The sequence below is a fragment of the Gigantopelta aegis genome, chromosome 14, assembly GCF_016097555.1.
Source record: "Gigantopelta aegis isolate Gae_Host chromosome 14, Gae_host_genome, whole genome shotgun sequence".
Lineage (NCBI taxonomy): Eukaryota > Metazoa > Mollusca > Gastropoda > Neomphalida > Peltospiridae > Gigantopelta > Gigantopelta aegis.
The window spans coordinates 31718638-31790726 of NC_054712.1; the positions used below are offsets into that span (position 1 = coordinate 31718638).

At 36.5% G+C, this 72089-nt stretch overlaps 3 protein-coding genes across 3 annotated transcripts in view; 1 reads left to right on the forward strand and 2 right to left on the reverse strand.

Annotated features, from left to right (window-relative positions):
* The first annotated feature begins 7069 nt into the window (after window positions 1–7069).
* LOC121389396 lies at window positions 7070–10798 on the forward strand. The gene is made up of 2 exons (XM_041521000.1): window positions 7070–7305; window positions 8146–10798. Exons 1-2 carry the CDS (start codon window positions 7089–7091, stop codon window positions 9363–9365), a joined length of 1437 nt encoding a protein of 478 aa, XP_041376934.1. The 5' UTR covers window positions 7070–7088; the 3' UTR covers window positions 9366–10798.
* Window positions 10799–30545: 19747 nt separating this feature from the next.
* On the reverse strand, window positions 30546–38228 carry LOC121388331. Its single transcript, XM_041519630.1, has 6 exons — window positions 38094–38228; window positions 36386–36410; window positions 34862–35061; window positions 33678–33914; window positions 32605–32693; window positions 30546–30642 (listed from the first exon to the last, which is right to left on the reverse strand). Exons 1-5 carry the CDS (start codon window positions 38121–38123, stop codon window positions 32649–32651), a joined length of 537 nt encoding a protein of 178 aa, XP_041375564.1. The 5' UTR covers window positions 38124–38228; the 3' UTR covers window positions 30546–30642; window positions 32605–32648.
* A 29136-nt stretch (window positions 38229–67364) lies between these two features.
* LOC121388332 overlaps window positions 67365–72089 on the reverse strand; it is an 11555-nt gene continuing 6830 nt past the window's right edge. Inside the window, exons 4-6 of the mRNA XM_041519631.1 lie at window positions 71903–72089; window positions 70836–70924; window positions 67365–67488 (exon numbers count right to left, since the gene is read on the reverse strand). The exon at window positions 71903–72089 is cut by the window's right edge and continues 50 nt beyond it. Of these exons, the coding sequence (XP_041375565.1) occupies window positions 70880–70924; window positions 71903–72089 (232 nt within the window). The 3' untranslated portion in view covers window positions 67365–67488; window positions 70836–70879. The remainder of the gene's footprint in view (window positions 67489–70835; window positions 70925–71902) is intronic.

The window sequence follows — 72089 nt, forward strand, 5'->3', positions numbered from 1 at the left end:
TAAAAAAACAGACGGAGACTATCATGGTGAGATGAATCATGAAAATTTCATCAAATGGTTTGAAGAACAACTTATGCCTTCTTTACCAGAACCTTCTGTTATCGTCATGAATAACGCAAGCTACCACAACAAATTAACTGAGATTACACGATGTCCTGCACTAAACGCTAAAAAGGAAGAAATTCAGTCGTGGCTACGAAACAAAAATATACCTTTTGAGAGTAACATGACAAAGCCAGTTCTTTATGAACTTGTGAAAAGTAACAAATGTGCAAAGCAATTTGTTACTGATGATATTGCTGAACGCCATGGGCACTTGTGTCTAAGACTGCCGCCAAGACATTCTGAACTCAATCCGATAGAACTGATCTGGAGTCAAGTCAAAGGGCACATAGCTCGTCATAATGATGGTAAAATGACCACGGTGTGGAGAGAACTTGCACATGCATTGAACTCTGTCACACCTACACACTTCTCTGACGCAGTTAAACATGTAATAAAGATCGAAGAAGATTTTAGAAAACAAAATAGTTTTATAAGAAATAAAATACCCCTGTGATAGTCCCCCTTAACGAAGATAGTGATGAAGAAATGAGTTCGTCGACTGATTAAGTTATTTCTCCATACCCATCAGGAGTATTACTTTAATGTATGCATGAACTCTTTAACACCAAAAACAATTTATTTCCATATCATTCACTATCAAACAACCTAACAACCTATAAACTAATCGACTAGAAATGCATATAGACTACACATACATACGAGAGAAATGTTTATTTAACGACACACTCAACGCATTTGATATACGTTTATGTGGCGTTTGACAAAACGGTTAAGGAGCATTATGACCGTGAGAAAGAAACTCGCTACCGCCACATGGGCCACTGTTTCCGATAAGCAATTTTGATAAGCAGTAAGGGACGTTTTATATGCACCATACCATAGACAGGATAGCACATACCACAGCCTTTATACATCAGTTGTGGTGCATAGGCTGGAACTAGACACAACCCAATGGGTCCACCATGTGGGATCGATCAGTCGACCTACCATGAGCGAACGCTTTACCTCTGAGCTACGTCTCGCTCCATATACAAAAGAAGCCTTAAGTGGGGTTGGGGTTGTGCAGAGGGTCACACCTCCACCAATCGCATGCATACCATATACTTCTCTCTCTCTCCCTATAACCATAGATTAAAATATGTTGAGTGCGTCGTTACATAAATGACGTCTCTCTCTCTCTCTCTCTCTCTCTCTCTCTCTCTCTCTCTCTCTCTCTCTCTCTCTCTGTCTCTCTCTCTCTCTCTCTCTCTCTGTCTGTCTCTCCCTTCAGCGCGCGCGCTTGTGTATTCCACAATATTTGATACATATTTTTTTTTCAAACTGAGGTTTTGTCACTTGAACTCCCCACCTGAATCCGCGCCTGCTTCATGTTTACAGATATTTTCTTGAATATAGGTCATACTACGATTTGCGCGGATAGGACGATAGAACCGAACATTAGTTTGAAACGCACTATAGAATGATGCTTTTGATATGCAAATGACCTTAGTTATTTATAGGCGAAATAATGTGGATTCAAAAGACAGAGATTTTAAAAAAGTGGAATTAAGTCAACTTCGTGCATTTTATATGATGATTTGTATATAAAACCTGTCGGGGTTTGGGTTTGTTTTCATGTAAATGCAAAGAAAACAAATATCGAATAGGAAATAAACGTAACATTTGCAAAAAACTTTGGGTCTAAATAATTGAACAGGATAATAGGTTAAATTTCATTTTATTTCCAAAAAAGGATTTTTTCGTACGTACGAAATTATTTGAAGACAAAATCCAGTTTGGGCTTCTTACAAATATTAAGACGACCAGAAACACATTGAATATACAGAAACTGATATTCTAAACAAGAAAATATATTTAATACGTAAGTTTAATCGTAGAAATATTTTATTAGTCGGAAACATCTTACAATGCAGCAAACTCGGGAATGTCCCTTTAATATATACAATGAAGACTGAATGTCTTGAAATATAGAAAATAGAATACCAAATTAATGTCTTACGGATAATATCAAAACTCCATTCGATGTTTCAACCTGTGAAAATGGACACTAAGGTTGGTTATTCTACAAACCTGTAACACATTTGGAAAAAAGCTTAAACACGAGTTAAACACGAGTCTGCGACGTGCGTGTTTTAAAATATTAAAAATCTATTTCGTGGTATTAGAAACATCAGGTTGACCAGAAACACTTCAGATGAATAAATTAAACTATAAAATCTAAGTAATGTCTGATATCAATTATCGAAAAGAGACTATATTAGTGAGCAATACGCCGTAGTGTTTAAAAACTAGAGTCTCTGCCTTTAAGAAAAGTATCATCAACGCAAAATCCATCTTAAAAACATAACATATGATGCAATTTTCGTTCTGTGATGTAATCCAGAGGGACATAACTTTAACGTTATGTTAAGATTTGGTCATAGGCATAACACCGTGAGTACGAGACGATCTGAACAAAGCATTTTACAAAAAAAGATCCACATCAAAGGGTTATTTCTGGTTTCCATGAATATAAAACTGTCACAAATGACAAATGGTGTTACTGTTCTTAATAACAGATATGGAATTCCCATAAATAGGTAATCTCTTAAATTTGACATGTATGTCAACACATATAAGGAAGGTATGAACTTTAATGAACATAAAATTATGAATAATTTAAATGAAAATAGAAATAGTTTGAAAATGACTGTAATGTTGGTAATTTGTTGTTATTTTATCATCGATGATTTATAATCGTTTGTTACGAACAAATCATAGGAATGACATGTGCACTTTTATTTCTGTCTTATTACTATACTCTTGTTTTTATTTTAATCTGTAAATAAAGAATTTGTTTGTCTGTCTGATCACGTTTTGCTTACACAGTCAGTTACAATATTTGTTTTTGTTTAACGACACCACTAAAGCACATTAATTAATCATCGGCTATTGGATGTCAAACATTTGCTAATTTTGACATATAGTCTTAAAGCGGTAACTGGCAACATTTTATTTGCATTGGTACCAAGGAATCGTTTATATGCACCATCCCACATACAGGACATAACATACCACGGCCTTTGATAATGATATACCAGTTGTGATACACTGTCTAGGACTAGAAGTAGCCTCAATGTGCCCACCGACGGGTATCGATCCTAAGCCGACCGCGCATCAGGCGGACGCTTTACCACTGGATCACGTCCCGCCCCTACAAAATTATGAAGATGAAAAGGATATAAATTATAGGATCTGTTCACCTGTTGTTGTATTCACCAGGATAAACCATGCATATTATAGGATCTGTTCACCTGTTGTTGTATTCACCAGGATAAACCCTGCATATTATAGGCTCTGTTCTATTGTTGTATTCACCAGGATAAACCCTGCAAATTATAGGCTCTGTTCACCTGTTGTTGTATTCACCAGGATAAACCCTGCATATTACAGGATCTGTTCACCTGTTGTTGTATTCACCAGGATAAACCCTGCATATTATAGGCTCTGTTCACCTGTTGTTGTATTCACCAGGATAAACCCTGCATATTATAGGATCTGTTCACCTGTTGTTGTATTCACCAGGATAAACCCTGCATATTATAGGCTCTGTTCACCTGTTGTTGTATTCACCAGGATAAACCCTGCATATTATAGGCTCTGTTCACCTGTTGTTGTATTCACCAGGATAAACCCTGCATATTATAGGATCTGTTCACCTGTTGTTGTATTCACCAGGATAAACCCTGCATATTATAGGCTCTGTTCACCTGTTGTTGTATTCACCAGGATAAACCCTGCATATTATAGGATCTGTTCACCTGTTGTTGTATTCACCAGGATAAACCCTGCATATTATAGGATCTGTTCACCTGTTGTTGTATTCACCAGGATAAACCCTGCATATTATAGGATCTGTTCACCTGTTGTTGTATTCACCAGGATAAACCCTGCAAATTATAGGATCTGTTCACCTGTTGTTGTTATTCACCAGGATAAACCCTGCATATTATTAATTTTACCTTTAATATCTATTTAAATAATATCCTTTAATATCCCTTTTTATGTACACATGAAAACAATCACTAATCCCGACATATTTACACCAATTCCATCATGTATTCTGGTTGAATAATTTGGTCACATTTCCCGCACACACAAGATTATGGATTACTGTAATCAGTCATCACATCGGTAGAGACAACCTGATCAACTGTCGATTAATCGATCGCTAGATCATCAAAAAATGATAGTACTAATTTACCTATATTATTTATTCTGACTGTATAAATGATGACACTGGTGACACTTTTAGGGATTTTGTGGGCAGAATCTTCAAATTTAGAAGGAAAAAAAAATCACTTTTCGCAATTAAGAATATTCGGCAAACTGGAAATCAAAAATAAATACTGTTAAATCTAAAACACTTATCATTCTCAACGTCACATATATTCAACTATGTATTTTAGAAACTTACTAATATCTAAATATCATAAATGTATTTGAGCAAAAACATGGTTTATTGGGCAGTTTAAATTTAATGTGACATTCCTAAATACTAAGTACAAATCTAAAGTTACCTACAGTTAAATTTCGCATAATCCTTATTAAGGTTTATAGAAGGCACCCCACTGCCCATGAGTTACATTGCGGTGCACTGTGTGTTTTCCAATTAGATATCAAATCTGAAAGAAAGAAAAAAGAAATGTTTTATTTAACGACGCACTCACACATTTTATTTACGGTTATACGGCGTCAGACATATGGTTAATGACCACACAGATATTGAGAGAGGAAAACCGCTGTCGCCACTTCATGGGCTACTGTTTTCGATTAGCAGCAAGGGATCTTTTTATATGCACTATCCCACAGAACGGGTAGTACATACGACGGCCTTTAATATACCAGTCATGGTGCACTGGCTGGAACGAGAAATAGCCCAATGGGCCCACCAACGGGGATCGATCCCACACCGATCGCGCATCGAGCGAGCCCTGAACCATCGGGCTACGTCTCGCTCCCTCAAATCTGAACGACAAAACCGTATTCCATGATCAAAATCGTATCTCTGCAGAAGGCAGAGTCGAAAGGATGGTTTAGGCAAAGTATGCGTTTTTCCACCATCCACTATCAGGTGTTCGTTTTTAGGAGGACCGTCACTCGCCGGGATGATCCGTAACAGAATGTTTCATCACTCACGCACCGCCTATAGGAGGACCGTCACTCGCCGGGATGATCCGTAACAGGATGTTTCATCCCTCACGCACCGCCTATAGGAGGACCGTCACTCGCCGGGATGATCCGTAACAGGATGTTTCATCCCTCACGCACCGCCTATAGGAGAACTGCCACTCCCAAGACTAGCTGCGAAAACTGAAACTTGCATATGATATAGCTCAATAAAATCATCTGTTTGGTTCATTATTGGAAAGACTTCTAAACATCAGTAATAATATTATATATAATTATGATAGTGAAACTGCCAACCAGGGTTACTAGTTTGTAGTCAATAAGAGAGAAATTGATTTAGCGGCCTCGCACCCCTCCCCCCCTCCATTGAGCCGTTAAAGCAAATAACTGATACCAGAATAAAGACCGAACCAGCTTAAATATGGTTTACATTCACTTTTGCAAGCATTCCAATATAATAATTGTAGCTGTTGTATAAGTAGCAGCATATCACATGCCCAGTCGTCATTTAGTCATACGAATAGCAAGCAACTTCATAACATTTTGTAGTCTACTGTGTGTATGTGTGTGCGTGCGTGTGTGTGCATTTTTGTGTATGTATGTTTGTATTTATATAAAAAATTGTTTGCCATAGGCCTATCTATCTACCTACCTACCTACCTATCTACCTACCGTTCTCAACAATTTGTCTTAACTGTGTGCTGTGGCATGGACTTTTCTCAAGTAATTTTAATATTGGACAAAACAGAATATTTATTTTTACATTTAGTAGTAATTATTTGCATATTTGCTTGTATTCTGTAATGTCTGGAACTATGCCATTTATTATAGTTATTGTTTAATGAAATTCTTAGTAGTGCAGTTTGTCGTGTCGCGCACTATAGACAAAAACGAAATTGCGTAACCATTGTTATTACTGATCGTTTGGATGCATAATGCGATCTACATTTACTTGTATTTCAAAATAATGTTTATAGTGTATGACACTATGTTTGTAAATAGTTGCCGTAATTTAAGGGATATTAATATATTACGATCGCTAAATGTGTTAATTTAATGCTTGACGTCCGTGTTTTGGTCTTGCGGTCTTCGACTTTATTTAATTCCCAAATCCCTGTGCATATAAAAGCTATGACACAAAGTTGACATTAATATTATTGATGTGAATAATTCCATAATTGCAAAGTGTGTGTACTTACACACTGAAAACATCCCATGGGCTCATAAATAAACCTGGGATAAATTTCCGTTTAATTGACTGTTTTAACATGGCTGCCGGGATTGACCTTGCCCTTCAGTAAAGTTTATTTTCCTCCAAAACTTGTACGATCGATTAGCTATTTTCTTAGTTAAACGAATCCTAATATTGTTTGTACATTATGGCAAATCGTTTTATTAATTAAGTGAGGTAATAACTGTAAAACTGATTACTGTAATATTAGTGCTTTTAGGAACTAGATCCTTGTACGCTGAGAACCTGTTTACACATACTGGTTGCTAAGGTCAGATATATCGGTACACAATGTTTGTAAACAACAGTATAAAAATTGTGTTTTTATAATATCCCCAAAGGCTTTTTCATTAAAACTATTTTATATTGAAATTAGACTAACAAAGCAATTGTGTAGTGATAGTCTCTTGTTTATGCACATTAGAATTTGTTTGTATTATTAGCCTGAATTCCAAATGTATTTGCAATGCACAATAGAGGTTATTCACGTGACGTCACTAACCGGATGCTCCGCCATATTGGAGATACCGACGGTCGTAAACAAAGGCCGAACAAAGGGGCATTATTCACGATTACCGACCCATAGCTCTCTAAGGCGTCTTTCACAAATACTTGTTCAACAATGGTGAATTACTGTAACGTATTACAGTGTCACAACAGATCAGACAGGGAAACTGATCGTTCTTTTTATAGAATTCCTGCAATAATTAGAAATCAGGGTCAAGCATGTGAAACGCTGTCCAGCCAACGACGACTTAAATGGCTGTCAAGGCTAAATCAAGATTTTACCGGGAAAAACCTCGGGAATGTCAGAGTGTGTTCAGATCATTTTATTATGGGTAAGTTAAATACTAAATATTATTATTATAGATAATATTGTTTTAATTTGTGGATTGTGTTACTCAATCCGGGGCAACAGAAATGTTCGTTTTGTGGGTGGAGTCCACACTGTGTACAAGTCGATTACCAGTTTGTTTGGTTTAAAACAACACCACTAGAGCACATTGGTTTATTAATTATTGGCTATTGGATGTCAAACATTTGGTAATTTTGACATTGTTATAGAAAGGAAACCTGTTACTTTTTGCCATTAATAGCAAGGGATCTTATATGCACCATCCCACAAACAGGATAGCACATACCACCACCTGGTCCTGTGATTTACCAGTCGTGGTGCACTGGCTGGAACGAGCAATAACCCAATGGGCCCACCAATCCCAAACCGACCGTGCATCAAGCGAGTGCTTTACTACTGGGCTAAGTCGTGTACACTTGCAGTGTGCCATATTTTACTTGATTAATAGTGTCAGATTTATCATGTCTTAATTATTGTAAAAAACCCCACAACAAAACAGTGATACACCATACAATATATGTATTAAACAGCCATGATAGTTATTCAAATACAAAATATACAACAAAATGCATGTAGAAACATAGTATGAACAAAACAATATTAAATGAAATAATAGTATACAATGTGTGTGTATGTATATATATATATATATATATATATATATATATATATATATTATATCATTTTTGAAGTAAGCACACACACCCATATTTGCACTCTCTTGCATACTTACGCACAGACACTCACCAACCCTTCTCTCCCTCCCTCTCTGCAGTATTCAGACATTCATTTCATTTTTTATTTTATTTGGCAAACAAACCAGTTGACTTGTATGACGAGACCAACCCTGATTGGGCTCCCAGTCTGAAGATGGGCCATGAAAAACTTGGGTTTTCTAAAACTTCAAAAGACCGCCATGAACGCATTTCCAAGCGAAAAGCCACTATCAAAGCAAAGGCGGCAGTGATGTTCCCAGAAGAAGAATTCTGTCCAAATGAAGCCCCTGATGACAGTACTAACACAGATTGTAATGTGGAAACACAGACAGATTTGAATGGGTTTTTAATAGATGCAATGAGTTCTGAATTGCAAGCACTAAGACTTGAAATGATGGATATTAAAAAGCATGTTGCCATTTCCAAATTATGTTTGTCCGATTTGATAGGGAAAGATGATAAGGTGAAATTTCTGACCGGTTTGTCATCTTATGATGTGCTTGCAATGTTATACGAGTATCTGGAAGATTTTATTCCTACCAAAAAATCGCTAACCAAATTCCAGATGCTGTTTATGACACTCATGCGGCTGAGACTGAATTTGTCAGAACAGTTCCTTGCATTTGAATTTGCTGTTTCACAATCTACAATATGCCGAATGTTTTGTGAAGTTGTAGATGTTTTGTATGCTAGAACTAAACCATTTGTACATTGGCCTGAACGTGAGGAATTGTATAAAACCATGCCTATGGAATTTAGGAAATATTTTGGGAAAAAAGTGGCTGTGATCATCGATTGTTTAGAAATCCTTATAGAAATACCCTCAAATCTTACGGCTAGGGCACAAACATGGTCATCCTACAAACATCACAATACTGTAAAATTCTTAATGGGCATAAGACCACAGGGCACAGTCTCATTCATTTCCAAGGGTTGGGGTGGACGGGCCACAGACAAATACATCACTGAACACTCAGGTTTTCTAAATTACATTCTTCCAGGTGATATAGTCTTAGCTGATAGGGGGTTTGATATCAAAGATATAATGGGTAGTCTCTGTGCGAAAGCTAAAATACCTGCATTCACTAGGGGAAAAGACCAGTTATCACCCCTTGAGATAGAATCAACAAGGAAAATTGCTCACTGTCGAATTCATGTTGAGCGGGTAATAGGATGTGTTCGTCAAAAATATACTATGCTTGACAGCACAATTCCTATAAGATTTATGATGACAAAAGACAGTGAGAGCATGACCATTCTGGACAAGATATGCCATGTATGTTGTTCTTTGACAAACCTCTGTGAACCAATAGTCTGTTTTGATTAAATTTAGCATTGACAATTGACCCCATATGACATGTTTTTTAAAAACTATTACAAGTAAAATTATACCAAACACTCACTATGATGTTGTGTTGATTAATTTACTAAAGGTGTAACGATATGGCAGTACAGTAGTATATCACAATACGAGGTCCACTATAATGATACATCAATTTATGGCAGCAATATCACGATACATACATAATTCCTGTTTTGCAGAAAACCAATTTTGATCTATATGTACAACATGCGAACAATCAGAAACATAACACATTGGATTTGCTAAATTTGCTAACTTAACTAGATGCTGTAATTGATATACAGTGTAATTGTAAAAAGTTGTCATTGCCAGAAATATTTTACAATACCTAATAATTAGCATCAGTGTTATTAAGTATTGGCATAGTACGTACCACAACCTACCTGTATTGTTACACCTCTCTAATGTACTATAAAATAATTTTCTAAAATATTCCATTTGTTTGTTTACTAATGATATGTACATTTATAAGGGCAATTCTATGTTATTCGAGTGTAAAATATGGGAAAATATATTTCACCATTGACATTTTGATTAAATACAAAATATTAATATTATTGATATGTGTAGTCTGAAAAAAAAAAAAAAAAGACGTTAATTTGAAAGCAAACATATTTTAATCCTGTAGAAATCAGGATACCTACATTTAGGTTTGAATAAATAATATATTCATGACATAAAATTAAGCATAGTTATAGCTGAAATCTTGAGTATGTTGAAAATATATACACATATTGCTTACAAAGTTGTATTTTTGGTCTGTCTACAGGCAATATGTTTTTCAATTTGCAGTTCATGTTTGTATGTAAATACATGTACTGGAACCACCCATAACACGTTTACATTTGAACACATTAAAGATGTAGATGTACAGACAGTTCACTTTTTTTTTCCTTTGATGCACACCATACTTAGTTCAGTTTTTTTCCCACGTTTGAATTCTGGCAACATACTGCAATCGGGACAGTACCATTTTTTGCTTTTTGGAGCCCTGCTTATTTTCACACACTCAAAGTGAAACCACTTAATTGCACAGTTTTCATGATCACATCCGATCATATCCCCATGTTCAATCTGTTCGCAATAGCAATATAGTAAATCTCTACTGGTTGAAGTTGAAGCCTCATCACTTGCAGAGTTTTGGCAAATTGGTTTTAAGGTTCGGCTTGTATTAGGTAAACGGGAATAAAATTTTCCCACAAGTTCTGGCAAGATCGCAGTCTGGAACAGATGGGTTATTTTGGTGGAAACACGACACCAAAAGTCACTGTCAAATGACACAACTTCCACGTGCATATCCTGTTCAGTCCACACAACAAAGTAGCAGAACTCTCTTTTACAAACAGCAAGTTGAGTTTGTACTTGATAAAAATAAGCATGTTGCTTGCTTAATTTCAAAGTGCCATCTTCACCTGTCTGTAAACAAAACTGTTTGTTAACTGAATCATGCATTGTTTGGTCTCGCTTACAAAAGGGGCACTTAATCTCCAAACACCCTTCCCCACAACAATTACAAGACACCATACCATCAGGGGATGCTGCAATGTGAGGAAAAGCTGGGTTTATTACAAGTCCACTGTCTAGTAATTGAAATCCATCATACAACTCGGTCATTTTCTCAAATGTTTTATCCCGTGCCACCTTTTCATGTTCACAACCCCACTGTGTGGTTTTGGTTGAAAACTTCATACTTTCAGGATTGCAAACACTGCGAATTAAACTTAGGGCTGGACTTGCCGGATCATTGGTGAAAGCAGCCTTCATTTTGGATGCGGTTACCCTACCAGTTCTAAAGCGATACCACAGTTTGGAAGCAGCCTGGTCCCGTGTTGCGCTTTCCACAGCCTTTGCTTCTGCCTCCGTAACAGTTATGCTCATTGTTTCACAATATTGTACTAGCTGACAATAGTTCATGTCATAACACTGTTCCTGAAATAGTTCTGTCAGCACACTTGGAAACTTGTCTTTCATTGGTTTTGGTATATAATTGTCTGAATACGGGGAATTTGTAGCCAAGATACCTGCCCGTCTTCCTGTGCCATGCAACTTGGAACAAAATGCAAGCATGTCTTCCTTTGATGCTACAGGAACCTTGTTTGTCTTAACACTGTAGACTGGAACTGATGAAGGCTGGGGGGACAAAAGCGAAGCATCAAGCACCTTCTTCTTGGTCTTTGCAGAAGTAAAGTCTATATTGTGTAGTTCCTGGTATGATACCCCTTTTACACCTCCAGGTAACAGCCAATATGCCTTTTCATCTGTAACGGTTTTTGAATCCCGAATCTTGATTGTTGCCTCGATAGCAAACAGTAATGCTGCTACGTGAGTGCAGACTTCACTAAGGCCGGCCATGCAATCACAATGAGCAGCCAAAACACGACCTCCCTTTTCGGCAATAATCCAAGGATTCAGTGGTTTTGCTGTCATCCTCTGGGAATGCATCACCTATATATCAAATAAAAGAGCTAAGTATTAAGATATGTTTGTAAGGTTACCTCTTGGTAAGCAGAAAATTTTGCCAAATTATCTATTAAACTTAAAAATATTCCAAAACTCACTTTATTTTCCAATAAATTATTATTAATTACTAGAGCTGGGTGGTATGGAAATTTGAGGTTCGGTATCAATATCAGTATTTTTGGGTGATTTACCTTGATATCGGTATGGTATTCGACATTTTCAGTATACTCAGCTTTAAATACATGCTTGAGTTTAGGCTCACCCGCTAATTTCATCTTTAGAAGTAAAATTAAATTCCATACACAAGGCTCTCGTTTGATTTATACATAACCTGTTTTGCCTTCGTCAGATATATTGTCAGGGCTTTACTAAATGTAAAATTGCAGTATTTTGAAATTTGCTCGGTAAGGTAAATCATAATTTCATGTAGTAAAACTAAAGATCTATAATTGTTTTTCCTTTGTGTAGATAATACAACGGTAAAGACAATAAAATGAAAAATAAAGGTGCAACTTAAAGTTGTATGCAGTGCAGTTTTATTTTAATATTTTAAATTGAAATTTAAGAAACTTAAGTATTTGTGAGTGATTTACTTACATTTTGCAGTTTAAAGGTAAACACATAGTACACAATAACGGAGTGGACAAATTTGGGGTATATAATTTTAACCACAAGCTTTTTTAATAATCTACATGGCCAAATATCATATCCAGTGCATCAAGGGAGTTGCAATGTCTTTACCGTTATTTGTCCATTTTTGTGAAAATAACCCATATATGGTATACTGCCCAACTAATAATCAAACTAAAGCTGTGGCATCAAATTTAGGAAAAAAATTGCATTTTATACACAGTAGCTTGCAACCATTTGGTTGTCTACGATTGCCAAAGCATTACATAATACATGGTTTCCTCTAGCCTTCCCCTACATATTAACATCAATAAGGGGAGGGCTGGAGGCGACTCATAGGATTATTAATAAAGTATTATAGAAATCTTACTTCTTATAGTCCGTCACACAGGGACCGCCTTTTTTCATACTATGGAATTTACTAGAATCTATTTATTTATGAGCCGATTGATTTGTATTGTAAATTGCACACACAAATAATATTTATTTGTTATTACTTTCTTCTTATATCAAACCAAACTGAAATTATTTACCAAAAAAAAATATTTTAATAAAATAAACAGGGATGCAGGCCCCACACCCTTAAATAAGTAGGATGCAGCCCCCACACAATTTTTTCCCCTTTTAAAATATGCCTGACCCCTCCTACAACTTCACACTATATGCTTATGGAAAGAGTTAGGGTAAAGTATTTGATACAAGTACCATTGTAAGTTGTACAGACTACATAAAACATTGATTTTAAGAAACAAACAACTCACCTTTGCTGAGATGACACAATGTTCCTTTCTTAGGCACACCCGTTTGTCCCGAACCCAGCCACAAACAAACTGGTTGTAGGCCTCCATACCCTTGTATCTCCTTAAATCATCCATAGTATAGGGACTTGGAGAAAACACTAAATAGTTCAAAAGATCAAAATACGATATGGACGGCAGGAGTTCTTTGTCTGTTGTCCAGCCCGACGTTGGGATTTCATACGGGTCTGCACCACCGATCACCTCAAGTTTTGCCTCATACCTTAAACGTTCGGCATTTGCAAGGCTTTCCCGATAGCTGCATGCTACTTTATCGTTTTTTTTACTAGCCATGTCCCAAATTTTGAATTCTCAGACGAGTTGAGATTAAAATACAAAACAAATATTCTTTTCCACACTGCTCTAACACGTTGTTTACTCGGTTGATATCTCCAACATGGCGGAACATCCGGGGACAGGTCAAAATCGTGACGTCAGTGCATAACCTCTATAGCGAGTTTCTGTGCCTGGTCAATAATGTATTATTATCTTGAATTCACAATGTATTTGCAATGTACCATAACGTCTTTTTGTGCCTATTAAATAATGCCGTTTTTACAATATTCCCAAAGGCTTTTTCATTAAAACTATTTTATATTGAAATTAGACCCAAAAAGCAATTGTGTAGTGATAGTCTCATGTTTATGCACATTAGAATTTGTTTGTATTCTTAGCCTGAATTCCCAATGTATTTGCAATGCACAATAGCGAGTTTCTGTGCCTGGTCAATAATGTCGTTTTTATATATTCTAAAGACTTTTTCTGTGAAATTGTTTTACGCTAATTTTAAACTAAAAAAGCAATTAAGAAATGTTAGTTTTATGTTTATGCACTTTAGAAATTTCCAGTATTAATTATTTCAAATTTGTAATGCTTTTGCTATGGGCTAAACTGACGTATTTATAAAAGTTGAAAGGAGTAGGTACGATAGCAATGTGTTTGCGGCCCCCAATAAATCAAGGAAACAAAATTCACAATTTGGATTTAAAAGTAGGTGTTGGACATAAATAAAGGTTTTACTGTTTTAGTGTTACACATATTTTTCTGTGTTATGTGTTGAAAGTATACTCTTCAAAAAAAGAAACGCAAAAGGGTACAAATGGGTTATAACTCCGATTTTATGTTTCCTACCGGTTCATGCTTTGTGAATATAAGGTCATTGCATGTCCCAAACACATTCCCACGGTTACATTCGATAAAACGCAGCTACTGTACAATAAAGTTCCAAAATGTGAATATTCGCAAAAACGCAGCCACGTGCAAACCATGTCACCACTGCACGTGCGTTGTCTGCACGTGCAACATGAACACCGACAGTATAAAAGTGCAGGGTGTTCGCTTGCCTGGCCTCTGTATCTGGCCGACAGTTGACAATCCAGGACATGCCACGTCTCAGTGAACCGCAGAGAAACAATGCCATCGGCCGACTAGACGCAGGCGAATCCAGAACGGCCGTTGCCAGGGCATTCCATGTGTCCCCAAGCACCATCTCCAGACTGTGGGACCGTTACCAGCAACATGGATCAACACGTGACCTCCCTAGATCCGGTCGACCACGGGTCACTACCCCCGGGCAGGACCGCTACATCCGGGTACGCCAACTTCGGGAATGATTGACTACTGCCACCTCCACAGCCGCAGCAATACCAGGTTTGAGGTACGTGAGGTAGGAATTCGTGCCAGACATCCAGTTCGAGGTGTCATCTTAACACCACAACACCGTCGACTCCGACTGCAGTGGTGCCAGATTCATCGACAATGGCCTCAACTGCGATGGAGACAGGTGTGGTTCAGTGACGAGTCCCGATTTCTGCTCCGACGTCATGATGGAAGATGTCGCGTGTATAGGCGTCGTGGTGAACGTTATGCGGCAAACTGCGTGCAGGAAGTGGACAGATTCGGCGGGGGTAGTGTCATGGTGTGGGCAGCCATCTCACACACTGGCAGAACTGACCTGGTCCACGTGCAGGGCAACCTGAATGCACAGGGCTACATTGACCAGATCCTCCGGCCACACATCGTTCCAGTTATGGCCAACGCCAACGCAGTGCTCCAACATGACAACGCCAGGCCTCACACAGCACGTCTCACAACGGCTTTCCTACAGAACAGCAACATTAATGTCCTTCCTTGGCCATCGATATCACCGGATTTGAACCCAATTGAGCATCTATGGGACGAGTTGGACCGACGCCTCCGACAGCGACAACCACAGCCCCAGACCCTGCCCGAGCTGGCAGCAGCCTTGCAGGCCGAGTGGGCCACCATCCCCCGGGACGTCATCCGTACTCTGGTTGCTTCAATGGGCAGGCGGTGCCAGGCAGTTGTCAACACACGCGGAGGCCACACCCGGTATTGACTCCAGATGACCTTGACCTTGGTGGTGTGTCCTATCACTTACTCACAATGGACTAGAGTGAATTGTGAACAATCCTGCAACATTTGGTAATTATCGGACTCACCATTCAATAATTAAATCAATTCTCCAAATGTTACAACAATGTGGTTTTGCGTTTCTTCTTTTGAAGAGTATATTATAAATCTGGTGTCAAAGTGTTCGATTTTAGGCTCAATTCATGTTTTTAGCCGTTTTTGCCAATTTCAAAGCGTCAGAAATGTATCAGCGCAGTCGTGTTCAGTGTTAATTTTTTAAACACAACAAAATATTAAGATAATATAATTACTGTGTAAAAATAAAGATTGAACACGAATGCGCTCATAGTGAAAACAAAATAAATTGATTAGTTTTGTATCGTTTTCTACAACAAAGGGACGCAACTACGTCATGTCGTGAATCTTCAGCTCGATCCAGATCGCACCTGTCAACGCGTCCTCAGGTCCTGTCATTAATTATTAACAATGATTTTACACATCAAGTGGAAGATTTGGTGATTCATCCAAGATTTAAGAAATTGGTAAGTATTTTAAATTATTGAGGATCCTACATTTCCTAAAATTTAGTTTTGCACGATATTGTCAAGTTTATAGGCAAATTACTGTCTTTCGATCTATCAATCGGTTTTCAATGTCAGTGACATAGGCCAGGTTATGGATTTGCAATGTAAGCTACAGTTACATCGACTTCATGGCCTAAGCAATCTTCCTTTGATGAGTATATATATATTTTTTTCATTCATTAAAGTCCATTTTGGTGTGTGGTTTTTATTTGTAAAACTATGTTGTCGTCTGCTAAAAACAAATGTCAAACAAAAACGTTTATTAAATGAAAGGACAACTTCATATATTACTTTCTCAGCAAAATTATTAAATGGGTTTGTGGTGTTGTGGTAGCGCGCTCGACTCCCGTGTAGTATGTTTTGTGTTCCAATCTTGTCTACGGGGTTTTTTTTTGTTTTTTTAATTGTTTTTTTTAAAATTATTATTATTATTATTTTGAATGTTATGTTTTTTTAATTATACTTTCCCTTCTCCAAAATTAACTCTTAAATTTTTTTGCATTATTATTTGTTCCATCATAACATTTAAAAATAATGATGATAAAAGGAATTAGATGGATTTAAATAACCTTGTTTGTTATTATTGCTTTATTTATATATTTCAATATACAGATGGAATTTTTTTAAATTTAAATTGGGGGTTTTCTTTTTAAATGTACAGCAAACATGCTTGAAATGTTAAAGCACTTAAGTAAATATAAATGTTGAATAACCATGATCCTAACTTTGCTGAAATGCTTGTAGTTATGTAATGTTTTCTCTTCCAGGACACATTATGCCAAAGCAGATTATTTGCTGCCTCTGTTTGAAGAGGTGTAAACAAGCAGCAAGAAGACACGTTGTGAACAGTGGCCTCAAGAACTACCTCGGGAAATGCCTCTTAAGAGAAGTGGACAACAACGAGATCATCTGCAATGCTTGTTATGCCAAGTACCGACGACAGTCTTCTACAACAGTACGGCATGTTGATGAAGAATTACCACAAGCCAGACTTCTGCGCCCAAAGACCATACAGCTTAAAATTCCATCAACCCCAAGGAGCCACAAATACTGCATTGTATGTAAGAAGACCGGAAATCAGCGAAACCACTTGGTAAATATTCCTGACCATGCTAGAACACAAGCTTTCATAGAAAAGGGTGTATTCATCGACTCTAGAAACAGATGCTGTCTTAAACATATTGAAAAAACTTATTTTTCTAAATCAGCACTGTCAATGATTTCTGTGACAAAACAGTGTGATATTTTTTCTAGGACGGATATTGTTTCATTGCTGGAAAATATACGTCATATGATCAAAAAACAAAGTCACATCAACTTTAACATTCCATCAATGATGACGGGTGATGACTGCTGCTGTTTAACCGGTTTAACTAAAGAGCAGTTTGTAGATTTAACAAGTTATCTACAGCCACTTCGGGCAACAGCTGTTCTGTCATTGCCTACATGCCTAGGTGTGTTCCTAACAAAGCTAAAAACTGGTCTTCCCAATAAAATTCTAGCTGTTCTCTTTAGTTTGAAAAGACACCAGGTGCAAAGAATAATACATTCCACATTGTCGGCCATGATGACAAACTTTGTACCTGAAAACATTGGGTTTAAACATATCACACATGACAACTTTTGCCGATTACATACAACTCCAATTGCTAGAACATTATTTTCCTCTTCATCCGATCAGGCTGTGATAGTGCTGGATGGAACATATGTGTACATTCAAAAGAGTGGACATTACAATTTCCAAAGACGTTCTTTTTCTATGCACAAACACAGACCGTTGGTGAAACCTATGGTTATTGTCGGAACAGATGGTTACATTTTGAGCATCTTAGGACCGTATTATGCTGATGGCAAAAATAATGATGCCTCCATAACAAAACATGCCTTCTCACACAATTTAGAAAATATAAATGAGTGGATCCAAGAGAACGATGTTTGTATTGTAGACAGAGGATTCCGGGATGCTGTGGAATTTCTTAATCTAGAACGAGGACTTGATGTGAAAATGCCATCCTATTTACCAAAAGGCCAAAAACAACACACCACTGCTGAAGCTAACTCAAGCAGACTGATAACAAAAGTTAGATGGGTAGTAGAAAGTGTAAATGGCAGACTCAAGCATTTTAAATATTTAGATAAAGTTGTACCTAATACAATGATCCCTTACATTGGTGAATTTTTGCAAGTTATTGGGGCAATCTGTAACAAATACAGAAAACCTCTAGTGTCATCTGACAGTCAAATCAGAAAATATAGCAAGATACATGCTCGAAAAGGCAGAGGAAGGCAACCATCTTCAGAAGTACTTGGAGGATAACGATTTGCTGAAGAAGAAATCTTTATTTAAAAATCTAGATGATGCAAAACTGTGGAGCTGCAAAAACTTCCCTAAGTTGAACATGGATCAGCTAAGAGATATCACCATTGGAGTATACCAGCTGAAACAAGCCTCATCATACTCCAGAGAACACGTTGATGACAATGGGGAGTATGCTGTGATGGTGTGTAAGGAAAGCCCAACATTAATCAAAGTGAAAATCCAGTCTCGTCATACAAGTAGTGCTGCACATACGCTGTGGATTGAGTATGGGGACACTCCCTGTAAACCTGTTATAGGATGGTACTGTACCTGTAAAGTAGGTGCTCGGGTTGTAGGTTGCTGCGCACACGTAGCTAGTGTGTTGTGGTATTTAGGACTATGGAGAAATCAAGACAAAAATATCACAGAAACCAAGTATTCCCTTTTGGATGCACGTGACTTGCCAGCAAATGACACCTCACCAGAGACTGACAGGTGTCAAGAAGAATAATTATACCATATATTGGTGTACACTGAACCTTAACATATGTAATACAGTTTCTGATCTGAGGAAATGAAATGAACGGGTTTCCTATTGTGTAGTATTCCATTTATATTGAAGTTAACAATGTTATTATCAGCCCCATGAAAGTGCACTATAAAATAAATGCATGCTTATAGCATCCAGAGATATTCTGCTGTATGAAACTGTTTAATTCACATAACACAAACTTGGGTAGTAAAAGTTATAAATGTATTCATACTGCACCTGTGATAACATATTCTTGTGTATTAATTAAACAATATGACTGGGTACCGTATATCTTCGCCTGTAAGTCGATCTCGGCTATAAGTCGAGTCCCTAATTTCAAGCCCTGAAAACTTTTTTTTTTTTATTGACCCGTTTATAAGTCGACCCATGAAAAACAACTTATAAATATTGAAATATTTCTTATTTTCAGCACATGAGAACAATAATGTACAATATTTGAACAAAAGAAAATTATTTTACAAACTTCGGTTTTCACGTTTTGTACATCGCAATATAATCAGACTATTCCAATCAAACTATCATTATTACATAGCATCAAAACGAAATATTCCCTTAGTAGAGAGTGAAAGCTGTTTGACTGTTACTGTATGGTACTGTACGGATGGTTTTGTGCACAGACAACAGATCACTACGATAAAACTGAAAGTATCACGTTTTGCCGCCATATTAATACATATAAGGAGGATAACTCTTAAAAGTACACTGGTTTTTGTACCAAATGATGTGTGCCTATTGCTCTAGTGAACTGCAGAGATCAGTCTATTTTAAGGGAAAGCTCAGTAATATTCATGAAGTTAATCACCGACAAAACATTGTTTGAACAACCATTAATGCCAGTGACCAGATTTCAAAATAAACTCAGGCAACAGGTAGTTAGTATTGTTTACATTTTGACTATTAGTGATGACTGTTAATTTAACTAAGTGGACTGTTGTCTTGGCATGTGAGTGAGATCGCACGCCTTTTCGCATAACCAAAACCGTTCTAATGCCCCCAAAAATAGGTTATAAAAAATAAATGTGTCAAATTAACATATTTGAGTATAAATACATGGCATACTTCAACAATAAAACTTGTAAAATAATCCCCAAAACAGTAATATTTTTTGGTGAATTTGTTTTACCCTCTTATAAGTCGACCCCCCAAGTTATAAAATAATTTTTGGGTGAACAAAATTTGACTTATAGGCGAAGATATACGGTAATACAGGACTAAAATTAACATTGTTACTAGACATTTAGACTTGTTTCAAACATGAGTTGATTTGATGGGTTAGCCCGTTACATTATGCAAAAGTGAAGGCATTGTATGGTTTTCTTTAATGCAAATATAACTGACTAAACTTATTACTTTTGAAAATTATTTTAACAAATATTTTAGAGCACATTGGTTATTTAATCATCATAATTCTGACACATGGTCATCAGAGGAAATCTGCTACATTTTCCCTAATAAAATAAACCGATGTGGTTCAATCCTGCGGCTCAAGCACTTCAAGCAAGCACTCAACCGACTAAACTAAATTCAACCCCCCACCCCCACCCCACCCCTTCAAGTGTATAAATATACTATATGCTTATATATTAACTTTCAAACTTTTAAAAATTGTTATTTTATTTTTCAATTGTTTGGTTATAAATACCAAAAGGTTTGAAAATAGTAAATCAATATGACAACATAGGCCAACTTTACAATCAAAGATTAACCTTCACATTTGGGTTCAGGGTGGAGATGAGATGAAACCTAATTGTAATGTAAATTAAAATGTACAATTCAGTGTTTGCGTAGCTGTTCTGTATTTATAATTATTATTTCCCTTTTGGAGGAAAATAATGCAGATATATTTTCTTCAATTGTACATCCCCATTTGGGCCTCACATTATTGACATCTATTAACTATTGTATTCTTGAACCTTGAATATATTGTACTTTGTTGATTGTGATGTTTAAACCAATTTATCTTTCTTAATTTATAGAAAGAATACATTTTGTTAACATTTTTGGCTTGTTTTGTGTTTTGTTTCAAGAATACGGATCTCCCGTTTAAGGCCTCATTTATTTCCCTTCCCATAGCAGCTGACATCTAAAAAATGGCATATTATTGACTAGGAGTCATATATCTATAAAAATATGTATGACATTCTGACATTTATTTGGGGGCCAAAAATTACCCTTATCATACCTACTCCTTTCTCAGGATCTAGAGTGTGCATTTACAAACTGTAAATTGCAAACGGAAGCTGAACCCAAAAACAATTACTTTATTTATTGAGCAATTGTGTGCATAACGTAATTATTAAATGAAATGATATTTATTTTGTAAAGGTAGATCTCTTCCTAGCGTGACGTAATTTCTGATTGGCAGTTATGACGTCACGTGGTACTTAAGAAAAAGTATAAAAGGCTGACGTCAATGGACGTCAACGGTTGTTCTCTTGAGGAAAACAGCAAGGACACCTCCCAATAACCGGATCAATCCACAACTTCAACAACAACAACATCAACAACAACTACCCATACGTTTCACCACCACTCCGGACGGCGGCTCGCGGGCTTGTTCATAATCATAATCACAAATCACTTCATATCATTCTAAATACGGCCCACCTGTGTTATATGGACTTGGGGGGGGGGGGGGATGGGGGGACGCCGTGGTAGGGTGCTCTTTGGGTGCGTTAGGGCGTTGGCGGTTTGGGCCGATAGGGATGCCTGGTAGGAGGCCTCCCCCCCCGGAAGGCCCCCCCCCCCCCCCCCCCCGTGGAAATCCGGACTAACCGGAATGGGCCACCCGCTTGTTGGAGCGCCGGAACCGACTGGGGCGCGAGGCTCCCCCCTCTTTGCGAATCCTTGATCCTCTAGGGCCTAAGTTGATTTAATTAATTTAAATTAAATTAATTTATTAGATTGTTTGTATAACATATTTATTTTGAACCGCCCGATTGAAAAATAATTTTACTATGCACCTACTAATTTATATATTACAAGAATAGTGTGATATAGTTTAATTGGTGCGACTATTATTAATCCATAATATAAGATATACGGTAATGGTAGCTCCCAAAGTGTTTTCTTTTTTCCTTTTTTTAAGTGGTCATACCACATTTCTAAATTATCCCCCACATTTCCTCCTTCCCCCATCCCCCCCCCCCCCCCCCCCCGCCCCGGAGGTGGTCACTGGCGAAGTCAGAGGCTAGATCCGGGGCGGGCGTGCCTGAACCCTTGAGGATAGGGGCACGTTAATAGAGTTGCCCGTTGCCCGTTGTTCTCTCACCCGTTCGCGGTCTGACAAGCAAACATTAAAGACATGTCCCCTTGTCCAACTTTTTAACTTTATTACATTGCATACATTTAAATTAACATTGGAATAACTTTTACTTATATTTTTAAAGTCGGATTTTATTAACTTACCATCTTTATTTAATTAACTTGTTTTATGGAAGCAATATTTATAAGCAACTGCAAGCGGTTTACATTTATTGGAGATGCAGTCCTCACTGGTTTAATATAACTATACCTGAAAGGAAGAGATCTATCTATTTACATGTTGGAAACTTACCTGTGAACATTAACTTTATTTTCATTTACTCATAACTTTTAAATAAATTTATAATTCTGAAAACTGGAACACTTCGGCTTTGTCATCTGTGGATGTTATTTATATTCTCTGGACATTGTTGATATCCTTGGGACGCAGCCACAACAATATATATATATATATATATATATATATATATATATATATATATATATATATATATATATATATATATATATATATATATATATATATATATATATATGAAGTTTATTTAATTAAAATATGAAAACTGAAAAAAAACACCCCACGTCTGAAACACACACACACACACACACACGCACACGTACGCACGCACGCGCACACACACACACACACACACACACCCCAACACAGTTTTCAAATATATTATGTAAGCATTAAAGGGACTGCCCTGTGTATGCAGCCAACTAAGAAAACATCTTTGCGGACTCAAATTATATATTAAATTCATTTTCTTGTTTGCGATCATATGCTAAAGTTTAAAATGTATATTTGTTCGTACGTGTACGCAATTAGTGGAAGGAAAAAAATCCGGTTTCAGCTATTACAAACATTCGGACGAAAACAGACGCCTTGTTTCTAAAGCTATTCCAAACAAGATATGTAATTCTAGTCAGATGGTGGTGGTGGTGGTGGTGGGGGGCATAAGCCATATTTTAACCTTTATTTATTTAGAGAAGGGGAAAAAACCCCATACATTTTCGTTCTTGTGTGTGTGTGTGTGTGTGTGTGTGTGTGTGTGTGTGTGTGTGTGTGATGGAGTGGTGTGTGTGTGGGGGGGGGGGGGGGGGCACAGACAATGGAGTCCCTGTAATGAAGACCTATGTCCTATACTGGACTATATTTAGCGCACTACGCCATCGAGGTGGGCAAGTCTGAGGGAAATAATGGAGGATTTGGATGTCAAATCCAGTTCCTGCAGCATCACAAACTTGAGTTGTGAAAGCTATTTGAATAAAATAATAACAACTCAGAAATGTTTACTAAAAAATAAACGATGACTGAAAACAACCACACGGTCATTTTTACTGACAGATAATTATTCTGATTAATTAAGCAATAAATATCTTCTGATAGTAAAATGATTGATGTCCATATGAACAGCTCCTGACCCGGTTTCGGACTAATTAACTCGGACAACACTGACTATATATTGAGGAGCATACCAGTCTATTGTTAGTCGAATCACCAGTGTCCGCCAGTCGCACCAAGACAGTGTCACCAGTCTATTGTCTGTTGAAACCAAGCCAGTCTTTCGAATATGGGAGTCTTCCGTTTCCAATGCGTGGTGTTCTTCGTAAGTTTTAATTTGGTACAAACGGTTTAGAAAGACGGTAGAGCATTAGGGCCAGGTGAAAGCAAACAGAAATGTGCTATTATCTCGAATATTCGATATACTAGCTCACGATTTGGAGATAATCGCATGGCTTTAGATCACACGAATTTGGACATTACATGTTTTGTCTGTTCTGAGAATATCAAGGTATTTTTAGGTCAGTAACGTTAATAATAGCTAGTAAACAATTAGATATATTGAGAATTGCATTTCAAATTATTTTAATCTAAGTACAGCTTAACAGTCCACTGGATTTGAGGTGAATTGTTTTGAGGTTAACCAGTTTGTACTTCATTTGGGCTTGCTTATTATAGGCATACTTATTTTGGTCATACTCTTTATTGTCTCAGCTTTGGTGCAATCTATAGTCCAGAATCGTTAGATTTTCTAAAAATGTATGTAGAAAGGTTAAGTGAGTAACTCGAACTGTCTCTAATTGTTTTCACCCTGCTCTCAAGCTCTTTGTTACAGGTTTAATAATATATTTATTTTATGTATACATGTATATGGATAGTATGATGTTTTGCTGTATATGAAATCATGGCGATGATACATAAATGATGATGACAATGATAATAATAATCACAGTACTGTTCAGAGAGTGACTTTAGGTAGTACTAAACCAAATAACTTTCGGCTGGGTCAAAGTTCGAGGTGCACCCAACTTTTGATTTTTCAGTGTGTAACAAGAAGACATTTTCAAATACATAATTAACATACATACATGATAAGAACAGGCGTTAACATAGAAGTATCTATAGTTAGCATGCAAGACATGCAATCAAAATAGCTGGAATGTGCGGAGTAACGTCAGTTCAAAAGACTAGATAATCGTTTAATACACATAGCTAGTTTTTTTTTTAATAATGATGCATTACATAATGACAACATACCAGCATTTTGATAGAGCAGTTAATACCACACGTTCTGTCTTTGGTGATAAATGTGAGTGTGTTTGATATAAAATGGGCCAAACATGTATACAATTTTATTTCATCTAGTACCACTGTGTCTAGAAACCTGTAAAAAAGTACTAAAATTTAAATGCGGAACTAGTGTAGTCGTATACGCTACCCGTTATCTTTGAAATGAGCAGCTTAACCCCCAATATTTGTCTGATTTATTTTAAGGGTTAGGGGTGGTAGTATTTATATTCGTGATGTTTATGTCGATTGATACGCTGCAGATAATGTAGGAGTCCATATATGAAGTCCAGTCTCATAGCTTTTGGCGTCTAACTGTGAAGATTGCTTGTCGCTCATAATTAAACCGAGTGGGCGAGAGCACAGTGGTACAACACTCGCCTTATGGGCGGTCCGTCTAGGATCGATTCCGGTCGGTGGACCCATTGGGCTATTTCTCGTTACAGCCAGTGCCCGATGACTGGTATATCAAGCCATTGGTATCAATGGTATGTGCTATCCTGTCTGTTGGATGGTTCATATAAAATATCCAATGCTACTAACAGAAGGGTTTCCTTTCAACGACTATATTATGTCAAATGTTTGACATCCAATAGCCGATGATTAATAAATCAATGTGCTCTAGTGGTGTCGTTAAACAAAACAAACTTTAACTTTAATTTTTAACTCAAATATTTTAGTGAAACATGCACATTTAAACTGTGCTGAAGTATTCTTTTTTACTGTGGGGGGGGGGGGGGGGAGGGGGGAGATTTAGTTCAGTCGGTTGAGTGCTCGCCTGAGGTGCTTACGTCACAGGATCGAACAACCACGGTGGATCCATTCAACTGATTGTGTTTTTTCTCGTTACAGTGCTCCACAACTTGTCAAAGGCCGTGGTATGTGATTTCCTGTCTGTGGAAATGTGCATATAAAACACCCTTTGCTGCTAAGTAAAAAATGTAGCGGATTTCCTCTGATGAATACGTGTCAGAATTACAAATGTTTGACATTCTATAGCCGATGATTAACTAGTAAATGTGATCTAGTGGTGTCGTTAAACTTTAACTTTAACTTTGTTTCACTGCTGATAAACCAATTTTCCTTTCCTTTAATAACTACGTTTTTGTTTCTTATTTTAGCTCATTGTGATAACAGTGTCTACGGTATTAGCGCGTGGAAAAGGAAGGGCTGACGGTAAGTCTATTTTATGTTTTCATATAGATAAAAATTAATTCATTAAACATTATACATTTACACTTCCTTTAAAGGGTGCGGGATCTAGTCCAGTCTGTAAAGTACTCGTCTAAGGTGCATGGGACGAAGGATCGAATCTCCCGGTAGGCAAATTCTCTTATTGGGTTTTATTCTGTCTCAACCAGTCCCCCGCGACGGGTGTATCAAAAACCGTGGCATGTGCAGTCCGGTATGTGGGACACTACATATAAAACCAGATGCGAAATAAAACACGCATACACACGCACGTTCTCTAGCCTCTCTCTCTCTCTCTCTCTCTCTCTCTCTCTCTCTCTCTCTCTCGGCTAATAAATCAATGTGCTCTAGTGGTGTCATGAAACAAAACCAACTTTAACTTTGACCTTCATTGACTTGTCGATAAATACCATTTTCAGGCACAACGGAGCAGGGGGGCTCTCTCTCTCTTCTTTCTCTTCCTCCCTCTTTCTATGCAAAGAAATGTACAATCAACCTGAACACATTTACTCTAACAATACGATTTATGTATTATAAATATTTAATACTATTTGAGTTCAACATTATTGGTAAGATAGTGATTCAGGGCCCCATCCCTGACATCATCGACATTTCTGGGTCAGTAAAAAATACCCGTTTGTTTAAAATTCACACGTACGAAAGAAACACACACACACACACACACGCACACACACACACACACACACACACACACACACACACACACACATATATACATATATATATATATATATATATATATATACACACACACTGATGGAAAAAAATAAAAGTATCACACAGATAGCAACAAGAAATAATGACTGCATAAAAAATCAATTCATATTGTCAGAAGTTGACTGGGAACATTATATAGGCAGCACATTCAACACTACAGACATTCAATCCCACATTACAACTTGGTATGAAATACAGCCATTACTAAGCTAATAGTGAATTAAATTTGGTCTACAATTCGATGTGTTCCCTTATTTCTTTGCATCAGTATATATTAGAACAAACGTACTGACAGTTTGTAACATTGTAATTATAAACACTTCACTTGGTTCCAGGGAAATGTGAGGAAAAATGCGGCGTCGACAACGACTGTGATGATAACGACGATTGCTTTGAAGATGACGACTGTGACGATTCTGACGAGGTGTGTGACGGCATCTGTCCGCGCACGTGCGTGAAAAAAGACGACTAATAGGATTGCACATCTAAAGAGAACTATCAAAATTTGTCATACAATAAATTTATGTAATGTATCCATCTTGTTTGTTTCTTTCGTTTTGCTCATGAAAATTTAGTATTCACAGATTTAGATTTTAAAAATACATAGCAGCTGTCCAAATTTGATATTTTTTATTAGGATAAAAAAGGAAAAGAACTGTTCCTAAATATCTAGTTAAACAACGTTAAAACATTGTTGCTTTCACCTGATTAAAGGGAAACAACTCTTACTGCAAATGTAATAGCTTCAGCTGGAAATAACACTATAACTTTTGCCTTAATAATATTTTAACTAAGTAAGAAATATTACACATTTATTAGATATTCATACTACTCATATTTGGATTGACGGTAATCAGATGATGGAACTTGCCAATTAGGTCGACAAGCACACGTGTGTCAACAGTAGACACCAGACTGTTGACAAAACCGTTCACAATAGCATTCTAAACAGGAACTAAAAGTCTGGTGTCGGCTTCCTCGTAGTTACCTGGTGGCATTGAATGCTTGGTTCCTTGAAGAATAACTATGGCACCAGATGTAATTATTATTTCCTTTCTCGTCGCTTCTCCTCTTTTCGTCTACACTGCCAATTGCCTTGTTTGCGCTTATTAAAGGTCCACGTTTATCAAAAACGTAATTCACTATTGTTTGGTATCTACGTATACCTTTTACAATATATATGAAGTATCAATCAAATACATTTAAAAAATTTTACCCGTTTTTAATATATTCGTATTTTTAATACTGTAATGTTTATGTATTTGTTTTATGTATTAATAATGTACCATAAACATGGACTTTTAAGGATCTTTCTGCGCTCGGGTTCAGTCGACTACCATACTCATGTCCTGAGATATTGGTACTAATAGGTTTTTATTTGATGGCCACGACAATCTATTTTGAAAAAGTGGTTTCTGTTAAAACCTGAAAATTAAAGTAATGAGCAGCATGAGAAACTATGTGTGGCTTTCGTCCGGAATTCATAGACTCACCTAACCATAGACATGTGAATACAACTACTACTTGTAGACTGTTACAATTATCAATACGAACTTCCTCCATTGAGGGTTTTGGTTATCCACATCTACCAGGGGGCGTTGTCGACTATTAACGCGATATGGTATTTATGTGGCAAGTTTCATTCGTGAGTTATTTTTAGTATGCATGTTACCAAGGATGGCCTGATACAAATCCTTCTCACGAAAATATTGCTCACCCTTCTACCACCCCCTAATCTCTGCCTGCATGCATCTTAGCTATTAAAAATTACATTTAGATTTGGTGTAGCATTAACAATGGGTGAGAACCATGCATTTGAATGCAGGTACTTGCAAGTTATTAAGAAATCTCTACATGAAAGGGAGCGGGGGCATTTGTAGATCCTCTGGCCACACGCGCCGCTGCTGACGTGGGTCAATATCTAGCATTGTTTGCAGTGGGTCAAGGTATATATGTGCCAAGTTTTATGCTTTTCATCAGAAGTGCACAATTTGTTTATAGCCACCCAAATAAAAGGACGTGGGAGACATCCCTGGCCACAAGGGGGCGCTGCTGACTTGGGTCCGTATCTGGAAATGTTTGTAATGGTTCAAAGTATATGAGCAAAGTTTTATGAATTAACCAAAAGTGCATAATTCAGTCAACTATTGCGTGTTAGCTGCCCCTCTAAAAGGAAGTGAGGACATTTGTAGGTCCTCCCTGGCCACCAGGGATCGCTGCTGACTTGCACTGGATCCATATCTGAAAATGCTTGTAATTGGTCACGGTACATATGTGCAAATTTTCATGTTTTTAACCAAAAGCGCACACTTTTATTTATTTGTTAACCGCCTCACTATATGGTGTTACGAGTCCCTGGACTCGCCCATGGGGTTATTTGTCGTTCCAGACCGTGCTGCACAACCCTTATAGTAAGGGTCAAAGTACATATTACTGTCCAGTTTATGGCACTGTGTAAAATAGTCCCGATGCTGAGATTGAAAAAAAAAAAATGTTTTGCTTAACGACGAACCCAACCTACTTTAATTTACGGTTACATGCATATATGCCCTGGACATATGGTTACGGCTTTGACAGGTAATGGAATCCCGCTGATTAGCAGCAAGGAATATTTCATATATACACCATCCCATGGACAGGATAGCACATACCACGACCTTCATTACACCACTGGCTGGAAGGAGAAACCGGCCTCGGTGGTGTCGTGGTTAAGCCATCAGACACAAGATGGTAGGTAGAGGGTTCTCAGCCAGGTACCGGCTCCAGAGCGAGCTTAAGGACTCAATGGGTAGTGTAAGACTACTACGCCCTCTTCTTTCTCACTAACCAGGGTGTGAGACGTAGCCCAGTGGTAAAGCGCTCACTTGATGCACGGTCGGTTTGGGATCGATCCCCGTCAGTGGGTCCATTGGGCTATTTCTCGCTCCAGCCAGCGCACCACGACTGGTACATCAAAGGCCGTGGTATGTGCTATTCTATCTATGGGATGGTGCATATAAAAGATCCCTTGCTGCTAATCGAAAAAGAGTAGCCCAAGAAGTGGAGACAGCGGGTTTTCTCCCTCAATATCTGTGTGGGCCTTAACCATATGTCCGATGCCATATAACCGTTAATACAATGTGTTGAGTGCGTCGTTAAATAAACCATTTCCTTCCTTCTCACTAACCATCTGTCCTGGACAGACAGCCCAGATAGCTGAAGTGTGTGCCAAGGACAGCGTGCCTGAACTTTAATTGGATATCAGCACGAAAATAAGTTGAACTAAAATGAAAGGAAGGATAACTAGTCCAACGGGCTCACTGATGGGGACCATACATCGACTGCGTATCAGACTAACGTTTTATCATGAGACAACGCAGGGGCGGATTATAGGGGGTTTCCCAGTTGCATGGAACCCCCACCCCTCGGCTAAAAAACCCCAAACCCCATCACGTATATCTAAATTATAAACATTTACATATTGTTTCGGACCCCCCCCCCCTCCCCCCTCTTAACTAAAGCATAATCCGCCCCTGCAACGGCCCGCACGCTGCAATAGATTATGACCGTGGGTTTTTTCTTTTGTACAGGTATTCCAATTATAGCGGTTATATTAAACACCGTTCTGATAGGTCAATAAATAAAATTAATTTCCTTTAACATAAGTTTTAAAATGTTTAAATATTGAAAATAACAAAACACAGTTTTTATTTTATTTTGCGTATTTATTCTTTTCATACATAGAAATGAAAAGGTTATTCCAGGTTCTCGTTCGCAATGATCTTTGACACGGCAACAGATCTGAAAAGAAAACAATGGCTATTAGTAATAATTTGCAACAAAATATATCCAATAGTATGTCTCCGACGCCATATAACCGTAAATGAAATGTGTTGAGTGCGTCGTTAAAAACAACAACATTTCCTTCCAATAGTATGTCAATTTGTTTGCGGCTACCGAAATAACAACAGAAGAATGCCAACAAATTAAGATAAATATAAAAGAATAAAACAATTTCCATTACAATTTCTAATGAAATTCACGATTTTGTTTTATTTTTAATACTGCTGTAGAGACTGTCCTGTTATCGTACACGTGTGCAAATGAAAAAAAAAAGTATTGCTGTACTTTACAGGGCCGGGATATAGGCTTGAACAAGGAACGGTAACTCTATTAATGTGCCCATATCCACTTAAGATTCAAGCACGCCCATCCCGGATGTAGCCTCTAACATCGCTAGTGTCCAGTTCCTGGACATGGATGAGTGGGAGTGTGGGTGTGTGTGTTTGGTGTTTGGTGTGTGTGTGTGTGTGTGTGTGTGTGTTTGTGTGTGTGTGTGTGTGTGTGTGTGTGTGTATGTGTGTGGTCAATCGCTTGAGACACTTTAGTCTGTGGACATATTCTCTGATTTATTTTCCCGTCCCAACCAGTCTCCCATGACTGATGTATCAAAGCTCGTGGTATGTGCTGTCCTGTCTATGGAAATATGGATATAAAAGATGTAGCGGCTTTCCTTTGAAGATTACGTGCCACAATTACCAAATATTTTATAAGCAATAACCCACGATTAAGACTTAAAGTGGAAAGACGGAAATGTTTTATTTAATGACGCACTCAACACATTTTATTTACGGTTATATGGCGTCAGACATATGGTTAAGGACCACACAGATATTGAGGGAGGAAAGCCGCTGTCGCCACTTCATGGGCTACTCTTTTTGATTGGCAGCAAGGGATCCCATAGACAGGATAGCACATACCACGGCCGTTGATGTACCAGTCGTGGTGCACTGGCTGGAGCGAGAAATAGTCCAATGGGCCCACTGACGGGGATCGATCCCAAACCGACCGCGCATCAAGCGAGCGCTTTACCCATGATTAAGTGGTGTCGTTAAACAAACAAACTCCAACTTTGTGATACTTTATGGCTCGAATTTACGGGGCCTGGGTTTTTTTTTTGTTCAACAAAGATGTGTTAGCATTGGTAACTGGTCAAAGGCCGTGGTATGTGCTTTCCTGTCTGTGGGAAAGTGCATATAAAAGATCCCTTGCAGCATTAGGAAAAATGTAGCGGGTTTCCTCTGACAAACTTTAACTTTTGTTAACGTGTTTAGTTACACGCGTGTAAGACAAAAACAGCTTTGTAAATTCTGTAGTGTGGAAAAGTAATGTCTACCAAGGGCGATAACTCATGTATGACTCACAACACAATACGTCAGTTGATTGCCGATTTTCCAGTATCTATCCATTCATGTATGAAGCGAAGAAATGTGTTGTGAGTGTTTTCTTTGCTTTTGTAAGCTTCATTAACATAGTTGAATATACCGTTGGTGATGGAAATACATGTAGATGAAAATGCGAGGTAGCAACTTTAAATACCCCACCACAATTTGTTTTTAAACAATTCATAATCAACATGATAATGTTTTTTGTTGTTTTTTTAAATTGCAGTTGCAATGAGATGGATGTCCGTCCTCATTCAAGTTATGGTACTGACATTTTGTAGTGTTTTGGAACAGACATTTGTGTACGATATATTATAGCTATTTAAAAAAAAAAAATCGACATACATTTGAAAAGGAGATTAAAACATAATAATAATTTTAAAACCCCAAAAAACAAAACAAAAACAAAACAACCCACCAAACAAACGCCCATCCCCCTTAAGTTGCATAATTTTAAATTTTAAAAACTTTTATTATACTTTTTTGTTATTTGGAGAGTGTAAATATAGTACTATATAAATACTAATGAAATCGTTACCGTATGCTATTTCATTAGACCAGTATATTTTGCAGATGGAGACATTAGACCATGGCGTGGTCGCAGAAACATTTGGTTAGATGACAAACCTGTGAAATAAACAGAGAGAACATTCGAACAGAGGTGACAAAGCTGTAACCCCCCAAAAAAACACCCCCCAAACAAAAAACCAAAACAAAAACAAAAACAATACCCACCCCCCAAAAAAAAAAAAAAAAAAAAAAAAAAAAAAAAAAAAAAAAAAAAAAAAAAAAAAAGACAGACAACTATTTGTACAACCAAAACATACAAACAAACAAACTCATCAACAACACAACACCGGTAGTAGGGGAGTATTACAGATGTCTCTTAACAATGCGAGAAAAGAACTACTGAACACACTCCAAAGTGGTCAGACTAAGCACACAGCTACAGCCGATGGAAAATGGCTGGTGTATGGCACGGATAGTCACACGAAACAAGCATCTGTCGCGGTTGGAGAGACAAGGACTGGGGTATGTAGGTGGACAGCGAAAGAAGTTAAAATATAGGAGTTGCCAGATTAGGAAGAAATGAGATGGAAAGAAGGGAAAGGGGGCACTGTGAGTTAAAAATGTAAAAAAACCCCAAAACAAAACCACAAAACAGAAAAAAGCCAAACACAACAACATCAACAAAAATATCATCTTTTGAAAAAAACCCAAACCGATAACCCCTCCAACAACAACAATAACAACCTCCTAAAACCCCAATAATAAAAAAAACACTAAAACAAACTAACAAACAACAACAAAAAACCAGCAAAAAAACAAAAAACACCCACAAAAAAGAGAAGATCGAACCCAATAAAAATACCAAACAATTCAGACAACTCTAAGACAATTTGGTGCTTTCAAAGACACCTGCCCTAAGTTCAGCCAGCAAACGTTTAGCTAACTTTCACGAACTATTTTATTGGTTCCCGACGTGGCCATTTGGTCTTATGGACGTTTTTCTGCTCGGTATGATTTAACTCAGCCCTGTTAATCTGACATACTCATAATACCTGTAATGAAAAAAATAAATAAATAGCACGTGCAAAACGTGCGACTTACAATCGTGGAACCAGCTTCACACTGCGCGGCCGTACACTGAGACACGTCACCGGCATTGCACGTGCCGTCCATGATATGATGGCAGTGACATTCACGGTTGTGACACACCGTGACGTCGGTCGTGTGGGGACAGGCTGCGCACTGTGACACGTTCGGCCCTTCACAGGATCCGGCCTGGGGTGCTCCAATCACATTGGTTTGGTGGAAACAGCGGCATTCATCTCCAGTATTGCAAGTCTGTGAAATAACAAAGAGTCAAAGATCGTGGGTTAAACATTATCTGCCCCCGACATTCACTACCAGCATTGCATATCCGTCGTGTCGTGGTTAAACCATTGGACATAGGGCCGGTAGGTACAGGGTTCGCAGCCCGATACCGACTCCCACCCAGAGCGAGTTTTAATGACTCAATGGGTAGGTGTAAGACCACTACACCCTCTTCTCTCTCACTATCCACTAACCACTAACAATTAACCCACTCTCCTGGACAGACAGCCCGGATAGCTGAGGTGTGCCCCCAGGACAGTGCTTGAATCTTAATTGGATAGAAGCACGAACATAAGTTGAAATGAAATAAGGGTAAAAACTGCCACAAGCACATACATGTCTTGGGTCCGACCATTAGCACGGCGTAGTACTCTTTAACTGGGGACAAAATTTAAAGGTGCACTCCCGGGAGATTTCCAATTATTAAACAGGAAATTGGGCATTCTATTCAATTTTGGATTATGGGAATTTAAGCGTAAATAATGATATAGCTTGATTTTAAAATATATCATGTATAAGGCTACTGGGATATGTCTGTATTGTTCCCACAAAGAACGCCGTTTTCTTACTATGGAATTTAATACGAGATATTTATTACTGAGCCGATTGTTTTTTAAACTGCACACAAAAATAGTTTAAAAAATTGTTATTTTCAAAATACTTTCACTTTTCTTCTTACGTCAAGTCAAACTGAAATTATTTACACCCCCCCCCCCCAACCCCCCCAAAAAACCCCAACAACAACAAAACAAACACAACCCCCGAAACATTGTTACTGGAGGCTGGGAAGGACTATAGCTATGCACCGGTGGGGACATGCTTAAACTCCTCCGTTGTATTGTTAATCAAACATTATATAATGTTCTATCACGTGTTTGTCTGACAGACTCGAAACGGATTATAACGCCAACACTTACCATAACTTCGTTGCTGAAATAATTGCAAGTACCCTCACAAGTGGCAACGTTATTGGCTGTGCATGTACCGGCAATGCCTACGTTGTGTTCGCAGCCGCAGAAACCACCGTGACACGAGAGCTGCTGATGTGGAGCGCAGACATTAGTGCAGGTCGACACGTCGTTGTTTGTACAGGTTTCCGCCGCCAACACTTGTCGGTCTGGGGAAAAAATAGAGATAAAATATTGTCATTATCAGGACAGGCCCAGAGGGTGGGATGTAGTCAGAGTGGGGACACGAGGTACATGCTCCCCTCAATCAAAAAAATAAATAATAAATAAATAAAAAATAAAAATAAAAATTGTACTAAATTTTATAAAATTAACTTATTGGTATGGAAATAATGAAAAAATATTGTTATTGTCAGGACAGGCCCAGGGCGAGGAACGTAGTCAGAGTGGGGCCACGTGAAGCTAAAATCATACATACATACATACATAGTGTGATTGTCCCCCATTATGGGTTGGCCCCAATCTAGAATCCTAGCTACGCCAGTGGTAGACCTGGAGTTGCGAACAGATTTGTAAATTTGCCCGTTGGAATATGCCTTTAAGACTTGGAATCATGAAATTTACCATTGGTCTGTCATCTTGTATAAACCTGAATTACATTTTCAAATTGTAGAGTGAGGTCTTGATATAGGCATTTTGCCTGTTGGCCAATCCCCAACCAGCATTATAATTGGGAATAAATATTGTTTAAACCACGTAGCTCCGCTGTAATGACATGCACTCATGAATCACTATCGGTGATGATATCTGCTCCGAGTTCAGCCAGCAAACGTGAAAGGTGAACATACCCTGCCCCACCGGTGGCACCCGCCATGTGTACTGCCACAATGATAGCTGACAATTGGTTTTGTTATTTCCTAAAGTGGTGGTTAAAACAATAACAATAAAGTACTTTTCATTGCTGTTACTCCCTGTTTGCCATAATTATGTCCATCATATTAGATGCATCGGGCAGGACGTAGCCCAGTGGTAAAGCGCTCACTTGATGCGCAGTCCCCATCAGTGGCCCTTGGGATATTTCTTATCCCAGCATGTGCACTACAACTGATATATCAAAGGCTGTGGAATGTGCTATCCTGTCTGTGAAATGGTGCATATAAAACTGAAATGGGAAAATGTAATGGGTTTCCCCTCTAAGAATATGTGGTGTAATGATTAAACCATCGGACGTACGGCTGGTAGGTTCTGGGTTCGCATCCCGGTACTGACAACCACCCAGCGAATTTCAACGAGTCAGTGGGTAGGTGTAAAACCACTATACCGACTTCTTTCTCACTAACAACTAACAACTAAAGACTAATCCACTGTCCTGGATAGACGGTCCAGATAATTGATGAGTGTGCCCAGGACAGCGTGCTTGAACATTAATTGGATATAAGCACGAAACTAAGTATAAATGAAATGTTTCAAATGTGTAACAATTTCCTAAACAGACAGGATATTTTAAGTCAAAGATAATTAAATAATATTTACCTGAACCGAAAGATAGCACCGTCAGCTATAAAAAAGAAAACAACCCATTGAAAAAAACAAAAACAAAAAAAACAAAAAAACAACAACAACAACCAAAAACAATGACGAACCAACAAAACAGATAACACTATAAATGAAGGTTTTGAAAACATTAACATTTTAATTGATGCAATTATATATAAAAAAATGCAAGATAAAATGGTATGCATTTTCAGCATATAAACCACAGCACTGTACCAAATACATGGATCCAGTTAATTTATTCCTAACAGTCATAATCGCAAGTATTTTAAAAATGAATAAAACGAACAACTGATTAGAACATAGAAATAAAATTAATAAATAACTTATGTTATAAAAAATAAGAAAGTAATAACATTTACGTAAAAGAAATCATTAATAAAATAATCATAAAATTTAATATATAAACATAAAATTAAAACATAAAAACTAAAATAGCCTCAAAAATAAATTAATGAATAAGGAATAGAATATATATTTAACGACACCTCAGCACGAAAAATACATTGGATGTCAAACTATGATGAAAAAAGGAGAATAAATATAAAATAAAATATATTTTAAAAACCCAACAAACTAACAAAAAAGTAAAGTTTGTTTTATTTAACGACGCCGCTAGAGCACATTGATTTTTAATCTTATCATCGGCTATTGGACGTCAAACATATGGTCATTCTGACACTGTTTTTAGAGGAAACCCGCTGTCGCCACATAGGCTACTCTTTTTTACGACAGGCAGCAAGGGATCTTTTATTTGCGCTTCCCACAGGCAGGATAGCACAAACCATGGCCTTTGTTGAACCAGTTATGGATCACTGGTCGGTGCAAGTGGTTTACACCTACCCATTGAGCCTTGCGGAGCACTCACTCAGGGTTTGGAGTCGGTATCTCGATTAAAAATCCCATGCCTCGACTGGGATCCGAACCCAGTACCTACCAGCCTGTAGACCGATGGCCTGCCACGACGCCACCGAGGCCGGTCACAAACTAACACGTCTTGTTTCTATTCTAATATACAAATAGTTTATCGCGGTTTGTTTTTGTTCTTACCCCTATAACAAAACAAAACAACAAAAATATCCATCAAAACCCAACCCCCCAAAAACAACAACAAAATAGACAAATAAAAAGAAGAAGAGAAAAGACCTACAACAAACCTCAATAAAAACAAACAACCCACAACAACCAACAAAAAACAAAACAAACAAACAAACAAAAAAGAAGAAGAAGAAGAAGAAGAAGAAGAAGAAAAAGAACATTATAATTTATATCATGAGTTTGCTGCATTGTAAGATGTTTCCGACTAATAAAATATTTCTACGATTAAACTTACATATTAAATATATTTTCTTGTTTAGATTATCAGTGTCTGTATATTCCATGTGTTTCTGGTCGTCTTAATATTTGTAAGAAGCCCAAAACGGATTTTGTCTTCAAATAATTTCGTACGTACGAAAACCCCCAACATATTTTAGGAAATAAAATGAAATTTAACCTAGCACAAATATTATAACGACCAGAAACACGTTCAATATACAGCCACTAATATGTTATGCCGAAAAATATATTTGGTATGTAATTACAATCGTTAAAAAGACTCTGTTAGTCGATAACATCTTAAAAATTGCAGCAAACTCAGGAAAGTCCCTTTAAAAGTGAACGGCGTCAAAATAAAGTAAAAACTTACTACAAACACTACGCAACTGACACTGAACATGTTGAATGTTGAAAACACGGGCTCCGTTCGATAGTTAGACTGGAACTCTGTGAGTGGACGGCGATAGACTGATACTTGGTGGTACTCAATATATATACCGTTGCTGCACGGACCGTGACGTCGATAATGGATGCAGTTCCGCGTCTCGAGCTGTCACATCCACCTAATAAATACGATATAAAACTAGGTCACTACGTAAAAGCTGTAAGTCAATGGCGGAACAGAGCATTAATTATTTTATTAAAAAAATGACCTTAGCAAACTGGTTAAAAAGAGTCAAATAACAAGATTAAATAAAAAAACGAGTTAAAGTTAAAGTTTGTTTAACGACATCACTAGAGCACATTGGTAATTCTAACATGTAGTCATCAGAGGAAACCCGCTGCATTTATACTAATGCAGCAGTGGATCTTTTATATGCACATTCCCACAGAAAGGAAAATATATACCACAGGATTTGACCAGTTGTGGTGCATTGGTTGGAACGAGAAAACCCCCCAATCAATTGAATGGATCCTGTTTAGCAACCACCTCAAGCGAGCACTCAACCGACAGAAACTATCTTTAAATGTTCAAGATATATACTATTTGTTTTTCAAAAATATATCTGAATATTTCTATAATAAACATAAATAAACCACCGAAATTCCTATAACAAAAACAATTATAATTAAATAAAACATTTTTACCCCCCCCCAAAAAAAATCTATATACATGCAATTTAACAAAATATCTAGTCATAAAATTTACGTTACATTCATTCTGAACGACAAAACCATCAGCATTTTGAAAATCGTATCTCTGCATTAGGCAGAGTCAAAAGGATGTTTTAACAATAGCATAAACGGCTCCCATGGGTCACTGCCAGGTATTGTGACATTAAGAGGACTGCCACTTGACAGGACAACTCATCCTTCCTATTTTATATACAGGAGGACTGCCACTACCTAGTCTGACTAGACAAATTAAACCAGCAAAAGACGGAACTCATTGGACATAAAAAGGTCCGATAAGATATGTTCCGACAGGGTAGACTAAACATTTACAATACAATTCTTTATTACCATAAACATTTGCTTATTAGTACAAACAATATACGATTCATATCTAACGGGATAGACTAAATATGTGATGTGATAACGTTCTCAGATGTTGTAATACTTTAGAAAATATATTTATAGCCATTAACATTCGTGCTGTTTGTCGTTTTTGACCACTGTGACCCCTCCCCACCACACACACTTCCTCCACCCTGACCCTAGCTAGATGGGTATATTATCTGTAAAGCCTGTCCATAAAGCGATTCAAATCAGATTGTCTGTAGACAGTTATTTTTAGCAGGGCAAATTTCTGATAGAGGTGGATTTTCTTCATAATTTTCAGAGATGTTTCCATATAACCCTGGATCTGTATCAGAAAGAAAGAAAGAAATGTTTTATTTAACGACGCACTCAACACATTTTATTTACGGTTATATGGCGTCAGACATATGGTTAAGGACCATACAGATTTTGAGAGGAAACCCACTGTCGCCACTTCATGGGCTACTCTTTCTGATTAGCAGCAAGGGATCTTTTATTTGCGCTTCCATGATAGCACAAACCATGGCCTTTGTTGAACCAGTTATCGATCACTGGTCGGTGCAAGTGGTTTACACCTACCCATTGAGTCTTGCGGAGCACTCATTCAGGGTTTGGAGTCGGTATCTGGATTAAAAATCCCATGCCTCGAGTGGGATCCGAACCCAGTACCTACCAACCGGTTGACCGATGGCCTAACCACGACGCCACCGAGGCCGGTAGGATCTGTATCAGTGTTTTCAGTTTAAAACTGCGTAACTGGTGAATTTATTCCACCAAAAATAATCCGTTTCTGGCAATCCACTGAGTATACTGAGGCGCTGACAATGGAATGCCCCGAATATTACAAACATTACAAACATAGTATATATAGAGGTTATTACCAGAGTGTTTTTCGGTATCGTCAATATCATATATTAGGAATAAAAATTATTTTTATTCCTAATATATGATATTGACGATACCGAAATACACGAGGGTAATAATCTCTTTATCATATAATCTCAAGCTTAATACAACGTGTTTTTGTGAACTGTACACGCAACTTTAATTCCAGTCCGCCATTACTAGATATTCAAATGACGTAAGAATATGTGGCGCGGTGTATTTTTTAATGGAAATGACGTCAAACTCGAATGACGTCATTTTGGATGTCCTTACATCAAAATAAAGTTATGCCTAACGTTTTTTGTTTTCTGAACGCTGGACAGCTTTCAGTGTCAAATTGCCATTGAAATGTTTTTATTTGACGACTATGAATGCATACGTCAATCATGGAGTGTCACCAAAGTACGTTTGCTTAAATGTCAATAAACCTAGTGCCGAGACCTCGATTAATTTACATCTAATTTGCAAAGTTATCAATTTCTTAAAGTATGTGATCTGAAAAATATCACATACTTTGATTGCACTGAAATTGTAAGATATTATATGATAAATATATATATATATATATTATATATTATATATATATATATATATATATATATATATATATATATATATATATATATATATATATATTATATACATATATAATAACACTGATAAAGTTAATATCCAGATAGATTTTGATAGACTAGATGTTCATAACAGCAAACTACGCAATAATGCATTTTTTTTTCGCGTAAAATAATTTTCATTGTCACTCGCTATTTTGCTCGTGACATCTAAAGACTCGGGTCATAAACATGATACGAAATGGAAGCTAGTTTAATATCCTATAGATATGTTATATGCATACATGTATATACTTCTCACTTTATGTCAAGCAATTCCTGATATGCATTGATCACCGTACACATACCTATTACTGTCTGGAGGTTTAATGATTAAGTTCTCGCTGTATTTAATACACAGGTTGCAGTACAGGCTGTTTAAACCATGTACATGGATATTTTCAATATATTTTTTATATACCCACAAACTTAAAAAGTAAATTTAAGTACCGTTGCTGGGTAAGGATGCATTGGGTTTCGTGTGATATTCACAAACATACGCCTATTTATTCGGCAGAAGGATTAATATAAAACAACAAAATTATAGAAAAATAGTCTCCCCCATCCTCGAACACGCCCCCCCCCTCATCCCCAGGAACTATACAAATTGAAAAAAAGAAAGAAAATACATTAATAATTAAATATTTTTAATACAATTAAACTTGTATTCTATTCATTAGATACGGTATCTGAAGTTGGAGAGAGGCACAATCTCAAGTGGAGGTTGGGGGTGGGGAGTGGGGGCTGGGGGGGGGGGGGGGGGAGCAGACAAGCCAAATTTTATAATCTTGATTTACATACGAAGAGTAGGACCAAAAACGTACATTTCCATCCACGTGTGTGTTTGTGGGGGTTGGGGGAGGAGCTGGAAAAATACACAGCAAAATGCGACAACCTTTGCCCAGGATAAACGTGCGTTAACCTAACATGGATGTGGGTGGATGTTAAATGACTTTTCTGTCCTGCCCTAGAGCAATTGTGTGACCTTGAAAATTATAAGTGCCTGTCACCACGCCATGCAGATAAAGCATGTGTTCATTAATTAACATGTTTATGGCAAATTACCTGTATCTAATGACTTCCTCCGTAATATTCGTTACAACTGACAGTAACATGGCAGATACACAGTCCCGCTGACTTCCTTATAAACACAATTAATGCCATGCTTTTCAGATAAAAAAATTAGTTTAAAGGGACATTCCTGACTTTGCTGCATTGTAAGATGTTTCCGACTAATAAAATATTTCTACGATTAAACTTACATATCAAATACATTTTCTTGTTTAGAATATCAGTGTTTATATATTCAGTGTGTTTCTGGATGTCTTAAATATTTGTAAGAAGCCCAAACTGGATTATGTCTTCAAATAATTTTGTACGTACGAATTTCTTTTTTATAGGAAATAAAATGAAATTCAACGCAGTACAAATATTAGCACGATCAGAAACACATTTAATATACAGTCACTAATATTTTATGCGGAAAAATATATTTGATATGTAATTACAGTCGCTAAAAAGTCTCTGTTAGTCGATAACATCTTTATAATTGCAGAAAACTCAGGAATGTCCCTTTAAATGATATCATCGTGACGTCATAACAGTACATTGCCGCACCTGGATAATGTGTATGCAAATTGTGTCACATCAGTTAAGTGGTCATATATATTATTGATACAATGTATATATTATGTATATACAGCATTTTAGATTGGTTTATTTTTGTTGAGAAATTAATCCCTGTGTATTTATAGAAGTCAATCTATTTTTATATCAGCTATTTATAAACTTTTAAAATTTATTTTTATTTTTTAAAGGCCAACTTTATCAAATATATTGTTTGTGGTAACCCAAATATTAACAACTCGCTTTTCCTTTAGTGATAATGTTCTTGTTTGTTTCACTTCCGTGTCTGTACCCCTGCGTGTGTTGTAACCTCACCGTGGTGCAGGGGTGTAACATTCTCATTGAGAATGGCCAATACAGCACAAAATTGAAGTTTTGAGTAAAATTCAGTGTCCGTTAAATTCTGTGATATTTGTGTTTATGCACAGTTCTTTACACTGTTTTTGTTTAAGTCTTGAATTTTTATATTGATGTTGATCATCACTTTATTTATTTGCATTACCATAGTTTGACACCCAATAGCCGATGTATTTTTCGTACTGGGGTGTCGTTAAACATTCATTCATTCATTCATTCATTCCGTGTCTGTACTGAAACCATGGTAACTTTGTATGACACTCTGACTTCCCATCCATCCATCAAAAACAACTTCCAAATTCTCAATGCTCATATAATTTAGGTGAACCTAGAACCAATTGGAACAGACGGTTTTTTGTTTTATATTGTGTTGATGACCCCATTGAACATTATATTCAAAATCTACGAAAATCTGATACTAAGGCGCTGTAATAGCCAAAACTATTTTACACGGCCGAATTGCCAAGACCCCTCAGCTAGGATCAGTGTTTTCATTCGTTCATTCGCTCATTCATTCATTCATTCATTCATACATTAATTAATTAATTATTTCATTCCATTTATTTATTCATTCATCCATCCATCCGTACATCCATCCATCCATTTATACATACATACATACATACTTATATACATATATACACACATACATGTATTCATGCATATATTCATCATTCATTCATTCATTTATTCATTCATTCATTCATTCATTCATTCATACATCGATCCATCCATCCATTAATTAATTCATCCATTCATTCATGCATGCAATCATTAATTAATTTATTTATTCATTCACTCATCTATCCATCCATCCATTCATTCATACAGTCATTCATCCATTCATTAATTTATTCATTCATACTTGTAGATAGCTTTAATTACGTGTCTTATCGATTGATGATGTTTTAAAGTGTTGTTTAAGTTAAAGAAACTTTAACGGGACATTCCTGAGTTTGCTGCATTGTAAGATGTTTCCGACTAATTAAATATTTCTACGATTAAACTTGCATATTAAATATATTTTCTTGTTTAGAGTATCAGTGTCTGTATATTCAACGTGTTTCTGATCGTCTTAATATTCGTAAGAAGCCCAAACTGGATTTTGTCTTCAAATAATTTCGTACGTACGAAAACACAATATTTTAGGAAATTAAATGAAATTTAGCCTAGTACAAATATTAGAACTATCAGAAACACGTTTAATATACAACCACTAATATTTTATGCAGAAAAATATATTTGATATGTAATTACAATCGTTAAAAAGTCTCCGCTAGTCGATAACATCTTAAAAACTGCAGTAAACTCAGGAATGTCCCTTTAAAGTATCTTAATTTTTGAGAACATGGCCAAAACAAATTAAGTAGGATTAGTCGGCTTAACTACATGTTAATAATAAAAAATAATAGGTCGGGCCGGGTTACCGGACACAAAATATAATTTTGCTCTAAAACTATGCATGACCAACCTCGATAGTATGGCGGTTAAGTCATTGGACTTAAGGCTGGTAAATACTGAGTTCGCGCCTTGGTACCGGCTCCTAACCAACCAATCAACTAACCATTAAACATATGTCCCGGACAGACAGCCCGGATACCTCATATTTGCGCCCCCCCCCCCCCCCCCTGCGTGTGCTGTAACCTCACCGTGGTGCAGGGGTGTAACATTCTCTTTGAGAATGGCCAATACAGCACAAAATTGAAGTTTTGAGTAAGATTCAGTATCCGTAAAATTCTGTGATATTTGTGTTTTTGCACAGTTCTTTACACTGTTTTTGTTTAAGTCTTGAATTTTTATGTTGGTGTTGGTCATCACTTTATTTATTTGCATTACCATAGTTTGACACCCAATAGCCAATGTATTTTTCGTGCTGGGGTGTCGTTAAACATTCATTTATTCATTCATATTTGCGCCTAGGACATTGTGCTTGAATCTTAATTGGATAATAAGTACGAAAATTAGTTAAAATGAAATTTAAAAAAATGTATGAATCACATTTGCACTAAAAGGTTACCGGAAACAAACAATTAATTAATTGTGACATAATATACGTATATTACGTTACCTGACCGATAAATCATGTTTAAACAGGATTGTTAATTGTCCTCTAAATATCGGTATCGTATGTACTACCCATGTCTAAATACAGTGACACACCCTCTCTCTGTATATGTGCGTGTGTGTATATATATTGATCAGTGCGCTGATATACAACAGCAATCAAGTCGGTGGTACCACTATATTCCTGAAACTAAACTCAAGTCTTTATTGAACATGAATTTCTTCAAACTGGAATGCGTCGTTCTCCTAGTAAGTAATCATTACTTTTAAATCGTTTCTTTACTACATGCGTTTGTGTTAATATCGCCAAATATATATATATATCTAATGAAATTGTTGTTCTTGTATATAAAAATATAATATATACAGTGAAGTTTGCAATCATATCTCACGAGTCGCGCTTGCGAGATGAGATATAAATCATATTTGACAAAAAAACCAAAAACCAAACCCAACAAAAAAAACCCTCCTTATTATATAACTTTTGGCAATTTACCTTTATATTTAAAATGCCAGCAGCAAAATAGTTCCGACTTTCTTAAGGGGCGATACGTAGCCCAGTGGTAATGCGCTGGCTTGATGCGCGGTCGGTGTGGGATCGATCCCCGTCAGTGGACCCATTGGGCTATTTCTCGCTCCAGCCAGTGCACCACGACTGGTACATCAAAGACCGTGGTATGTAGAGGAGTAGCCATTATGTTTAATAATAACTTTGAATACGAAATACACAAAATAGAAAAAGACAATTCGGGCAACTTCATATTGATAGATATCACGATAGAAGGAGAGAGAATTATTCTTACGATCTTATACGGACCAAATAGAGATAATCCTAAATTTTATGAAAATATTTTTAACAATTTAGAAGATTTCCAAACTGATAAATATATAGTTTGCGGAGATTTTAGTTTAGTACTGAATCAGAATTTAGATACCAAATACTATAAATATATTAATAATCCTAATTCACGTAATACAATTATAGAAACGGCAGAAATGTTAGATTTAAAAGATCCGTTTAGAGAATTTTATCCAAATTTAAAACGATACACATGGAGGAAGAACAATCCAGCAAAACAAGCCAGCAAAACAAGCCAGACTAGACTTCTTTTTACTTTCAAATAATTTAATACCATACGTACAAAATATTGTAATCGAAAATAGTTACCGATCTGACCATTCTGGTGTAGTTGCCCACTTGAAAATAAATGAGGTTGAAAAAGGAAGTGGACTTTGGAAATTTAACAACGCATTGTTAAGAGATAAAGAATATGTAAAAGTTATTAAAAATATAAGTGAAAATGTTAAAACGCAATACGCAGTTCCTGTCTATTTAAGAGAAAGTATAAGTACAATACCCAATGAAGCGATACAATTCGTAATAAATGACCAACTTTTTTATGAAACTTTATTAATGGAAATAAGAGGCAAAACGATTTCATATTCTGCTTACAGAAAAAAGAAACAAAATGAATTAGAAAAACAAATATGTGATGAAATTAGAATATTAGAATGCAACGAAGAAATGACTAATATAAATATAACAGAAGAAAAAAAACTACAACTAGAGAAATTAAGAGAAGAAAAATTAAAGGGACATTATATAAGATCAAGAGCGAAATGGGTTGAAGAGGGAGAAAAGCCAACGAAATACTTCTGCAATATGGAATCGAGAAATTATTACAAATATCACTGGAAGGAGAAATAAAATATTCAGAAGTGCTATCATTTTAAAAAAATATGAAAAATGAAAAAAGCCCTGCGTCTGATGGATTCTTCAAGTTCTTTTGGATTGATTTGGATTATTTTATCATTAGATCAATAAATTATAGTTATATTGTCAAAGAAATGTCTGAAGGCAGATGTCATAATATTTCTATCCAGTGCCAACTAAAATTATTTGACTGCATGGTTTTACCAGTCCTATTATATGGCAGCGAAATATGGGGTTTTGAAAATTTGTCATTAACTGAAAAATTATGTAACCAGTTTATAAAATTGTTATTACCTGTAAGAAAATCTACACCATTGTATATATTATATGGAGAACTTGGACGTTACCCGGTATATATTACCGTTATAATAAGAATGATAATTTTCTGGTATCGACTACTTACTGGTGTACACATTATTACTGAATGATGTTAATAACAACTTTTATAATCACAAATGGATTATGTATGTTAAATCTGTTTTAGATGATATTGGTTGTACATATAGGGTGTATACTACCAAATCAAATCCCATAGACGACAATAGTAACATATGTGGCTAAAACTCCTACCTGCAACGTATCAACCGACATAAACGCCACGGATATAAATACTACCACCCCTTACACTTAAAGTGAATCAGAAAAAAATGGGGGTCAAGCTGCTCGTTTCTGAGATAACGTGTAGCGTCTATGACTACCCTAGTTTCGCACAAAATTCGAGTACTTTTTTTTACAGGTACCCCATACATGTTTCAAGCACAAGGCTACTTGACACATTGGTACTAGATGAAATAAAATTGCAAGTTTTTTTTACCCAGATGAAACTATTATTTTTTACAACCAACACACTCACATTTATAACCAATCACAGGACTTGTGGTGTTCACTTCTCTATCAAAAGTTCGGTGCACGTCGCACTTTGACCCAGCCGGAAGTTATTTGGTTTAGTACTACCTATACTGATAACATACATTTTTCAAAAAGTGTCCAGCTATGTGTCTTTATGACAACCAGGATCTGGTGTATTCTGACATAAACTGACAACCTCACTGAAACTGTTGTTTCTACAGTGCAACCTAATATAATGTACACCTCAAAAAGCATATATATTGCATATAGTTTTGTACAAATGCAATATGTCATATTAAACAACAAAATGTTTTAAAATAAAACTCCTGAAGATATTTACTTTCAGTTGGGTGTGTGTACCTCTACCCCTTTAAAGAATTCCATTAAAACACATGCACTTGATTGACCCCTAGATTATGAAGACCTTAACAGGCACATCAAAGAAATATCAGTATTAAAAAAATACACTGTCTGAGGAAGGAAACACAAACATGACTGTACCTGTATGAAGTAATGACTTAATGTCCTGAACATTAGTGTTGGGAGGAAATCCTGTATGCTGGGTGTGGGTGTCTTCAAGTTACCAGGTGTGCGAATTTCAAATCCATCGGCCATGCTGATTTTCATAATGAACCATCAAAACTATTGGCAGCCACCAATATTCCTGACTATATTTTATTTATAGCCTACTGTAGTTGGAGGTTTTAATAGTTGTGATATCTGGAATAATCATGCAGCTTTAACACATTTATTTTTGATTAATTACTGAAAAAAACTATTTTTAAATGACAAAATTACCCGAACATCTATTTTCTTGCATTATTTTCTAATCCGGATAAATACAATATGTACATTAGATGTATTCCTACAATCTGTAATCCAGCATTTTATTTAGCTAGCAACATTAGGTAATACAGCTTTAACAATAAAATAAATTATCAACTTAATCCAAGGCAGATAATCAGATCTGAAAAAATTGGTTCTGAAATCTAGTATAAACTCAAAATGCTTTTCATGAGAGCTAACTAAGTGATTATTAAAAAAAAAAATTATCTGGAGATCTAAGTATATGTTTAACAACCTTATTGTTATGTACAAATAAGAACAGAAGGCACAATAGTGACAACAAATTTAATTATGTTTTAGGTAAAGTTTTTCTTAAAATTTACTTTAAATTTTGCATAAAACTACAAATTTGTCTAAAATATAACTTAGCACCCTATAAATATGTCAAAATGACAATAAAAATCAACTTCTTTACAAATTTGAGTTTTCAGAATTTCATACATAAAAAATTAACAATGTTAATGGAAACTAAAGACATTAACCCACTATTGGCACATGCTATTTTTAATATAAAAATAAATTGCTATTAAAATCTTAGTTCAGGTTGCTTATATATAATACCATATTTAAGAGCAGTTGTATATGGCAAGTCAAATACCATGTAAAAAGAAATTATTGAAATCTTTACAGTATGAATTATAGGCCAAAACCAACTTTTCTTCAGTGCTAACTTTGATTCAAACTCCATTCAGAGCCATGTACAGAGATTATTGTCAAGGTCAAGGTCATTGTGAACTTGCATGATCGAGTGATGGCTAATTTATCAACCAGTATAGTTTAATTAAATAAAATGACAAAATCATAATATTTTTTATTATGCACTGAATATGTACTATAGGGTGTATACTACCAAATCAAATCCCATAGACGACAATAGTAACATATGTGGCTAAAACTCCTACCTGCAACGTATCAACCGACATAAACGCCACGGATATAAATACTACCACCCCTTACACTTAAAGTGAATCAGAAAAAATGGGGGTCAAGCTGCTCGTTTCTGAGATAACGTGTAGCGTCTATGACTACCCTAGTTTCGCACAAAATTCGAGTACTTTTTTTTACAGGTACCCCATACATGTTTCAAGCACAAGGCTACTTGACACATTGGTACTAGATGAAATAAAATTGCATTTTTTTTTTTACCCAGATGAAACTATTATTTTTTACAACCAACACACTCACATTTATAACCAATCACAGGACTTGTGGTGTTCACTTCTCTATCAAAAGTTTGGTGCACCTCGAACTTTGACCCAGCCGGAAGTTATTTGGTTTAGTACTACCTATATATGGTTATCACAATGCAATGCTATTACTAGTGCTTCCATGTTGAAAACGTATATTAATACAAAGCTTACGGATCAATACTTACAATCATGGTATACTTATATTGATAACTCATCCAAAGCTTCAAATTATAAATTATTTAAAAATACTGTTGAATTTGAGACATACATAACAATTATAGAGAGAAAATATTGGTATCCATTATTACGCTTCAGATTATCAAACCATAATCTTCCAATTGAAACGGGCAGATGGAAAAATGTACCACTACAAAATAGAATATTGTGTAATAATTACGATATCGGAGATGAGTTTCGTTATATATTTACATGTTTGTTTTTCAAGAATGAAAGAAAGCGTTACTTACCATCTTTCTGTCAGTCTAAACCAAATATATATAAATTTGATAAATTATTCAACTCTAAGAAAGCTGGTGTCCTTAGAAAACTTTCTATATTTTGTAATCTAATTATGAATACTTTCAAATCCTCTGGCTTATATTCTGTGTATTTTTTGTATTTATTAATATGTATTTATTGTATTTATGTACATTTATGTACGCCCACCATCTTGTTACAATTATATTGACTGCTGTGTGTGTATATAACCTCATATGCCGTAGACTACGGCCTGAGTGTAAATAAAAGTTCAGTTCAGCTACCCTATCTTTGGGATGTCGCATATAAAGCTGTATCCTAACTGGACGCGAGCGATGCGAGCGATTATTTTATGACAAATAATTATGTCGCGTCGCACGTGTCCAGTTAGGATGCGGCAATTGAAATCAATGATGTCTAAAATAATCGCTCGCATCGCTCGCGTCGTTCGCATCCGGTTAGGATACAGCTTAAAAAATCCCTTGCCACTAATGGAAAAATGTAGCGTTTCCTTTTTAAGACTATAAGTAAAAAATCACCAACTATTTGACATCCAAGTGGTGTCATTAAACAAAACAAACTTTAACTTAATTTGATTTCTAAAAATATTATTATTTTGAAAAAACATTCTCTTTATTCCTAGAAAAAAAAAGTTCACACTGAATTTATGGATAGTATAGCATAGCATATATCATAGCATAGCATATATCATAGCATAGCATATAGCATAGCATAGCATAGCATAGCATAGCATAGCATAGCATAGCATAGCATAGCATAGCATAGCATAGCCCGCGATTAATAAAGCAATGTGCTCAAGTGGTGTCATTAAACAAAACAAACTTTAACTTAATTTGATTTCTAAAAATATTATTATTTTGACATTTTTTTCTCTTTATGCCTAGAAAAAAAAGTTCACACTGAATTTATGGATAGTATAGCATAGCATATAGCATAGCATAGTATCGCATATAATAGCATAGCATAGCATAGCATAGCATAGCATAGCATAGCATAGCATAGTATTGTATAGTATAGCATGGCATAGCATATATTATATAGCATATCATATATCATAACATATCACAGGATAGCATAGCATAGAATAGTGTAACATAACATATATCGTATATAGCATAGCATATTATAGTATAGTATAGTATAGTATAGTATAGTATAGTATAGTATAGTATAGTATAGTATTGTATAGCATAGTATAGCATAGCCTGTAGTATAACAAAGCATAGCATAACATAGCATAGTATATATAATAGCATATATAATAGCATATATCATAGCATAGCATAGCTATAGCATAGTACAGCGTAGCATATAGCATAGCATATAGCATAGCATATAGCATAGCATATAGCATACAGCATAGGATGTAGCATACCATATAACATAGTATATAGCATATAGCATAACATATAACATAGCATATAACATAGCGTATAGCATAGCGTATAGCATACCATATAGCATAGCATATAGCACAATGTATAACATAGCGATAGCATAGCATATAGCATAATGTATAACATAGCATATAACATAGCATATAACATAGCGTATAGCATAGCATATAACATAGCATATAACATCATATAACATAGCATATAGCATAGCATATAGCATAATGTATAGCATATCATATAGCATAGCATATAGCATAGCATATAGCATAACACAGCGTAACGTATAGCATATAACATCATATAACATAGCGTATAGCATAGAGTATAACATAGAGTATAGCATAGCATACAGTATACAGCATAGCATATATCATATAACATAGCATATAGCATAACATATAACATAGTATATAGCATAGCGTATATCATAGCATATAGCATAATGTATAGCATAGCGTATAGCAATGCATATAGTATAGTACAGCGTAACGTATAGCATATAACATAACATGTACTATAGCATATAACATCGTATAACATAGCATATAACATAGCATATGGCATATAGCATAGCATATAACATAACATATAACATAGCATATAGCATAGCATAACATATCATACAGGATATAGCATATAACATAGCATATAACATAGCATATGGCATATAACATATCATATAGCATAGTATATACCATAACATATAACATAGCATATAGCATAACATAGCATACAGGATATAGCATATAACATAGCATATAGCATAGCACATATAATAGCATATATCATAGCATATATCATAGCATATATCATTGCATATAGCATAGCATAGGGCCTGGCATATCGCATAGCATAACATAGCATATAACATAGCATATAGCATATATCATATAACATAGCATAGCATATAGCATAACGTATAGCATATCATATAGCATAGCATATAGCATGACATATAGCATAGCATATAGCATAGCATATAACATAGCACAGCGTTGCAGAGCTTAGCATAGCAGATAACATCATAGCACAGCACGGCATGGCATGATCCAGCATACAAATATTCTATAATATTTAATTAACATTGCGATTATGCTACTTTAAAATTAGTTATGTTTATTTAACCAATATGTTGCTGTAGTGGTAGTTGTATTTGATTTGATAATAGTGGACACGCTATTTCTGTCAGTCATATAATTATTCTTCTTGTTTTTTCATCAGGCCGTTGTCGTCATAGTGTCTGTTGTATTATCCACGGGGCACGCCCTAGCACATGGACTCGCCTCGGGACACATAAAACCAAAAGGTAACGGTAACTTTATGTAACACTATACCACTTAACATGCAGTTGGGTTGAAGTTCAAAGTGCACCTGACTTGAAATGACGCTGTTAATGCTGCTAATCCATTCATTGGTCATAAATGTGACAGTGTTTGTTGTAAAAAAAACCTCTAGTTTTATCTGAGCAATGAATGTATATACAATTTTATTTCACTGAAGGGGCGGACATGTAGCCCAGTGGTAAAGCACTCGCCTGATGCACGGGCGGTTTAGGATCGTTTTCCGTTGTTAGGCCCATTGGGTTATTTCTCGTTCCAGCCAGTAGGCCACAACTGGTGTCACAAAGGCCATGCCATGTACTATCCTGTCTGTAGTATGATGCATATAAAAGATCCCTTAAAAATAGTAGCCCAGGAAATGGCAGCAGCGGGTTTCGTTTCTTATTATCTTAGTGGTCCTTAACCATATGTCCGACGTCATATAACCGTAATTAAAATATGCATCGTTAAATAAAACATTTCTTTCTTTCGTCCACTGTGCGAAACCAGGAGTGTTGTAACAACATCCTTTTGTTGTACTTATATTTCTTACATGTCCGTTGTGAGAACAGCATTCGTTATCTATGATGACACATATTAATAACACATGTACATGTGATAACATTTTAAAGACATATGACTGACTGCTCCTAGGTGATGACCCGGTCGCGACAACTATACCATCAGAGAGAGAGAGAGAGAGAGAGAGAGAGACCGACACAGACAGACATACAGAGAGAGAGAGAGAGAGAGAGAGAGAGAGAGAGAGAGAGAGAGAGAGAGAGAGAGAGAGAGAGAGAGAGAGAGAGAGAGAGACATAGAGACAGACAGAGACCGAGAGAGAGAGAGACCGAGACAGAGAGAAATTGATAGATATGTGACGTTTAGAATAACCTGAAACTAATTAGTCTGTGACATGTAGATTAACAACAAGCTCAAAACGCGGCTTTAATAATGATGATTTGTTAAGTTCTAATATTTGGTATAATAACAACATATTAATAGACAAAAAAACAACAATATTTTATAAACACTATATTGAAAAAGGTATATTATTTATACAAGATTTATTAGATGACGAAGGACGATACATGAACTTTGATACGTTTAAAGCAAAATATAACATAAGGTTAATTCTTTTTAGAATATACCTCGTTATTAACGGCTGTCAAATCCTTTATGCGTGATGTAATAAATATAAATAACCAAACATTGAATTTAGGCAAAAATCCAATATTTCCATCGAAAATTAAATTCTTTCTAAAAGACCGATTGGGGAGAAAAATCTTTTACAAACTACTAAATAAATCATCTATAGTTCCTACATCACAAATGAAATATTCAGCTGAAGGGTGTGATTTTACCTCTTCATTATGGGCAAAATATTATAGTTTACCATTTTGCTCTTTAAAAGACCCAACGCTGTTGTGGTTTCAGTACCAGATTTTACATAGAATTATACCAACAAATACCTTTTTACATAAAATAAAACTGATTGATTCTAGTATGTGTAACTTTTGTTCACATGAACCAGAAACACTGCAGCATCTATTTTATGACTGTCCTAAAGTCGTTGAACTCTGGAGTATTATAGAAAAATCGTTATTACAAAAAGGTGATTATACCCAGTTGAATAGGAACACAGTCTTAATTGGAATTATAAATAGTAAACATATATTTGTAAACTGGTTAATTGTTAACGTAAAATATTACATATACAAATCAAAATTACAAAATAGTACACTAAATGAAACTGGTATCAACAATTTTATTAAAGATAAGTTACAAATAGAAAAATACATATATTACAAAAACTGTTTACATACAGAATTCGACGACAATTGGGAACCATGGTTAAAAGTTCTGGAAGGCCACAACTGAGACACTTAGTACTTTTGTTATGCAATGTATATGATTTTAAGTATGACGCCAGTTTGGAAGTATATCTATAACTTCATTTTAAGTTTTCTCTTTTCAATCCTCTTTTTATTTCCACTTTTGTCACTGCTCCTTTTTTATATATTAGTATATTGTTTGCTATGTACTTTGTAAGGTAGTGAATTCAGGGCCCCAACCCTGACACTATCATAACATATTTCTGGGGCAATAAACTATTTATTAACCCCCCCCCCCAAAAAAAAAAAAGAGAAAAAAAAAGGAGAAAAAAACAACAACAAAAAACAAGCTCAAGTGCTGTATATACGTGGATGTTGGAAAAAACGTTTAAATGCCTTTAAAACCTGGGGTTTTTTTTTAGGATATGTAAGAAACAGAGAATACTACATTCATGTCCGTAAGATACGATTTATTTTAAAACTGGTTGTTTTAAAACGTACCTAACTCGCTTTCGCTCGTTAGATACTTTTCAAAACATCTCGTTGTAAAATACAGTGTATATAGTATCTAACGGCCACTCATATCACAGACCAATAACATACATACGTGTATTATCGATTTAAAAACATACGACTGACTTCTCCTAGGTGATGATGACCCGGTCGTAACAACAATACCATCCAATCAAATAGACTCAACAGAAATCGATAACTTTGTGACGTAGAAGTTAACCTGAATCTTATTACTTTGTGACACATTTATAAGTGCAAGTGCCGTAAATAGGTTTCAGTTTGAAAATATGTTAACACAGAAAATACTACACGAGTGGCCGTTAGATACCATTTATCTTACAACGAGTTGTAAGATAAATGATATCTATGTAGAGTTCTATTTCTTACACATCTTCAGAAAAACAGTTTTATAATAAATTTAAACGCCTTTCCCAACTAAAACCTATTTACGACCATAGGGCTTGAAGTTAACTTGTGCGTCACAGACAAATCAATTTCAAATTATGTTACAGAGTGATCGATTCGACCGTTTTTTTTTTTCATTGGATAGTATGGCATTTGTGACCTGGTCATCACCTAGGAGCAGCCAGTAGTACGTCTTTAAAATGTTAATGCACGTATATGTGTTAACAATTATGTGTTATCAAAAATAACGAATGATGTTCTCACCAACGGGTGTGTAAGAAATTTGTTTCAAACCGGGTTTTTCACGATATGTAAGAAATAGAATACTACATTCGTGTTTGTTAGAAAAAGAAGGCAAGAAATGTTTTATTTAACACAAAAACACTCAACACATTTTATTTACGGTTATATGGCGTCGGACATATGGATAAGACCACACAGATACTGAGAGAGGACACCCGCTGTCGCCACTTCATGGGCTACTCTTTTCGATTAGCAGCAAGGGATCTTTTATATGCACCATCCCATAGATATGATAGCACATACCACGGCCTTTGATGTACCAGTCGTGGTGCACTGGCTGGAGCGAGAAATAGCCCAATGGGCCCACTGACGGGGATCGATCCCAAATCGACCGCGCATCAAGCGAGCGCTTTACCACTGGGCTACGTGTTTGTTAAATAACATTTATCTTATTTGAAAACGTATCCCAGTCGCTTTCGCTCATTAGGCAAAATGTGGTTACGGCACCGCTATACGTTCAGCATGTGGGTAATACGCTATGAAACAACTCGTTGAAAGATAAATGGTATTTTAAGCTAGGTAGAAACTACTGACTGTCACGCCGATTTTCTTAGAAAATAAACCTTCCTATTTTTTTATTTTTTTTACATGAAATTCGCAATTTTTCTTGTTAAATTATACCATTTAATATTACCCCCATATGCATGGAATAGTAAAACAAAGTTTACTATTCTCTACTTTGAAATTTAATATTTAAACTCAATATCTCTTTCCTTCAATCTTTCTTTCAGAAACCCCAGAAATCTTTATTTTTCATGTACTAATTCATTAATACTAGTGTAATGTAATATAACATAGTACTCATATAACGAACCGGAAGGGACCATGATAGTTTCTTATAGCAGTAGTTCGTTGTACACATTTGAATAAGTTGGTTATTAATGTATAAGGATATAAAACGGGACTTTACGATCAGTTCGCTCTATGCTGAAGTTCGTTCTAAACATGTTCGTTATAACTCTACTTTAATATATATATATATATATATATATATATATATATATATATATATATATATATATATATATATATATATATATATATATACATACATATATATAAACATACATACATACATACATACATACATACATACATATTCAAAATATAAAAATACATATATAGCCAGTGCCAGGTCTGTCCACATCTGCATGTAAGTCAAACGTTGCCAAGCCATGGGGCCTTAGAACCGCGTGGTTGTTGGACCGGTACGAATATGGTCGACTAACGATCGTTCTATTTTTTGTGGAACGTAGTTGGTCTGATTGGTAGCGTTCCGGCCCAACAATTGCCGGCGATTGGGTGCCACAGGTTCGGGTCTCGGTAACGGCATGAGGAAATTTGTGAAGGCAATAAAGGATTTTAATATCCCCTGTGCCAGTGCGTCATTTGAATATATGTATGTTTAAGTCAAAACCCGACATACATACAATAGAGATATTCAAAATATAAAAATACATACATCAATACATACATACATACATACATACATACACCTATATATTTTCAGTTTATATATATCATGTACAATTGCTAACCTATAACATGACTGTAAGGTAGTGATATCAGGGCACCCAACCTTAACACTACCAAACTTTTTTCTGGGCTTAATAAACTTTTAAGAAAAAACAACAAAAACATTAAGGTTTTTTTTTTCAGTTGAATGTTCAGGAATCTGCGGCATCGACTCCCACTGCGACGACCGCGACGAATGTTTCGACGACTACGACTGCGAGGATGACGACGATGTGTGTTACGGTGTCTGTCCGCGCATGTGCAAGAATACGAGGATAGTAAAATATATAATTGATTCGGATTAAAATAAACAGTTTAATATTTAGAAAAATCTTCTGTTTTCTTTTATTCCGTTCATTTTATTCTCTCTCTTTGTTATCTTTGTTATTCTTTCTGTATTCTCTAGGATCGATCCCTGTCGGTGGGCCCATTGAGCTATTTCTCGTTCCAGCCAGTGCAAATGCTCTGGTGTATGCTATCCTGTCTGTGGGATGGTGCATATAAAGATCCATTGCTTCTAATGGAAAAAGACTAATACTAAATGTCAAAATTATCAAACAGTAGACATCCAATAGCCGATGATTAATAAATCAATGTGCTCTAGTGGTGTCGTTAAGAAAAAAACCCCAATATATTTTCATCACTGTGACATGAGGACCGGCCTCGGTGGCGTCGTGGCAGGCCATCGGTCTACAGGCTGGTAGGTACTGGGTTCGGATCCCAGTCGAGGCATGGAATTTTTAATCCAGATACCGACTCCAAACCCTGAGTGAGTGCTCCGCAAGGCTCAATGGGTAGGTGTAAGCCACTTGCATCGACCAGTGATCCATAACTGGTTCAACGAAGGCCATGGTTTGTGCTATCCTGCCTGTGGGAAGCGCAACTAAAAGATCCCTTGCTGCTAATCGGAAGAGTAGCCCATGTAGTGGCGACAGCGGGTTTCCTCTCAAAATCTGTGTGGTCCTTAACCATATGTCTGACGCCATATAACCGTAAATAAAATGTGTTGAGTGCGTCGTTAAATAAAACACTTCTTTCTTTCTTTCTTTCTTTCTTTCACTGTGACATGAAGTCGTCAAATTATGACGCAGAACGTATATTGCTAAGCAAAGATACCATATTGACACAAAAACCTTTAACAGAGGACCGTGTCAATATACAATACAATACAATACAATACAATACAATACAATACACATACAATACAATACAATACAGTACAATACAAATATTAAGGTACGAAACCGGTGTTTCTCTTTCGCCTGTCCCTTTTACATCCAACTTTGGTGGTTCAGTAAATATGAAATGCTATCCTGCTATTATTGTGTGATATAAAATCTCAACACAAATTTCAGTACAAAAATTAAAGAATTTATTACCTATGTTCGTGTTTCTGTTATCACTACTATACATTGTATTTCTCTCCTCTCAGGAACACAAAGCGCAGATGCTATTACGGAGGGGGGGTTATTGTAATAATTTTAATAAAAATATCCTCTGCATGAAATACCTCAGTTGGAAGGACAATCAAATAGTTCATAACTGGCCTCGGTTTTGTCGTGGTTAAGTCATCGAAGATTAACCTGGTAAGTACTGGGTTCGCAGCCCTGTACCGGCCCCACCTACAGCGAATTTTAACTACACTGACGTCTCTCTCATTAATCACTAACCCTATGTCTTGGATACTGGACAGATAGCCCAGATAGCTGAATTGTGTGTCTACGACAGCGTACTTGAACCATAATTGGATGTAAACAAGAAAATATGATGAAATGAATGAATATAGTTCGTATAAACCAGCATCGGTGGTGTCGTGGTTACGCCATCAGACATAAGGCTTGCAGGTACTGGGTTCGCAGCCCGGTTTTAACGACTCAGTGGGTAGGTGTAAAAACAACACACCGACTTCTCTCTCACTAACCACCAATAAATAGACAGCCCAGATAGCTGAGGTGCGTGTCCACGTGCTTGAACCTTAATTGCCTCTAAAACTGCACGGCGTACGTGAAACACGTTTCATGTTTGATTAGGATTGGGAGAGTCTAAATGTCTTTGCAATCTGGCTTCCGGTAACCATGCCACCAACACGTAAACTGAGTATTCTGGACTGTGGTCGAATGATAGCACGTCCATGAGACAAGTAGCGAGATGCCTGCAAGTGAACCATTCCGTCACCCATTAACTGTGAAGAACGTGTCCATACGACTGACACAGCGTCCACGTGGCCCTTAATTTCTGGTTAGTCTGTGACGTGTAAATTAACAAGCTCAAGTGCTGTATATACGTGGATGTTGGAAAAGACTTTTAAATGCGTTTAAAACCTGGGTTTGTTTTAGGATGTGTAAGAAACAGAGAATGCTACATTCATGTCCGTTAAATACGATTTATTTTACAACTGGTTGTTTAAAAACTGGCTTCCGGTAACCATGCCACCAACACGTAAACTGAACATTCTGGACTGTGGTCGAATGATAGCACGTCCATGAGACAAGTAGCGAGATGCCTGCAAGTGAACCATTCCGTCACCCATTAACTGTGAAGAGCGTGTCCATACGACTGACACAGCGTCCACGTGGCCCTTAATTTCTTCTCACTAATATAGTTTAAATAATGTTAAAATATCAAGAATTAATAACACACTGATTGGAACATTTTCTTTTTACTTAAAGGCACACTATCAGTTTGCAAGTGCTATTTTCCACCATTTTGTGAAAAGTAAGTACATGCACAAATTAATCAATCTTACAATTAATATTTGCATACTTAATGCAAGAATATCAAATTGTAATGTGCAGCCTATCAAATTGTAATGTGCAGCCACTCAATATTAAATATAGGGGCGGGACATATCTCCGTGGCAAAGCGCTCACTCAATGTGCGATCGGTCTAGGATCGATTCCCGTCGGTGGGCCCATTGGGCTATTTCTCGTGTTAGTCAGTGTTCCGTAACTGGTGTACCAAAGGCCGTGGTATGTATTAGCCTGTCTGTGAGATGTTGCATATAAAAGACCACTTGCTGCTAATCAGCAGCAGGTTTCCTCTCTCATTATTTAAATCTGACAATATAACCAATTAAATGAGACATTCCTTCCTTCCTGCCTCAACATATAAACATGAGTTTTTCCAACAAGCCTATGTAAAACTGGAAAGTAAGCTGAGTATCACATATCAAATCAGCAGCCAGATTGTGTGTGATACAGAGAATATGAATGTGGTTTCAACCGTACATCACGAGTAAAAGCGAGTGATGTACGATTGAAAACAGACGAGTTGTAATATAAACGTTCTCACACGGGAACGAGTATAGTATTTTATTTATTACACAGCACATAAATGCAAAACAAATCACACATAATGACTTCCAAAATAACTAAACAAGACATGAAAATGCACAGATTAAAGACCGGGGAAATGTTATGTTGTGGTCATTTCATTTAGGTATCTATTAGCTAAACAAAATTATTAAAATATATATTTTGTTTAAATAATTATGCTGCTAACATTAATTGTAAGAATTGATGGCAAGTATTTTTCCCTACTTAAAAATATGAATCGAAAGAACCATGCGCACTCTTTTTGCATGAATATCTATGCGGAGTTGTATTGTGTGACACAGTCGATCACCTGATCAGATGTGATAACAATGTGAAGAGACGATAAATATTACATGGGTATCTCTTCCACCGCGGTGTAATAAAAATACAATACACACGTGTACCATGCAGTAATTGTATACATATGGGGAGAGGAGGTTACATTGTTGTTGTTTATTCAAAATGCTAGTAGGATAAACAAAACAGATGTATAGTAGACTGTATCTGCCATATAATTAATTATAATGTTGTATACTAATGCTGTTTCGCCCTAAAACCTGTTCGCACCCTGAATCATGTCGACTTATACAGAATCGTTTGCCCCCCCCCCCCTCCCTCTCCTCCATTTTTATACTGATTCAGTAATACTAACTACATAATGTTATATTGTAATATCATATGTTTTATCTGCATTACGTTTGGTTGGTCATTCACTCCATAAGGGGCGAGGTGTAACCCCGCGGTAAAGCGCTTGCTTGATGCGTGGTCGTTTTGGGATCGATCTCCGTCGGTGGGTCCATTAGGCTATTGTGTATGTTTGTGTGTGCATGTACGTGTGCGTGTGCGTGCGTGCATATATACTTGTTTGCATATATACCACATGTAAACATGGTTGATATTATCTTGTTTTCAGTGATGATCGCGGTGGATTGCCGAACAATTAGTTGTTGATCTGAGCGCACCCGTCTAAGTCGTAAGTTGGGGAAACTACAACGCAACCGTCGAGTTGGTCAACTTCATAGTGACAGTTGGCAGTGAGATCCTAGCATTAGGAAGCTACTTTACACCTGGGTTAAATCCCGCCCAAATGAACAAAGATTACCGAAATAGTTTGTAAGACTTTAACACTGATCGTAATGTAACCATTAGGCAAGCATGTGAAAAAAAGTGAAACACACACACACACACACACACACACACACACACACACATATACAGGCGTAGGCGGTTTCGGCCTAGGGTGGTTAAGATGTATCTGGGATCATGCCCCCGCCCCTCTTCTCCCGCCCCTGATTGGTCACACTGAAGTTCCGGATAGAGACGGTGTTCCTTAATTAATCTACCCACTAATTAAACCTGTGAGACCTGGACCCAATCTTCCTCCTTTTGCTCCTTACGGCTTAAATGTATTTTAAATAATATTTGTTAGATTTTATTTTTTTGGAAAAGCCCGCTCAAAAATAGCGCACAAATTAATATAAATTAAATAGTAAATTTTAGGATTGTTATTTTATTTTTTGCGCTTTTTAAAATTAATTAATTTAAACATTAAAAGTCCCCCTCCCTTTTTGTGTTAACAATAAAAATTGACCCATTATTTCTGTCCCGGATCAGATCACTGGCTATTCAGAGACCGGACTCGGGATGGACATGCCTAAAACGTTAGTGGTATAAGGGCATGTTAAAAATTACTCTCTGTCTCTGTCTCTCTCTCTCTCTCTCTGTCTGTCTGTCTGTCTGTCTGTCTGTCTGTCTCTCTCTCTCTCTCTGTCTGTCTGTCTGTCTGTCTGTCTGTCTGTCTGTCTCTCTCTCTCTCTCTCTGTCTGTCTGTCTGTCTGTCTGTCTGTCTCTCTCTCTCTCTCTCTCTCTCTCTCTCTCTCTCTCTCTCTCTCTCTCTCTCTCTCTCTCTCTCTCTCTCTCTCTCTCTCTCTCTCTCTCTCTCTCTCTCTCTCTCAAAGGAGTATACACGTGACGACGACAGTCGAGCGCTTTACCACCTATGTATTGTCAAACAGGTGTTAACAGCCCGTGGCCCTGTTGTATCTTAAGATGATGCCAGGATTGTCACGGAAAATGACACAATGTCGATGTGTAAACGTTTTAGCTCGGCAGCTTTGATGCCAAGAAATCAATGCGCGACAAATATTATTCCTAGACTTTATGAATTTGGTGTGGGATTTAAAATGTTTTCTTCTACAAAACATTTCGTATAACTGTATTTTGATATTATAACTTTCTTATAAATTCATGTTCGTTAAAAACAAAATTTAGATTGTTTAAAAAAACCTCTGTTCAGAACGTACACAGCGGTACAATTGATTGATTAATTTAGTTTTCATAGCATAAGAATTTTCATTAGCTTAAATAAAAAATGTATGATTCGAAAAAACAAGAACAAAAAACCCCCAACATTTATATAAAATTTGTATATATGACTTTTCTTTGTAATTTTGTTTGGACATATTTCACTTAACGTTTGAGTCGATATTCAGTTAACTCGATATTTTTTTCTGTGGTCCCCACGATATCGACACAACGGTGCTCGACTGTATATATATATATATATATATATATATATATATATATATATATATATATATATATATATATATATATATAATGATAAAAGAAAACAAGTGTACAGTATATATGAATTTAAATAAACAATTTTAAAAAATAACTATCCTTTGACATGTTTCATCTTATCTTCAGAAAGGAACTGCTAAATAACTGCTAAATATGATGACATACATATTATGACGTTACTGCAGTAGAAGGGGATTGATTTAATTACGTCATTGTTGCTTTTATCTAACGAAGAGCATTAAGAAGTGGACACAACTTTCTAATAAAATACATTTCCTTTGTCTTTCTTTTCATTTCATCATTGGTATCTATGTGATAAAATGGGAAAATGGTGAATTTAATATCTTTTTGTGCCGCACATGTATTTAAATGTGAACTCAAGGGTCTGCATCTTGTTTCAGGTTGTTTTATTTGTTGTTTGTGTACGCGTACTCTGGCTCTCAGCTGAGTGGTATGACCAATGTATTGTTCTTTGCAACCTTGGCATATAATTACATAAATAACGTTGTTAACCGAACAATCCATATCCCTGTGTACCCAAAATAAACCTTTGTGGTTGAATGTGTGTGCCTTCTAAAATATGTTGGCATGTACCACAGTTACTTCGGTTACACTTTTTGACACTGCATTTATGTTCTACTGTTGAAGATTCAAATCGTGCCTTTGTCAGTATCTGTTTCAAGTTTTTGCTTTGTCTCTTACCATTTATAATTGAAATAGAGTTTAGTATGGATGACATATTTTCATTTTGTTTTAAAATGTGCAATTCTGATAAGATCGTTTTATATATATCGGGGTTCTGCGGGTTATGGGTGGATACAAATGCGAGCGGCCTTTTCGCTAAAACGATTTGTTTTGGTTTTAAAAGATATTTTCTATCTAATACTACCGCATTTTCGATACTATCTGATATTAGCTGTTTTGGATTTCTTCGCGTTTTAAGATACATGTTAAGTTCCCGGAGACGTTGATCACGTGTTTGTATATTTGACACAATCATACAGATACGCCGTGCTAGGTTATATGGTATACTTCTTCTGGTACGACTCGGATGACAGGATGAGAAAGAAAGGTACTGTTTGCTATCAGTTGGTTTGTAAAATATATCAGTTTCTATTATGCGTCCACATTTGATTACTAAAGTGTCTAGAAAAGGAATTTTCCTTGCGTCTATTTCCATAGTAAAGTTTATGTTACTATTCAGTGTGTTAAGTAACTCGTGAAATAATTCGAAACAGTTTTTGGATGAAGGCCACAGTATGAAATAATTATTTAGGAAACGTTTCCAGTTCTTCTTGAAATATAGCTGAAAGTCTGATCCAAATATATTTGCAATTTTAGTTTCTAATATTTGTTCTAGGTAACCTAAAGTCAGTGTGGCATAGCTTGGTGCCATTTGGATACCCATTGCCGTCCCTTTAATCTGTTTGTAGTGTTTTCCATCAAAGTAAAATATATTGTTTTCCAATATATATTTTATGCTTTTTACAATTAAAGACGGGATATTTGGTTAACCAGTATGACACTGCAGTGATTCCAAGGTCATGTGGTATGCTAGCATATAGTTTTGTTACATCAAATGTTATCAGTACGCTTTCTTCCGCTGTCTTTTCTGGCAGGTTGTTGATGAAATCCATAGTGTCTCTTGTATAACTAGTTACTTTTAATAAAAATGGTTTCAACATTACATCAATGAAATTGCTTAGTCGGTGGGTTGCACACACCGGGCCAGCTACAATTGGTTGTAACTGTAAGTCATTAGGATGCAATAATTCTATATAACTTTTCTGTGCTTCTCTGCACATAGAATTAATAATCTGGCTCTTATGCACTTTAGGAAGGGATAAAAATTACTCTCTTTACATTCAAAATTTGTTAAATAATCAAATTCCTTTTCGGTCAATTCTCCCTCAAATCGTTTTATAAATGTTTTAAGTTGTTAAAAGTTGTTTGATTTTACCTCTGTAATTTCTATGGAATTATTCTGATCTTCAATTATGGAAAGAGCCATTTGTTTATATTCAGCAGTATTCATGGTAACAATAGCACCACCCTTATCCGCTTGTTTAATAACAATAGACATAAACATTTGCTTTCATAATCTTTTATATTTGAATTTGATTTGAAATTGTTATTGAGAGGACATTTTGAAACTAATTCGATATAATCATGTAGATTTCTATTCCTACCTTTTATTGCACTCCAATAACCTTTATTCCTAAATATTGAATCATCATTAGAACTACTGTTTTCAAAAAAGTAGTCAATGTTTCTTAACTGGCGACAGAACTCGTTAATATCTTCTTTTAATTCTTCTATATTGTTATTCTTTGGTGTGGGGGTAAATTTCAAACCCTTTTCCAAGACCCGTGTTTCTGTAGCAGTGAATTTCCGGTGAGATAAGTTGATTAGTTTTATTTCCGCCTCATGTGGGTGATTTTCTGCCAACCTGTCTGTTCTGAGCTCCTGCTGTGGGCTAAAAAAAGGGTTCGACCCTTGTTCTCTGTTGTCTGTTCTCCGCGCTGCTTGTGACATCGATGTTGATTCTCTCCACGAAAGTGATCTTTGGTCTGAATTTCTAAGGGTGTTGTTTCTCTGCCTTTGGCTCGATGCTGTATATACATACATACATATATATGTATATATGTATATATATATATATATATATACACATGTATGTATGTACGCACGCACACATACACTAATTTTATTTCTTTTTAATTGCAGACACCCAAAGGCCCAGAAGAATGAAAAGAAATAGAAAGCAGATTTCTCGAAAAGTGGAATTACCCTATGTGCTTAGGAGCTTTAGATGAAAAACATATTCATCAGCGGCAGCCTAAATGCAGCGGATTGGTATTTTGCAACTATAAACACATGTATAGTGTAGTCTTTTTAGCCTTGCTTGACGCCGACTACAGGTTTATTAATGTTGATGCAGGAGCATGCGGAAGACTCGGCACTCAGTAAGCCCTTGGTAGCAGGATCAATGAATCTTCCAGCGCCAGAGGCACTGCCAGGCCAGAATAAACGTTGTTCATACCACATAATTGGAGATGACGCTTTTCCACTATTTTTGTTTATGTAGATGATGATATATTTAATATTAATGCATATGTACATGTAGATATATTAATAACACATTATAAATGGCTAGATAATAGAAATATATTTAAATAGGCTGATTGATGTAATGGGGACACAAAATAAATATAAGTTTAAAAAGAAGGACTGTTAAAAATAATAGCTGTAGTAATAACTATAGTGATAAGTAATAATGTCAAAATTCACGTCAAGCGCTCGCTTGATAATTGTTTCTATTTTCTACCATCAAATTACGTTCTTGACTGAAAAGTCGTTTCCATGGTGCCCAGATTGTATTATACTCTTCATATCTACAGTTTTTAAAAATAATATATTTTTCTATTTCGTATTTATTTTGCAAAAGGTTAACTACGAAAGCGTATTATATATTTTGTTCATTTTTGTCTTGTATATATAATATATAATATTTAATATTCATTAACAGCCAGTTTATAGATGTCTTTTTTTATCGCCTATTTGTCCAAATAAAGTAATTGTTTTATTTAATTTTATTCGAATTCCTTTTTTGTTTAAAATCCAATTTACAACAGCATGCCACAAGATCAGTCACTTTATTACAATAGTATAATAAATGTGTTAATGTTTCTGGTGAACTGCCACAGAACGTACATTCTTTAGTATCTATGTATTTAATTTTATGTAAAAAGTATTAGTTGTTAGTATCTGGTGTATAATGTATTGAAACCATATCAAAGTTGTATCTTTGACACTTATAAAAGGCAATTTATAATAGTTTCCCCATTCTTTTCCACTTAGGACAAATTTGATGAAACCATTTCTCTGTCGTAACCTTGAAAGAGACAAACAGATTTTCAACTACACATCTAGCAGGGAACGTCGTGTAGTTGAAAATGCTTTTGGTAACCTTGCAAATCGGTTCAGAGTTTTTCTTACATCAATCCCTCTGGAACCAGAGCATGTTGTGAATATATTGCTTGCTGCATCATGTCTTCACAATTACCTCATTCAACACCAGTCAAACCATTACATTGTTCCCGGCTTGATAGACAAGGAAGATGTTGGAGGTAAGGTAACCCGAGGAGTTGGAGAGATGGAACTACAGTTGTGCCAGATCTGTCCAGCACCCACGAAAGAAATTCAACTATAGTTGCCAAAACGCAGCGTTTGAACCTAAAAAAGTTATTTTTAACAGCAGGCGCAGTTTCTTGGCAAAATGACATGATCGTTTAAACAGCGTAAATCACAACAGATGATAACATTTTTTCATCAAGTTACACAATACGTTTATTGTTCACCTGTAAATTCGACGACGTTTGTCTGAGAGATGTGACATTTGGCTGAAGGAACGACAATTTCTCCAGTATCAAATTTGTCACAAGTGATTAGATAACTGAAAGAAAAAACACATAAAACCAAAGTAAGTTTGCTACATTTATTTACATCAGCAAATAATAATCATATACACTCACACATTTCAATCATTGCGCAAACCATAGGCCTATTCATCATACATCACTGCACACTAACACAACCACTCACACCCAAACCTTTCTCTCCATCACACATTCAATTAATTTCACCAGTCACCATCATAGTACAGATGGTCACCACACTAATTAATATTAACTACACACAAATACTACTTAATTTCTTAAGTATATGTCGCATCACACATACAACACCACGTAATGTTTAAAATATTACGTATTCAAAATAAAATGTCAGTGTCCGCTTATGACTTCATATCTCTTCATTAAAACATTTTTTTTTTATAATACCCAAAGTCACTTAGTTATATTAATATATATAACTAATTAAGCAGTATTGCACATACCACTTTGTTCCAATTAGCAACTATCACTGCTAATGTTTCAATACATACATGAGCACGTTGTTAACTAATACAATTATAAACTAATTGCACAAATCATCCTTCTCTTCACCTTCCGAATTCACCACCTCCATTATTATACTTACACAATATAATAATAATATTACAAAACAACAATCCGGTTTTTTTTTATGTAACCCGAACATGGCTAATAAATAGCCCAAACATGGAACTTCATTTCCACATTACCACCGCACTGCACTCTCTCGTGTACCACTCCTCCACCAATTCACCAAACCTCCACAAGCTCAACTCTCAGCCACATCTCCATTCAGGCAAGCCAACTCTACATCTCTCGGTAAATCGTCATACAGGCAAGCCACCTCTACATCTTTCGGTAAATCTTCATACCGGCAAGCCATCTCTACATCTTTCGGTAAATCTTCACACAGGCAAGCCATCTCCACATCTTTCGGTAAATCTTCATACAGGCAAGCCATCTCTACATCTTTCGGTAAATCTTCATACCGGCAAGCCACCTCTACATCTTTTGGTAAATCGTCATACAGGCAAGCCACCTCTACATCTTTCGGTAAATCTTCATAAAGGCAAGCCACCTCTACATCTTTCGGTAAATCTTCACACAGGCAAGCCACCTCTACATCTTTCGGTAAATCTTCACACAGGCAAGCCACCTCTACATCTTTCGGTAAATCTTCATAAAGGCAAGCCACCTCTACATCTCTCGGTAAATCGTCATACAGGCAAGCCACCTCTACATCTTTCGGTAAATCTTCACACAGGCAAGCCACCTCTACATCTTTCGGTAAATCGTCATACAGGCAAGCCACCTCTACATCTTTTGGTAAATCGTCATACAGGCAAGCCATCTCTACATCTTTCGGTAAATCTTCAGACAGGCAAGCCACCTCTACATCTTTCGGTAAATCTTCATAAAGGCAAGCCACCTCTACATCTCTCGGTAAATCTTCATAAAGGCAAGCCACCTCTACATCTTTCGGTAAATCTTCACACAGGCAAGCCACCTCTACATCTTTCGGTAAATCGTCATACAGGCAAGCCACCTCTACATCTTTTGGTAAATCGTCATACAGGCAAGCCATCTCTACATCTTTCGGTAAATCTTCACACAGGCAAGCCACCTCTACATCTTTCGGTAAATCTTCATAAAGGCAAGCCACCTCTACATCTCTCGGTAAATCTTCATATAGGCAAGCCACCTCTACATCTCTCGGTAAATCTTCATATAGGCAAGCCACCTCTACATCTCTCGGTAAATCTTCATATAGGCAAGCCACCTCTACATCTTTCGGTAAATCTTCATAAAGGCAAGCCACCTCTACATCTCTCGGTAAATCTTCATAAAGGCAAGCCACCTCTACATCTTTCGGTAAATCTTCATAAAGGCAAGCCACCTCTACATCTCTCGGTAAATCTTTATAAAGGCAAGCCACCTCTACATCTTTCGGTAAATCTTCATAAAGGCAAGCCACCTCTACATCTTTCGGTAAATCGTCATACAGGCAAGCCACCTCTACATCTCTCGGTAAATCTTCATAAAGGCAAGCCACCTCTACATCTTTCGGTAAATCGTCATACAGGCAAGCCACCTCTACATCTCTCGGTAAATCTTCATAAAGGCAAGCCACCTCTACATCTTTCGGTAAATCGTCATACAGGCAAGCCACCTCTACATCTTTCGGTAAATCTTCATATAGGCAAGCCACCTCTACATCTCTCGGTAAATCTTCATAAAGGCAAGCCACCTCTACATCTCTCGGTAAATCTTCATACAGGCAAGCCACCTCTACATCTTTCGATAAATCTTCATACAGGCAAGCCACCTCTATATTTCACGGTAGACACTACTGCTATACCATCTATAACAGTTACCTCTTACAATGCTTTGTGTATTTTTCTGTACGATCAATTCTTCAGAGAATCACTTACGTTGACGCTTGTCAAACCGGATATTCATGTAATTATGTCCAATTATTTTTCTTTATCCGTCTAACGTTGTGTCCAAAACAACGGACACCACTGGAGCACATTGATTAATTAATCATCGGCTATTGAATGCCAAACATTTGGTAATTATGACACGTAGTTATCAGAGGAAACCCTCTACATTTTTCATAATGTAGCAAGGGATCTTTTATATGCACCATCCCACAGACAGGATAGCACATACCACAGCCTTTGATATACCAGTCGTGGTGCACTGGCTGGAACGAGAAATAGCCCAATGGGCCCATCGACGGGGATCGATCACAAACCAACCGCGCATCAAGTGAGCGCTTTACCACGGAGCTACGTCCCCCCCCCCCCCCCCCCCCCACACACAAACACAGAATGCGTCAGTTGATTGCCGATTTTCCATTATCTATCCATTGATGTATGAAGCGAAGCAATGTGTTGTGGGTGTTTTCCTTGCTCTTGTCAGTTGCATTAACATAGATGAATATATCGTTGTGATGGAAATATATAAAGATGAAAATGCGAGGTAGCAACTCTAAATCCCCCGCCCCAGTTTGTTTTTAAACAATTCATAATCGATACGATATATTTTATTTTAAAACTGCAATTGCAATGAGATGGATGTCCGTTATTATTCAAGTTATAGTACTGACATTTTGTAGTGTTTTGTGTATGCTATATTATAGATATTTGAAAATAAGTCGACATACATTTGGAAAGAAGATTAAAACAAAATAATAATTACAAAAAAACCCCAAAACCCCCCAAAAAACAAACCAAACCCACCAAACAAACGTCCATACCCCTAACTTGCTTAATTTAAAATTTTAAAAACTTTTATTATAATTTTTGTTTTGTTTGTGGAGAGTATAAATATAGTACTATATAAATACTAATGAAATCGTTACCGTATGCTATTTCATTAGACCAGTATCGTTTGCAGATGGAATCCTTAGACCATGATATGGTCGCAGTAACAGCTGGTTAGATGACAAACCTGTAAAATAAACAGAGAGAACATTCGAACACAAGTGACAAAGCTGGAAACCCCTTCCCCCCAAAACCCCCCACACAAACAAAACAAACAAACAACAAAACAAAACAAAACAAAATAAAAAACAACAAACAAACAAAACAAACCCCGACAAAAAATATTTGTACAACGAAAACATACAAACAAACAAACCCATCAACAAAACAACACCCGTAGTAGGGGAGTATTACAGGTGTCTCTTAACAGTGCCAGAACTACAGAACACACTCCGAAGTGGTCAGACTAAGCACACAGCTAAAGCTGATGGAAAATGGCAGGTGTATGGCACGGATAGTCACAAGAGACAAGCATTTGTTGCAGTTGGAGAGACAAGGACTGGGATATGGAGGTGGACAGCGAAAGAAGTTAAAATGTAGGAGGAGTTGCCAGATTAGGAAGAAATGAGATGGAATACAAATGAGAGAAAGGTAAGGGGGCAGTGGGATTTAAAAAATCACAACAACAACCCCCCAAAATCCCAATTAAAAAACCCCAACAAAACAAACCCAAACAAACAAACAAAACAAAACAAAAAAACAAAACAAAAAACAACAACACCCCCCACCAAAACAACACAAAAAACCAAAAAACCCCAAAAAAACCCCAAAAAAACAAAAAACCCAAAAAAAACCCCAACACCCACAAAAAATAGAAGATCGAACCCAACAAAAACACCAAACAATTCAGAAAACTCTTAAGACACCTTTGTGCTTCCAAAGACACCAGCCCCAGGTTCAGCCAGCAAATGTTTCACTAACGTTCGCGAACTATTTTATTGGTTCCCGACGTGGCCATTTGGTCTAGTGGAAGTGTTTCTGCTGCTCGGTCTGACTGACCTCAGCCCTGTTAATCTGACTGAACTCAGCCCTGTTAATCTAAGAGACACATAATGCCTACCATGAACAACAATAACGCATAGCACCTGCAAAACGTGCGACTTACAATCGAGGAGCCAGCTTCGCACTGCGCGGCCGTACACGAAGACACGTCACCGGCATTGCACGTGCCGCCCATGATGTGAGTGCAGTGACACTGACGGTTGTGACACACCCTGGCGTCGATCGTCAGGGCACAGGCTGCGCACTGTGTCACGTTCATTCCCTCACAGGATCCGGCCTGGGGTGCTCCA

Excerpts from the sequence above, each read along its gene's own strand:
- LOC121389396 (XM_041521000.1), top strand. The coding sequence starts at position 7,089 with ATGGTGAATTACTGTAACGTATTACAGTGTCACAACAGATCAGACAGG. Across the intron at positions 7,306-8,145 it reads TTCAGATCATTTTATTATGG|TTGACTTGTATGACGAGACC; the intron begins GTAAGTTAAATA and ends CAAACAAACCAG.
- LOC121388331 (XM_041519630.1), bottom strand. The coding sequence starts at position 38,123 with ATGTTCAGTGTCAGTTGCGTAGTGTTTGTA. Across the intron at positions 33,915-34,861 it reads ATTTCAGCAACGAAGTTATG|ACTTGCAATACTGGAGATGA; the intron begins GTAAGTGTTGGC and ends GTTATTTCACAG. Across the intron at positions 32,694-33,677 it reads GTGAAGCTGGTTCCACGATT|GTTTGTCATCTAACCAAATG; the intron begins GTAAGTCGCACG and ends TTTATTTCACAG.